The 58,005-nt window shown below is 40.9% G+C and overlaps 5 protein-coding genes across 8 annotated transcripts; 3 read left to right on the top strand and 2 right to left on the bottom strand.

Annotated features, from left to right (window-relative positions):
• Positions 1–8,833: 8,833 nt before the first annotated feature.
• LOC114573237 (protein LEG1 homolog) lies at positions 8,834–10,041 on the top strand. The gene is made up of 4 exons (XM_028605280.1): positions 8,834–8,896; positions 9,381–9,522; positions 9,626–9,722; positions 9,843–10,041. Exons 1-4 carry the CDS (start codon positions 8,859–8,861, stop codon positions 9,992–9,994), a joined length of 429 nt encoding a protein of 142 aa, XP_028461081.1. The 5' UTR covers positions 8,834–8,858; the 3' UTR covers positions 9,995–10,041.
• Positions 10,042–11,206: 1,165 nt separating this feature from the next.
• Positions 11,207–35,590, bottom strand: dpf3 (double PHD fingers 3). Of its 2 annotated transcripts, XM_028605414.1 has the most exons (12): positions 35,479–35,590; positions 25,011–25,171; positions 23,581–23,688; positions 20,870–21,003; positions 20,639–20,734; positions 20,308–20,380; positions 19,712–19,753; positions 18,306–18,443; positions 17,969–18,097; positions 13,996–14,108; positions 13,135–13,216; positions 11,207–12,988 (listed from the first exon to the last, which is right to left on the bottom strand). In XM_028605414.1, exons 1-12 carry the CDS (start codon positions 35,508–35,510, stop codon positions 12,921–12,923), a joined length of 1,176 nt encoding a protein of 391 aa, XP_028461215.1. In that variant the 5' UTR covers positions 35,511–35,590; the 3' UTR covers positions 11,207–12,920. The 2 variants fall into 2 exon arrangements, with proteins under 2 accessions (XP_028461215.1, XP_028461216.1); XM_028605415.1 differs by lacking the exon at positions 19,712–19,753.
• Positions 35,591–36,051: 461 nt separating this feature from the next.
• wdr21 (WD repeat domain 21) lies at positions 36,052–41,284 on the top strand. Its single transcript, XM_028605204.1, has 13 exons — positions 36,052–36,587; positions 36,708–36,847; positions 37,144–37,301; positions 37,444–37,526; positions 37,997–38,099; positions 38,277–38,420; positions 38,591–38,640; positions 38,730–38,809; positions 39,467–39,559; positions 39,896–39,993; positions 40,149–40,328; positions 40,537–40,651; positions 40,953–41,284. The coding sequence occupies exons 1-13, from the start codon at positions 36,475–36,477 to the stop codon at positions 41,183–41,185; spliced, it is 1,590 nt and encodes a 529-aa protein (XP_028461005.1). The 5' UTR covers positions 36,052–36,474; the 3' UTR covers positions 41,186–41,284.
• Positions 41,285–42,966: 1,682 nt separating this feature from the next.
• On the bottom strand, positions 42,967–52,478 carry zfyve1 (zinc finger, FYVE domain containing 1). 3 transcript variants are annotated; one of them, XM_028605601.1, is made up of 13 exons: positions 51,755–52,477; positions 50,727–51,099; positions 50,386–50,629; positions 50,014–50,274; positions 49,692–49,906; positions 49,024–49,130; positions 48,762–48,870; positions 48,572–48,669; positions 48,248–48,365; positions 47,556–47,726; positions 45,873–46,053; positions 45,671–45,784; positions 42,967–44,085 (listed from the first exon to the last, which is right to left on the bottom strand). In XM_028605601.1, exons 2-13 carry the CDS (start codon positions 51,051–51,053, stop codon positions 43,853–43,855), a joined length of 2,178 nt encoding a protein of 725 aa, XP_028461402.1. In that variant the 5' UTR covers positions 51,054–51,099; positions 51,755–52,477; the 3' UTR covers positions 42,967–43,852. The 3 variants fall into 3 exon arrangements, with proteins under 3 accessions (XP_028461402.1, XP_028461403.1, XP_028461401.1); XM_028605602.1 differs by having other exon boundaries at positions 52,169–52,477; XM_028605600.1 differs by having other exon boundaries at positions 50,727–52,478.
• On the top strand, positions 52,218–54,392 carry pigh (phosphatidylinositol glycan anchor biosynthesis, class H). Its single transcript, XM_028605603.1, has 4 exons — positions 52,218–52,959; positions 53,329–53,538; positions 53,655–53,738; positions 53,890–54,392. Exons 1-4 carry the CDS (start codon positions 52,780–52,782, stop codon positions 53,959–53,961), a joined length of 546 nt encoding a protein of 181 aa, XP_028461404.1. The 5' UTR covers positions 52,218–52,779; the 3' UTR covers positions 53,962–54,392.
• Positions 54,393–58,005: the final 3,613 nt, after the last annotated feature.

The raw sequence follows: 58,005 nt of genomic DNA, 5'->3' as shown, positions 1-58,005 counted from the left end.
TAAACCAACATACAGATCAAATGCAGGCAGTCCAAGTGTTCTTAAAACCAAAGCGATGCCTCTAGTGACAGGACCCTCTAAACTTTATGGTCCTCCCAAGTCATATTTGGGTGGGGTTCACCGTTTGATACACATACACTAAGATATTATACTGACTGAAGCTTGAACAAGCATGTTTAGACAATGTCCTTCCATTTCATTGTCCACATAAAGCATGTTCTACTCAACATTGTCCACATAAAGCATGTTCTACTCAGGCGACTGCACACACACACACACACACACACACATTGAAATAGGTTGGTAGATTTAACATTTTGCCACAAATAACTTCACTAAGTTGTACATGAGATTTAATTTACCTCTCCAACCTTGGTGAGTGGGCCGAGCTCTGGACTGGTCTGATTTGGGTGGCTGACAGCTGTATGGATGCACTTGCTCTCAGTGGTCAGCTGTAGAAGATGAAACAAAGAGACAAAAGGACAATAAAGAGAAAGTCCTGGGAACGCATTACTACTAGAGGATATTTGACATCTGAATAAAAAAAAAGAAGACCTACCTCTTCAGGCTCATCAATTGAGGATGGGGGATTTGTGGCACCACAAATCTTTGGAGCCATTTTGGCCAAGGGCCTGTAAAAGGAAAAAACAAAAGATATTTTAGACCGTGGACTATGAAAAAACTATAATCTGATGAACACAGCATTTGAGGACTTCATTGTTTTTGTTCTACCAGTCTGTAATGGTCAGTATCATCTTTGCTATGGTGTGCTGGGTAGGTGGTATCGGGACTGGTGGTGCTATCAAACTGGGCAAGCTGGTGAGAATGCCAGCTCTGTGGGAAGGATGGATTTGGACAGTGTGGAGGCAGTGACAGACAGCGGATGAGAGGGACGCTGAAAACTATAAAGGACTACCCTCTCTTCCTGTGTGTAGAACTGAGGCAGTTCAGGAGCATGTGTAGCCACAGGCTCAGTGAGCCGCATGCCTCAAAGCACTTAGGGGCTCTTTTTGTACCATCAGCCATCAGACTCGTACATGTTATTACTATTTTATTGCATTTTATTGTTATTTATAGCGTATCTTAGTTATACGCAGCTTATTTATAGCATATCCTATATGAAGATATAACTTCTTCATATTTTTAAATTATAGATGGGGAATTTGTGGTTAGCCTCAGTGCCAGGAGCTGACTTGTTGTAGCCCAGTATAACTAATAGGGTGCCTATCCATTACCTGTAACCAAACAACTTACCATTCACGTTAAACCAACATACAGATCAAATGCAGGCAGTCCAAGTGTTCTTAAAAACCAAAGCGATGCCTCTGGTGACAGGACCCTCTAAACTTTATGGTCCTCCCAAGTCATATTTGGGTGGGGTTCACCATTTGATACACATACACTAAGATATTATACTGACTGAAGCTTGAAAAAGCATGTTTAGACAATGTCCTTCCATTTCATTGTCCACATAAAGCATGTTCTACTCAACATTGTCCACATAAAGCATGTTCTACTCAGGCGACTGCACACACATACACACACACACACACACATTGAAATAGGTTGGTAGATTTAACATTTTTCCACAAATAACTTCACTAAGTTGTACATGAGATTTAATTTACCTCTCCAACCTTGGTGAGTGGGCCGAGCTCTGGACTGGTCTGATTTGGGTGGCTGACAGCTGTATGGATGCACTTGCTCTCAGTGGTCAGCTGTAAAGATGAAACAAAGAGACAAAAGGACAATAAAGAGAAAGTCCTGGGAACGTACTACTAGAGAGGATATTTGACATCTGAATAAAAAAAAAGAAGACATACCTCTTCAGGCTCATCAATTGTGGATGGGGGATTTGTGGCACCACAAATCTTTGGAGCCATTTCGTCATCAAGGGCCTGTAAAAGGAAAAAAAAAAAAATATATATATTATCATAAATATCTTGAAGACAATATGTTCCCTGTGTAGTATTCTGTGAAAAGATATCATGGCTGTATTGCTGAGTGTTTTGTGGAAAACATGTAGTCTCTGAAACAGTTCTCTAGCCACTGAACAGGCCACATGACTACAGTCTGTAGACTATGAAAACTATACTCTGCTGAATACAGTATTTGATTTCTTCGTTTTTATAAATTGCCAGCCCACTTGCTAGAATGATCGCACTTCTAGAATAAGGGGCTGTAAGCTTTACATGGAGTGACTTTTTAGTCCTTTTATAGTTCTTAGATTTGCTATGATTCTTTTAAATTACTTTTCTCATGAATTTTCGTCAGTGCTGTTGAGTGGGTGGCCATCCACTAGATGTACCTAAACACCGTATCATTCACGTTAAACCAACATACAGATCAAATGCAGGCAGTCCAAGTGTTCTTAAAAACAAAGCGATGCCTCTAGTGACAGGACCCTCTAAACTTTATGGTCCTCCCAAGTCATATTTGGGTGGGGTTCACCGTTTGATACACATACACTAAGATATTATACTGACTGAAGCTTGAACAAGCATGTTTAGACAATGTCCTTCCATTTCATTGTCCACATAAAGCATGTTCTACTCAACATTGTCCACATAAAGCATGTTCTACTCAGGCGACTGCACACACACACACACACATACACACACACATTGAAATAGGTTGGTAGATTTAACATTTTGCCACAAATAACTTCACTAAGTTGTACATGAGATTTAATTTACCTCTCAACCTTGGTGAGTGGGCCGAGCTCTGGACTGGTCTGATTTGGGTGGCTGACAGCTGTATGGATGCACTTGCTCTCAGTGGTCAGCTGTAGAAGATGAAACAAAGAGACAAAAGGACAATAAAGAGAAAGTCCTGGGAACGCACTACTAGAGAGGATATTTGACATCTGAATAAAAAAAAAGAAGAAGACCTACCTCTTCAGGCTCATCAATTGAGGATGGGGGATTTGTGGCACCACAAATCTTTGGAGCCATTTGTCATCAAGGGCCTGTAAAAAGGAAAAAAACAAAAGATATTTTAGACCGTGGACTATGAAAACTATAATCTGATGAACACAGCATTTGATGACTTCATTGTTTTTGTTCTACCAGTCTGTAATGGTCAGTATCATCTTTGCTATGGTGTGCTGGGTAGGTGGTATCGGGACTGGTGGTGCTATCAAACTGGGCAAGCTGGTGAGAATGCCAGCTCTGTGGGAAGGATGGATTTGGACAGTGTGGAGGCAGTGACAGACAGCGGATGAGAGGGACGCTGAAAACTATAAAGGACTACCCCTCTCTTCCTGTGTGTAGAACTGAGGCAGTTCAGGAGCATGTGTAGCCACAGGCTCAGTGAGCCGCATGCCTCAAAGCACTTAGGGGGCTCTTTTGTACCATCAGCCATCAGACTCATACATGTTATTACTATTTTATTGCATTGTATTTTATTGTTATTTATAGCGTATCTTAGTTATCGCAGCTTATTTATAGCATATCCTATATGAAGATATAACTTCTTCATATTTTTAAATTGTAGATGGGGAATTTGTGGTTAGCCTCAGTGCCAGGAGCTGACTTGTTGTAGCCCAGTATAACTAATAGGGTGCCTATCCATTACCTGTAACCAAACAACTTACCATTCACGTTAAACCAACATACAGATCAAATGCAGGCAGTCCAAGTGTTCTTAAAAACCAAAGTGATGCCTCTGGTGACAGGACCCTCTAAACTTTATGGTCCTCCCAAGTCATATTTGGGTGGGGTTCACCATTTGATACACATACACTAAGATATTATACTGACTGAAGCTTGAAAAAGCATGTTTAGACAATGTCCTTCCATTTCATTGTCCACATAAAGCATGTTCTACTCAACATTGTCCACATAAAGCATGTTCTACTCAGGCGACTGCACACACACACACACACACACACACACACATGAAATAGGTTGGTAGATTTAACATTTTGCTACAAATAACTTCACTAAGTTGTACATGAGATTTAATTTACCTCTCCAACCTTGGTGAGTGGGCGAGCTCTGGACTGGTCTGATTTGGGTGGCTGACAGCTGTATGGATGCACTTGCTCTCAGTGGTCAGCTGTAGAAGATGAAACAAAGAGACAAAAGGACAATAAAGAGAAAGTCCTGGGAACGTACTACTAGAGAGGATATTTGACATCTGAATAAAAAAAAAAAAAAGAAGACATACCTCTTCAGGCTCATCAATTGTGGATGGGGATTTGTGGCACCACAAATCTTTGGAGCCATTTCGTCATCAAGGGCCTGTAAAAGGAAAAAAAAAATATATATATATATATATATTATCATAAATATCTTGAAGACAATATGTTCCCTGTGTAGTATTCTGTGAAAAGATATCATGGCTGTATTGCTGAGTGTTTTGTGGAAAAACATGTAGTCTCTGAAACAGTTCTCTAGCCACTGAACAGGCCACATGACTACAGTCTGTAGACTATGAAAACTATACTCTGCTGAATACAGTATTTGATTTCTTTGTTTTTATCAATTGCCAGCCCACTTGCTAGAATGATCGCACTTCTAGAATAAGGGGCTGTAAGCTTTTACATGGAGTGACTTTTTAGTCCTTTTATAGTTCTTAGATTTGCTATGATTCTTTTAAATTACTTTTTCTCATGAATTTTCGTCAGTGCTGTTGAGTGGGTGGCCATCCACTAGATGTACCTAAACACCGTATCAGTCACATTAAACCAACATACAGATCAAATGCAGGCAGTCCAAGTGTTCTTAAAAACCAAAGCGATGCCTCTGGTGACAGGACCCTCTAAACTTTATGGTCCTCCCAAGTCATATTTGGGTGGGGTTCACCGCTTGATACACATACACTAAGATATTATACTGACTGAAGCTTGAACAAGCGTGTTTAGACAATGTCCTTCCATTTCATTGTCCACATAAAGCATGTTCTACTCAGGCGACTGCACACACACACACACACACACATTGAAATAGGTTGGTAGATTTAACATTTTGCCACAAATAACTTCACTAAGTTGTACATGAGATTTAATTTACCTCTCCAACCTTGGTGAGTGGGCCGAGCTCTGGACTGGTCTGATTTGGGTGGCTGACAGCTGTATGGATGCACTTGCTCTCAGTGGTCAGCTGTAGAAGATGAAACAGAGACAAAAGGACAATAAAGAGAAAGTCCTGGGAACGTACTACTAGAGAGGATATTTGACATCTGAATAAAAAAAGAAGAAGACATACCTCTTCAGGCTCATCAATTGAGGATGGGGGATTTGTGGCACCACAAATCTTTGGAGCCATTTCATCATCAAGGGCCTGTAAAAAGGAAAAAAACAAAACATATTTTAGACCGTGGACTATGAAAACTATAATCTGATGAACACAGCATTTGATGACTTCATTGTTTTTATTCTACCAGTCTGTAATGGTCAGTATCATCTTTGCTATGGTGTGCTGGGTAGGTGGTATGGGGACTGATGGTGCTAACAAACTGCTAACAAAAGCTATAAAAATCATGTTCTACCTGGAGCTAGATGGAAAATGTACAGTATTTTGGTATGTGAAATGTTCTATGGTTAAAGCATTTCTTATATGAGAACTATCAATTTCAAAATGTCAAATTTCGACCACCTTGCATCTCCACGGCCAGTCTGAGTCACCATAATTATAGGTGATCTCCTCTCCTGGACTTATGTCTCGAACTGCAAACAAACAGAGATGGGGCTTCCCTTGCACAGTGAGGTACTTCATCTTGGCATTAGGGTTCATATGGTCGTCATTTACAAGTCTGCCAAGTGACCCATTCTCTGTTGCTGCATCAACACTACAAAAACACAAGTAATATTTTCAAAACAATCCGTTTTTTTACTAATGCAATGTAAATGAACCTAATGTGAGAAAAGAGAAAAAGAGTCATATAATTCTGATAAGATTAATCAGTGACATATATACGCATTACCACCACAGTTTTCCATTAAAATGGAACTCGAACATAAACACTTTGAGGAGGTCATGGTAAATGCTCCGTCTCCTCTCACATTCTTGCTTGCTTATTAGATCACCTCTGTATTCCAATAGAAAGTCTCCCTTTTCAAATGGAACAGAGGTGAAGATGCCACGGCCTAATTCATCAAAGACAAAACAACAAATAAGTGGCAAAAGTGATATGTATTAAAGTTGAATCATGATTAAACAGTCAGAAGATTCAACTTACCTTTTACAGCATTGATGTACTTGATGTCAAGTCCCACTTTGTCACTTTCAGCAGTAACATAAAATCTTGCATCATCCTTTGATTAATGCGCCTCGCCGCTGCATGTTTACTGTTTACAGGTGCCACAGCCTAAATTACCAAAAGTGATTGTCAGGATTACAATGTTCACTGGGACAAGCATGATCAGAAAACAAAACTCTGGATAAATTAGTAATGTACAAGCCACATCTGGACAGAAGCCAAATGATGTGCTCATAACTGCACCACACATATTTTATTGATTATTTTAAGAATACATAAAAAGTGTAACATCTTTCTCACAAAATAACAGGCTGGTGGGAGTCTGTAATAGATAACAGGAGAAGGGTGACAGTTGCTTTAATCTCCAGCTGTGCTTGACCACATTCAGACTAAACTTCATCCTGCCTCCAACTGATTTTGTTTTCTGATGGTGTAGAAAGTCACTGACCACACAAGGTAATTTCTCTAATCAAAAAAACAAATCGAGCGAATCTCTAGTAGGCTTCATAGACCATGTTGCTCAGTGTTACCATCCAAAAATAACAGACAGGTAGCAAGAAAAATGTTTTAACTAACAGCAGCTGTGTTCTTTTCAAAGATAAAATCTTAAATTGATACAGTCTGTCTGATTTCTCTTCTCTTTATATCATACGCTCTACATTTTCTCTTTCTTCATGTGACAGTAATGGGATTCACATTGTGTTTTTGGGTTCAAAGTCCTTTAAATTTGGTTTCTTTGGTCAATATGAATTACAGATTATTATGACATTAAAAAGAACCAGGGCATGAAATGTTATCACTGTGATGCTTCTGGCATTAGATCGGTTTTAGAATTATTCAAATTAACATGCACCTGACTGGTCAAAGAATGGTCAAAAGTATGTAAAACTACAAGAGAAAAAGGCAGTCCCATCCCTCTACAAGTTTACTAGATTCAACATAGTCATATATTTGGAAAGTAGTCTAAACCCAGACATTTGCAGGAGGCTCAGTAAACAGGTGCTGTTTGCTATAGAAACCATGGTGCTTTATACTACTGCCTCTGTCCTCAGCTAACTAAATGAACAGTTCTTTGAAATAACACACTGCACCAGATACCTGTCAGGTCTGTTTTCCCTCATGTTTTGTATATTGATCATTGTGGTTGGTTACTATGGGTACCAATTAATTTATCTTACAGGTTTAGTACACTAACAAAACATCATAAACACATTACATTTATTAAATGGCCTGAAAGTACTCCTATTAATGATAAATCTTCCAGCCTTCCTGTGTCACTGCAACTTCATATTTAAACAAAATAATGTTGGGCTACTAAGAAAATATAAGATTCTCTAAAACAAACACAATGTCTGTGGTAAAAGTTAAGGCTTCCAGGTCCAGACCTCAGCAATTACAAAAGCTACAGGTGGATACAGACAGACAGTTACATAAACTTGTTAATCAACTTAGTACTTACAGAATAGGAAAACCAAAGATGATATCAGTACATCCTCTTAGTTCTTTTTGTTCCAGTTCCAAAAAAAAAAACGAGCTGCCAACTAGCTGCTTTCTAGTCCTCCTCTCCTGTCCTCTCTGCAGACATCCACTTCACGTAAATGCTAAACGAGGCTTAACGAGCAGGGCATGTGGCTACGTCCTGCTTGTTAAGCCATGCCGTAGCCACAGCTCAACTTAACCTAGCTAGCTTTCATTTTAAAAACAAAACTACCAAATTTGACCTGCTGGCAATGTTGCTTCTGTCCTCATCTCTACCTGCTGTCCTCCACAGCTTTAGCCTGAGGCTTAATGAGCAGCACATGTTGATAGCCAATTAAGCTAGCTCAGCTAACATTGCACATGCTTGTAAATATAGCTATACATTTCACAGTAATATCTATAATATCTATTTACAATATAAACATTACCTGTATGTATTTAATCCTCTAGTAAGTCCATGACGTCTAGATGCCGCTTCCCAGGTGTGGTCCATTTAAGTTTTAAACAAAAACGTCTCTGGGCCATGCTCCGGGCATGTCTGGGCGGAGCTTCCAGTCGACCTCCGTTTGGCCCCGCCCACGCGCGTAAACCAGCCAATCACAAGACAGCCCGCCAAAATGCACCGTGTGTATCAGAAATGTGTATGAAACTGCAATATAAAACCCAGCAGTGGCGTCGCTGTTCTGATACACTGGGATACACTCAAAATCAGGTCAAGTGGTAAATGAGGACTTTCAAAGAAAAAGAGAATTTATGTAGTTTAGACACTACAGAATGCAATTCCGCTCTTTGATTTATGAGGACTTTGGCATAGTCCCCGTATTACCCTTAGGTCCGTGGAGCCCAGGTGAAATGTCTGGCGTGTTGTCCGTGTAAACCACATACACCAACACATACACACACACACACACACACACACACACACACACACACACACACACACACACACACACACACAATATAGCAATGCACTCTAGTGGACACTGTTTCATAGATTGATGAAAATCTGTCTCTCTTCTTCATCCCCTGACTTTATGGAGGTGCAATTATAAATAGCTGGAGTACCCCCTAATGTTGTATGTGTGTGTTTAAAGGGCCTCAAGGCTGAAGCTGACTCTCCTCTCCCTGAAAATGAGAAGAAAGACTCTCTCCTTGGTCTCTTCTGGGCGGCCCAAATGGCTTCAACTTATGCCTCTGCTGCATGCAACTCCAGGTAATCTATCTATCTATCTATCTATCTATCTATCTATCTATCTATCTATCTATCTATCTAATCCGTACAAAAAACAAAAAAGAGTAAAAAATATATTGTGTATACATATACACACTCATGGACACTCAAATAAAATGGTGGGCAGTAGTCTATAGGGAATGATGAAATAGCCCAATTGATTATTCCTGTTTCTAAACTTTATGCTAAAATAAGATAACACACTGTTGCTGCATCCGGGGTATAGCACCGCCCAAGACATTTGTGATTGGTTTAAAGAAATACAAACAACCCAGAGCATATTTTTCACCTATCCCAGAAGGATAAACCAGTTTAGTCAGACCATAATCCACCATTGAAACAGCACTGTGGCGATAAGACTACTTCATATAGAGAGAGATAATAGAGTGGTATAATTTTTCTCATCTAACTCTCGGCAACAAAACAAGTAAGCTGTATCCCTCTCTTGTTCTCTCCTCTCCTTCAGGCAGAGCCACTACTCCTCTACAGAGGTTTCCTTTGCAAAAAGCTGGGTGAACTCAGCTGAGTACGTTTCTGCTGCACATTTCCAATCCAATTTGCAAAAATCTTCAATGTTCATATCCCCTCTCCCAAACCGTATTTTGCGGGTACGTAACTAGAACTGCAGACATTCATTCATTTCTAAACCACATTTTTACAAGTTGTGTATTTATCTTATTGTTGTTCTGTCTGCCACATCTGTACGTCTAGGTGGACGACAGTGCGCCTAACATAGCCGATCTGAGTTCAGAGGAGAACCACACACTGTATGTCTTCTCCTGGATGAACAGTATGAACAATGTACTTGGTAGGGCGCGCGCACACACACACACACACACACACACACACACACACACACATACACTGTAATAAAGCTTTTTATTTTATTGGATTAGTGTGAGCTGATCATGATCATTTCATCTACCAGGTGGGACACTGGTGAGTTTGTGGAAAAGTGCCATGTGTTCAGTGAACACAAGAGAGAAAGGCAGTAAGTTGCTGGAGCAGCTCCTACTGAATCCCAGCTTTGCCACACAAACTTTCCTGTCCATCATCACTGGAATGACTTTGAGCTGCTGAGACAAACTTAGAGACACACAAACTTAGAGAGATAGCGACTCTAATTACATAATTGTCATTTTTACAGTACATAATACAGGAGTACTGTGGTATTACTGAGGGGAGGGATCCCTAAGAGAAGACGCTTGCAAAACAAAAATACATAACTGATATTTCTTTGAAAGTAAATGATGCCAATATTCAGAAGGTGTAGCTCAACAGGAATTCCAGGTTACAATTTAAAAGCAGGTAGACCTCTGTATGTCTCTGTTCTCATCACTCTCTTGTGAGTATGTGTGTCCCAATAAAGTATCAACAAACGCTAATTTCACTGTCATCATTGTACTTTTTTTTGAAGATTGTGTTTTGCACTTAATAATCCAAGAGTTATATAATATAGATAACTCTAATTGTCCTTTTATCTCCCTTGCACAGGGAACACAGATGTAAATTAGCTGTATAGCTAACTCTGGTACAGGGACTGAACTGTGCATGGTCCCTGACAAATAAACTAATAAAATACAAAAAAAAAGAAAAAATAATTCAGACATGGTCCAACCGGAGCTCTACGACAGTCTAAAAGCGCTTCCAAGTGGTAATTTGATTGCAGTGCTAACCTATCATGAATCGTCAAAGGGCAAAGCACAAACCATGTAACATTTTCAGTAATGTTGGTAATTTGGTAGATGACACGCAAAGAAACAAGACTAATGGAAAAGTCTTTATTTCAACACAAAACATGACATTTACTTTAACAAAATACAACACACATGTTGAATCACTGTAGGTGGATGGCATCAAATAAGAATGACATCCAAGACATTTTTAAAAGGAAGACACAAAGGGTCATTAAACCCACCATGTAAAAAGCACGATAAAACCTTCTGCATATTATCAACATCATGTACTGTATCTATTATGCTTGCTCATGATTGTCTGTGGAAAAGCAATATCAAATACAAACTCATAATAAAAAAAACAACACAAATGCAGATTGTGATATCCTGTGAAGGCTTGCACAAATGTGTACTTAACAGGAATTTTCTGTTTAGTTTTGAGATTCTTGGTGGTTCTTCCTATTCATGATCAACCATGTTTTAGAGCATTAGATTAGTGCTACAAAAACATAAATGACATTGATGGAGCTTTGAAGATTTGACGTGAAACCAATTTAACTTTTCAACCTTACTCCCGTGGTAATACAACCCGAATGTCCAGAATATATTCTGGTTAACTGCATAAAAGAACTGTAATAAAGTCTTATAACCTGTGCCAGCTTCCAGACAGGACTCACCAGTAAATAGCCTACTGCTTCCTCAGAACATGTATATGATTCACCATCAAGGTTTGATAATACACACATTGCCCTGGTTAATTTACAGCAGTGGTTCCCAAACTGTAGAGTGGAGCCCTCTGGAGGGTTACAAAGGTATTGCAGGAGGTACACATTACACATGGGTAAAATGTAGGGGGAAACCACAAAAGGTGAATAAACCAGCAGCCTATTTTGAAATGTCCAACACAGATATAGGCCTATACTTAATTACTTATAAATTGACTGTTCACTAAACTCCTCCCCTCAAAAGCAATTGTCCAATCACCTCTTAGCAACTGTTACTGTAATGGCTTTTGTCCACATGCTGAAGCCTTGTACCGTTACATGGGGCATGTGTAAGGACAATATTCTGTACCCAAGAGTTTGAAGTAAGTACCTTTCTTAAAAATATGTAAGAATGTAAGAATAAATATTAAGAATCTTGTTCTTGAGTTGACGGTTACTGTAATACAATAGAACCATGTGTCTGTTGTGTGTCAGTTTAGACAATATTTAATTTTTATTTTTACGTTGAACACCAGAAAATAATGAGAAAATTCTACAAAATGCAGTTTGTGTATATATTACAGTAATGATATTTTAATATATTCAGTTCCTTTTGTTACTAGTTTCCCCAGTATTGTTAGAAGTTGATAAAAATGTGTTCAGGTGGGGCGGGAGAGGGGCCAGTATTTTTTTTTCCCGATTCCACAACAGAGAAAGTTTGGGAACCACTGATTTACAGTAACAATGATCTCATTGACAGTAACATTGGACCATTACAACAATAAATAAATAATAACATTCTATGTAAAGAAATGTTATAATTTGTGTAAAGTGTCGAATTGAGCACCATGGTATCCTAGTAACTGCAAGGATACAAAAAACAGATGTGGATTAGAAATGTCACCACACTCCCAACAGGAATGATAGTTTAGGCGGTTTTATCGCCCCGTTGACTCTTAGCGCATATATAAATTTTACCAAGCTTGACAAAAACCTGTGAAAGATGGCATAACTAACATTGAGTCTGTCCAGATATATAAAAAAAACGACTGTCACTGTAAAGTCTAAACACAGAAGAGGAGTAGAGCTGGGAGGAGACATTTAAACAAACATTAGTCAAACCAGTTGTACAGCTTGAGCAGGGAAGCAAGTGAAACAGCTTCAGCAGAAAGTCTGGGACGAACATCTTCCAAATCATACTCGCATGAAAATCAGAGGGGAAACATCTACGGTTTGTTTAAAATGAGTATTTCACATACACATACTACACAGTATTTTCCGTTATCAATCTTGCTTTGGCTTCTGGCCGTCTGCTGAGTGGTGAGGTAGAGAAATTACTGAACGGCAGACCTGCTGTTAGCTGACTTGTGGTCGAGATTGCATGTTGATGCCGTTTGGAGCGTTGCTCGGCTACATGAGAGGTCAAAGATCTTTTCGCCTCACACAGGAAAATGCCCTGAGCCTGCTAATGCACTGGAGTGTGTGTGTGAAAGAGTGCACCTGTGTGTGTTTGATTCTATCGGAGAGAAAGTGTTCGCTAATGTGTGGGCATGTCAGACAGTTAATGTATAGGTACAAATATATATATTGCGTGTGTACGTGTGTTGAGAAGAATGTCCAAGGAAGTTATGCTTCTCCATAGGCTGAGGCCTTGTCTTTTAACAGGTCCAGACACACGTGACAGCTCCAGCTCCCTGCGAAAAGAGAGTGAGACAGAGAAAGAGAGGCTGAAATCTTTGTCCTCCTTGCTCTTTTCCTTATATAGCCTCTCTCAAATATACAGTACATGACATATATAGTATCAACACACTGACAAAAGCTATGAGAGTGGCTGTTGTACCTTCTGGAGGCTTGGTCATTGGAGGCTTCAGGCAGTACATGTGGTATCCTCTGTCACAGTCATCACAGAACAGCAGCTGGTCCTGCATAAGCAGCACACAATCAACATTTTAATTATATAATATCTATGAAATATGTACGTATAAGGGGGTAGAAAAATAAACATGAACCCTGCCTGGAAAAGGAAAAGGACATAAATGCTGGAGTAAGTAAATCAGAGTTCCAAATGCTGCTATAAATGTGACAGCATTTATCAGCTATAAAAGATTCAAAACATAATTTGACAGATAATGGAGCTTTAAAGAGGCTTTTTATGCCCAAACTGCTGCTACATTTGTCAAAAAAAGAGGTAAGTAACCTGCAACCTTATATAACATACCTTTGATGCAATGTTTGCTATCGTGGGTATTTATTATTTATTAAGCTGAAGTCCTTTTCATGAAGTGTTTACATAATTAAAGTTTTTGTTTTGTTTATATAATCTTGTAAATCAATTTGGACTGCATTTGTATGAAAGTGTGCAACACAAGTAAACGTATTTGGCTATTCCATGAATTTATGATGATTTACGTGTTATCCAAAGGAGCAAAACATGTATTGTTCACTCTTATAAAACATATTTCCGAGCGAGTCACTGGAGTGGAAAAAACAAATCACATCAAGGGTGGCTTCTCATGTATAGTATCTGCTTGGCTTGTATGTATTGCCTTTGACAAGGTGAATGCTGACGGTGGAAAGCTCACAACATTAAAAGCAAAGCAAGTCAAAAGTGATGCGCATCGAAAGCAAATTCTAAAGGGAACTCTAGCCGCAGAGGATCATACATACTGTACAAGACTTCCCTCTCCTACAGTATACATACATCGTTCTCTGAGGTGCCACAGAGGCTGCAAGACTTGCACTCTATGCACTGCCACTGGTACGTCCTCACTGCCTGCATCATGTTATCAGTGAACTGCAGACATGTGGGGTGACCTGCGGAGGGACGGTGAGGAGAGGAGAGAAAAGTGAAGAAGGAAGGAAGGAAAGGGTGACAGGGTGCATTGCCAGACAAGTTTACAAAGCAAAGTCAGTGGTGTTTTCTTATGTAATAGCTGAGAGACACGTGGCAGGAGCTCTTAATTGGAGTTGACAGCAGACAAAGCCCGACACACATCTGAACATATTTACATAATCCATAAAAAAAAAATGATTTACATGATCTACAGCTTTATCCGAGGGCCTGCTTCAGGCAAATGAAAGTGAATAAATACACAGTATTTCCTTCCAATGTGCTCAGATTTTGTAAATTTGTTTACCTAATCCTGTAGATTAAGAATGGTTATCTGATCTCTGAAAAGTTTGCTGTAGTAATTGAAAAGTAATTTAGAAAACACTATTTCTCCCTTCAAAAGAAGGTTGCTATGTCTTTATAAGAGCCAGCAGTAAGTGTTAACTTTGTCTGTAATTTCACCCCATAGTGTTGACAGTGCGTACAGCTGGATGAAATGTAGCTTCAAAAGCAATCTAGCCACAAAAGACAAGTGATTATATGTCTGGAAAACAAAACACAAGCCGTGATGTGTGTACAGGAAAACACAGCCAAGCAGTATTCTTTTTTCATCCCCCCATAAATCTACAGCTGGGACAACTCAAAAAAGAATATTTGGTATAAAATTGTCTGCTTGTTCCCTGTCAGCCTCTCATGCACACAGTTATCTGCATCACCCTGGTATCAATGGGGTATCAATGAGCCATGAATGAGCCATAATTGAGAATGAGCTGATTTAAATCTGGACTTGGAAAGCAGCCAGAAACATTGAGCACATTATTCAGCCTGTGATGGGTGAATAAAGATCTGAGTGAAATTTAAAGCTGCCTGTCGCCCAAATTAAACTGAGGAATAACAGTCAGGGAGAAATGAGCTGTGGCAGTTTATGAAGATGGCCTATCAGCTTGGATACCACTTACTGTACCAGCCATCAGTAGAAAAAGCATTTCTACTTAGCGGCAAAGAAATGATCTTGTCCGTAAAGACAATTGAGGAGCAATGGAGTGCCTATTGGCTCTTACCTCTCCTCTTTAGCCAATGGAGTGACTCAACAGTCCACGTTCATCCCTCCCCCTGCCACATTAGCGACCACTCATGTAATTTATTCCTTTTTCTCTGGTCCACTGTGTCTGCTACTAACCTTTTCAGTCCAGAACTAATTAGGAAGTGGCCGTGAAGTTTAGTCTCTATCTTGATTGTCTTTCGCAAGCATAGTTAAAGTGTAAGGAGATTATTGTAGGTTTATGAAAAATGACTTAATGGGCTGAACAGTAAAATCCACCTGAGCATGTAAAAAAAAAAAATGCCATTGTATCCATCAGAGATTTCCAAGAAAAAAATGTCTTCAAATGTCCAGGTGGTCAGGAAGTCCGTCATCAGCTGTCATCCACAGCACCATCATCGTCTGAAAACAAAATGTCTTCCAGCTCGGCATCTTCAAAGCCACGAAACGTGGAGGCCTCGCTGTCTGACGTGTTGCCGAACAATTCCTCTAGAGCACTCGGCTTCCTCCCATTCTTCTTCACTCCTCCTCTTCCAGCTACCATGAAAACATCAGCGTCAGAGCAACACAGACAAGGCCACACACTCTCGCAACAACAAAGTCTACCGTAGCAAGAAAGCATCTCACTTGTTGAAATGAATGCCCTCTTACTGTGTAAGACGGTTGAGCTGATTCGAGAAATGTTTGCTGAGATATCCTGCAGAGGCGGCTTTGGCTTAGTGTGGAGGGGGAAAAAAAGAGACAAAAATGCAGCCAAATGTGCCATAAGGTAATGGTGAAAACAGAGCAACAAAAGAGTGAATGCATGTCGTCTAAAGGCAGAAGTCCTTACTGATGGGCGATGCTGACATGGAGAAGCATGCAGGATGGAAGCAAGCAGCGGAGCTGAGGAATCAATATTATTGAAAAAGTTGCAAAAAGTTCCAGCAGTTGGCTCAAACTTCTGATGGTCTACAAGGCTCATTGACAACCCATTGAAAAGACACTGTGGCAACATGAAAGCTCAATTCACTGCACGACATAAATGTATAATCAGATCGCATCATCAGGTAAAGACAAAGGTTGGTTTGAACAATGATGACTTGGAATAATTGGACTAAAATGAACTGTGTGAACATTAATGTAAACGTATTAATAGTATAGTTTATTGATGTGGCTTCCAAAAGAAATTATGTAATAATAATATATTAATATATAAATATAAAAAATAAATAGATATCTGATGGAGAGTTTTAAACTGCACCACATTCGTGGCCATTAGGGAAGCACCATTTAAATCAATGTACCAAAAATAAACGAGGAACAGACATAAACAAGATTGTGGATAAAAAAGAAAGTAAAGGGAAACAAAAATGAGATGTGTAGTACACACAAAATAAAGTATGAGAGCAAACAACTCATTTCTGAAAATCTCAATTATTTCCTAAAGTAACAGTATGATTTTGGGAAATACACTTATTTGTTCCCTGCTGGGAGTGAGATGAGAAGTTTGATACCACTCTTCACACTTCATGTGTGTACGTTAAGTATGAAGCTAGAGCCAGCAGCTGGTTAGCTTAACTTAGACTGGAAGCAGGTGGAAACAGCTAGCCTGGCTCTGTCCAGAGGAAACACCAGCAGCTCTAAAGCTCATTTATTAACACGTTTTTATCTTGTTTGTTGAATCTGTACAACAACCTACAAAAACGGTAACAACAAAACTCCAGGAAGTTACTTAGTCCAGTATATAACCTCCTGTAAAAACACAACTTTTACACTTTAGGTTTTGTACAGACAAAACAAACCAGATATACTGTATGTGTTATTTAGTGAATTGACTTGGTTACCTCTGGACAGGTTAGCTGTTTCCCCGTTTCCAGTCTTTATGCTAAGCTAACAGTCTTCTGGTTCTAGCTTCCTATGGGGTCATCCCTATGTTCCCCGGGTCCTATGTTCCACCTTCTTTAGAAAAAAGGTCCTATATTCCCTGTTTTTCCCAAAAAGGGTCCTATGTTCCCCTTTAGCAATACATACCCGGGAGCATAGGACCCTTTTTCCCCGCAATCTATCAATCTGGGTCCTAGAGTTAGGGTTAGGGGTTAGGGTTACATAGGCCTACATAGGCCTATTTGCCGTGGAATTTGGCAGTAATGGTGGAAAAAGTAACAGACCGGGGAACATAGGACGGCTGTGGCTCAATGGTAGAGTGGTTCCCTGCCAATCAGAAGGTTGGTGGTTCGATCCTTGGCCCTGCAGTTCCATGTCGAAGTGTCCTTGGGCAAGTCACTGAACCCCAAGTTGCCCCCGATGCTGCGAATTGGAGTGTAAATGTGTGTGACTGATTATCTGATGAGCAGGTGGCACCTTGTACGGTAACCTCGGCCACAGTGTATGAATGTGTGTGAATGGTGAATGGTTCCTGTACAATGTTAAAGCGCTTTGAGTAGTCGTTGAGACTAGAAAAGCGCTATATAAGAACAGTCCATTTACATTTTAGGACCCTTTTTTTGAAAAAAGTCTCATACAAAGAGGGGAACATAGGACCAAGGGAACATAGACACACTCCCCTTCCTATTTACCGTATGGACATGAGAATTGTATAAATTTTCTCATCTAACTCTCGGCAGGAAAGCAAATAAGTGTATTTCCCCAAATGTCGAACTATTCCCCTTGATAAGAGTACTGTTTTTGCTGCGCTTTTGAAAACACTCACAACATTTCTTTAAATTCCACTAATTTGATTGGCAGGAAAACTACTTGGCGTCAACAAAGAACCTAAAGCTTTGATGGAAACCCTCCATGTTGTGGAGATTGGGGACTCACCGGAGCGTCCACAGTCAGAGCAGGACACCAGCTCCTCGGCCTGGCCTGTCTTCCTGTTGGAGTCCTGGTCTCCCAGGCAGAAGTCACAGTAGTCGTTGGGGATGATGCTGCCGTCTGGGCCCTTTTGAGCTATTGGCCGGAACAGACCAATGTAAGGAGAAAGATAAATGAGCTGCCATTAATATTCTGAAAACTTGTGGCCATCTGGGTTATCATACAGTAAATTGTATGTTTATGAGTGCGTGTGACTGTGTGCATTGGGGAGTTCCTGTCATGAGCTAGCACTTACTGAAAGTTTTCGTCGTTCTATGTAATTAAATGCTAGCCAGCAGCTTACGTTTGTGGTTGTCTGCGTTGTATGGAGGAGATGGGGCCATCTCTGTTTCCTTCTCCTCCTCGCCCTCCTCTTCTGCCAGGTGAGTGTGGGTGTAGTGGTAGCTCAGGCCAGGCCGGTTCTTGTAGCGCTTTCCACAGACTACAGATAAAACGTCACAGGTGCATTAGAAACATGTATAAAGAGTTGAAAAAAACAGTACAGTGGAGTAAGAGTCAGCTCAAAATCATCTGCCTATCATTACCCCTGCCTAAATATGAATATAATTGATTTTAATTTGCACGAACTTCAATTCGCTGTCAGTACTCATGTTTGATGGTTTGCTTTACAGTCATTGTATGTGAATATAAATGGGATGTAACCTTTAGTTTAAGACAGAGTTGTTGAGATGATTTGGGATATTGTTGCTGAGAGAGCGAGCGAGGAGCTTTATCTGCTAAATGTTTAATGCCAATCTTTTTTTTTTGTAAATGAAATAAGTTGAGAGATAGCTCATTTTAGGCAAACGTCAGAAAGCTGACGTAAAAGCAGGCATTGAATTGAAATGAAAATACACATACAAATTGATAAGTTCTTCACAAGGAAGTCCAGTGAAACGACTAATAGACATGGACACGAGATGTATCAAAGGTACACCTACAACTCTTTTTAAAAACATATAACAAGCAAACCGACACAAGGTTAGAGCTTTACAGACACCTTTTTCCCCTGCTGTTGCTGTACTGTGAAGCAATGGAAGTCACACATCTAATATATAAAAACAGGATTTGTTTGAAAGCATTTCATGTGCTAATCATATGAAGAAAAAAATAGGATCTATAGTCTAATATTGTAGTAGCTCTTGGGGTCATTGAGAACTTAATGAGCACATTAGAGCTGTAGCCATCATAGAAGTTTCTTATTATACTGTATATTTCTGCTGCTTTTCTGGCTACACCCAATTCGGCAGCCATTTCTTCCGTCTTTGCATTTGCCAATTTGCATTATTTCACCACAAAACTTCACCATCTCCCTGTAAACTCGCTGCCAATCCAATCCCACGTTAAAATAGTCCACCTAGTGTAAACACTTCTACAATGGCTACATCTGCGGATCACATCAAAGCGAGCACAGCTTTAAGGAAACATGCATCCCTCAGGGCGACATTAGTGGATCCGCGGCTTAGGCATAATTCTGTGCATGCCTTGCAATGAGCAAGCATTAAGGCACACGGCGTAGCGTTAGTGTCATGCAGTGTTTGCACTGAATTCAGGAACCTGGACGAGCATGAAGCATTTGAAGCGTTAGAATTCTCCTAAGGTATTAGCATTCAGTCAGCCATTCCCACACCAGATGCCCATGAGCAAAAAAAGAAAAAAAGGCTAATCATAAAGCCCCTAGAAAGACAAGATGGCGACAGGTTCAGATACCTTCTTCAGCCTTTTTTGAGTTATGCTTTTGTTTGTATCTATCTGGAACAGAGAAGACACAAAAGCAAACGATAAAGGAAAGACAGCACAAGACACAAAATGAGGATGAGATTCATTTGTTCGAGGCTCAGTCAGCGTGGCTATCTCTATCCACATCCGCATGGCAATCCATTCCTGGGCGGAGGTGGGGGTGGGGGGGTTTCTGTCCAAGTATGCAAGTGGCATGCTAGTCAGGCCTGGATTAACGACACAAACTCTTTCTTCATGCTGCAGAGGACAGCTCTTAGAACAGAAGGAGAGGGGGCTACCATTGAAAGATGAGAGAAAACTACTCGTCTGCTGGATTTGTCTCTGTTTTCTAAACATTTAAGCTAAGAATTTGAAACAGGCATGTAGAGAACAGTTTCTGGACAATATATCTCAAAGGAATTTGTAACAGTCAAATCTAAGGGGAGGAGAGTTTCTCCACTTCCTTGAGATTTAGGAAACACTGTGTTTCTGAATTTAGGTAGGCTAATGTGTAGAGTGAACACTAATGACCCCTGATCACATGATGGCACATGATGTACAACGAATGAAGCATCCTTTTCTCTTACTGTCACAGACGTAAGGTTTGTCCTGGTCGTCGATGTTAACGGGCTCTGTCCTCCTGCGACTGGATCCTCTGGTCTGAAAGGAAACAAAACACGCTCTGATATTTAAACCTCCAATGTATGAATGTTTTTATAATTTCTTTTAACTTGACACAAATTAACATATTTCAAAAACAAGGTTTATTGGGATCATTTGGTATGAAACAAAGACATAATCACTTTTTCATTTAATAGATTTACTCTCCTCTTTTACCACACACACACACAGACACACACACACACACAAATGTATGTGCCTGTGTACACGCTGTGTCTCTGTCTGTGTGACACTCACTTTGCCTCTGTTTCTGTTCTTTCTCTTTGGAGTGTCCACGTCAAAGTCTTCATCCTCATGGAGACCTTCCCCATTTTCCTCCGCCTCCAGAACTCTCTAAAGAGCACATACACACACATACAGACAGTGGGAGGGTTAGGTAAAAGTAAAAATATGCCTGTCGGGTTACTATTTTGACAATAGACATACCACTCTACATAATGCGCACGTTATAATAGTGTAATAAAATACCTGTATTTCCAGCAACGTTTCCTCCTCCTTACATATGTTGTTTTTTTTCTCCAGCAGACTGTCCCCCCTTAGGAGGGCCTCCAAAGCTGTGGCCTCCCCTGGGGGCCCCTCGCGCTTAGGGGCCAGTTCGGCTTCTGACAAGGTAGTGGCAGAAGAGAATAAGAAAAAGCATTTGATATGGCAGGTGTGTGTGTCTGCCTGAGCCAATGTCCTTACCAATGCAAATGTATTTCAAAACTTTTTGCAGTTAATCATCTTGACTAAAATGTTGCTGACCGTATTAAACACAAAAGTTAAATGACTTAAATGTTCTCTACTGGCTATCTGCAGGCCACTTGAGTAACCGGATTTGTGCCAGATGACATGATCGGAATATTCCTATTTAGAAAGCACTTTCAAAAGCTTGTTTTGAATTAACAACATGCCAGTTGACCAAAGCAGTGAAAATATATCCGTATCAATGTGTTCCCTCTGCACAGGATGTAAAGGGAGTTTTAGTAACAGTGGCACCAGGTGCACAGTAAGAGGACAAAGTAATAATAATAATAATGAACCAAAACACTCTTTTTTTGGTTAATTTTCATTTCCATGGGGATGAACTTGCTACAGCATTGACTCTCTGTCCTCGTCTTTGCTCTCTAACACCGAGATGAGAACAGAATGAAAGTAAGGATGTGATAAGAAAGGCAAGGAGTGTGCAAGGCTAGTAAGGCTCTGAGATGTTCTTAGTGAATACAGAGCTGCTTCACCTCTGGGTCCCCCCCCTCCTCTTCCTCCTTTCATTTCTTTGTGTCTATTTGTGTGGGTTGACTTGCTGGCACTGACAAGACCCCTCCCCACTGTGTATCCCTCCCTTCACCTCTGTTCTCTGCTGACACCCTCTTTCCTCCTTTAATACTAAATCCCTTCGGACTTTGCTTTCCTCTCCCCTATTTTCTCTGCCCTCACCCATCCTCCTTCCCCTTTATAACCTCTTCCTCACCCCTCCATTGACTCTCCGGGGCAATTGCGGTGGAGAGAATGTGGAGCTAAATGTTCGGCTCTGCCAGCAAGAGGCAAAGAAACGTCCTACACCCCCAACCCGTACGAACAAACACCCATACGCACTCACACATATATTGATTTGGATTCACTGCTGAATTTAATGTGGCATTCCACCAATTTTACAAACGCAGGTCGGTTTATTTGTCAGAAGGAGTACTAGCGTGTGAAAGCACTAAGAAGTGAGCATTTGGGAGACAGGGGGGTCTAATGAAAGATGCCTTTGAGTTGCATCATGGGAAATGTAGGATCCAGAATTTTAAGAGCTTGACCCATTCTACAAACTAAAAATCAGGATATAACTTTATGGGAGTGCAACACTAAATCACTGCAGTGACTCTGTAATGTAATCTGGCCAATACTGTTGCACCCCTGACATTAAAATTAGGGTTATGAACTAAGAAAAACATGAAAAAAACAAAACAATAAAAGAGGTCAACTTAAACTACATGCTCATTGCTTTTTTGTACATCTTAAAATGAATGTTAGGTATCTCAAAAATATATTATTCTTATGCATTAGCTTACCCCTTTTTTGTAACCCTGATCAGAGTTTACACTGAGGGAAGCAAAATGGCTGCTGAGGCAAGGCCACTGACATGTGGAGCTGCGACATGAGAAGCAGAGGGTCTACTGTACAAAACAAGTAGTTAAATTCTGGTTTTGTACTATTTCAAAGTAACCTTGTGACAGAGCCTCTGTGTATCTTCACACACACAGACAAACCTCTCTGCTCAGGAAGCATTAAATAAACATAAAGTGTTTCCAAAAGCCTGAAAGGGGAGCACTCACATTCCTCTGTCGTGTTATGATAGATATCTGGGCCAAACTGCAGAAATGGATCTCTGAAAAACAAAACTGGAGACTCTTTCACCCTACAAAAGGCTTTTCTGCTCTTGTAAACTACAGCGTAGCGCTAGTCTTTGCCTTTCTGTGTTTTACTTGGTTGGCTGCTTGCTGCTGGGGAGTTTATTCTCATTTTTTTTTCCCTGAAAATGACTCTTCTGCTTAAAGCTGAATCGTTCTTGGTGGAACGCTCTGGAGTATTATATTGCGTCTGGAAGACAGCGAGGGGAAAACAATAGTGTGGCAAAGCCGAAACAAAGACTTGCCTTTATTTCTCCACCCTTATCAGGTTCCTGGTGCATTCCTTTGCTAAAATCCCCTATACCACACACACATGAAAAAAAAATGTGCACACTTTCGCCTCAAAAGACTCACTTACATTCTAATGCCTCATGGACAAATGATTATAGAGGCCCAGTTAGGGTGCTTCTGAGCGAGAGTCATGTGTGGGGGTGTTTGTGCGCTTATTTATGTGTGTATGTGTGTCTACTGCCAGAGAACAGTGAGAGGAGGCATTGATTCAGGAGAGAGAATGAACCTGGAGACCTGGCGAGAGAGACGGGCTAACCAGAGCCAGATGGTCAGATAGTAACGCCACTGAGCACGCCTAAAGCTCTTTGCAGCTACACAAGAGCACAGAGGGCACAAACACAATGTGCATTTAGGTGAAGCGTGAATACAAAAAGGTGTGGCTGCACCGGTTAAAGTGGCTTTCATTTCATTACTGTGGTCAATACTGCTGCATCTATGACATTCACTGTGCATGCATGTCAGTGTGTGTGTGTGTGTGTGTGTGTGTGTGTGTGTGTGTGTTGTTTGTCTTACCTAGTCGAAGCTCACAGAGGCGGAGCTGGGGATCCAGGGGAGGGTGGAGTCGCCTCTTCTTTCTCCAGCAACGAGCAGGGTAGGTATACATCTGTCCTGCTGCCTGGCCTGGACACACACACACACACACACACACACACACACACACACACACACACACACACAAAACACACAAACACAACCATATTCATATATATAGACATACATGCATGCAGAGACACAGGCACACAAGAAGAATTTTAACAACCATTGGCAGGCCTACAATTTTAACAAAACTTGCATTGAGACCCCTACACACACACACACACACACACACACACACACACACACACACACACACACACACACACACACACACACACACACACACACACACACACACAGTCTTGTTTTCCTGACACTTAATATGTCCCGCTTTCAGTGCTCAGGCTTATGGTCCACACATATGTCTTATATTCAGATTCCAGAAAGTCTCATAAAACCTGGAATTTTAGGTACTTTATCAGACATGTAAGGTGTAGAAATGTTACTTATTGTTGATGATGGTTACATTCAGTTTTACTCCAATGAACAATTTAAGCACTTATGCTGTGTCACTATTTCAGCAAAGCAGACTTCTTGTGCTTGAATTGAAAATGTGGGTATTTTTGTGTCTAATCATATTCCACCATTAGCTTAGTAGGAGACAGAGATGAAGGGGAATAAGCATATTTTGATATCTGTCAGCAGGAGCAAAGAAAAAAAGAGAAGGAGGGGGTAGGGATAAACCCAGAATAAATGCATATAATGTGAGTTAGGTCTGCCACAAAGTATAGGGTGTGGCCTGAAGGGCTTTGCATATGAGATGGAGAACAGGCTATTTGTGTCCAGTTCTCGGTAAAGAGCAGATTGTTCCCTCTGGTTGTGCAGGCGACCCAAATGTGCATTCTCACTGCATGTCTCAGGGTAAATCTGCAAGTGGTAACTCATGTAATGTACAAAAGAGGGGTTGACTTGCTTTTTTATTGAGGGAGGAAAACTTTACAATAAACCCTTGCTATCCATCCATATTTATGCATTTCTGCTTTTTGCTAAGAATTAGATTAGAAGATTGATACCAGTCTGTGCATTCAATATACAATCAGTAGCTAGTTAGCCTAGCTTAGCATAAGGACCAAAAACAGGGGTAACAGCTAGCCAGGCTCTTTTCAAAGGTGACAAAATCTGCCTACCAGCACTTCGCAATTTTCCTAATTTACACATTAGATTTTGCAATGAACAGATGCTTTCTATAAATCACTAGAAATAGTCTAGCACATAACTCCCCATAAAACCACAACTTTTTTCAACAGTAAACCAAATCTACAGTGTTTAGAACGTAAACATTCCCATATTTTGAAAGCCATATCAGTAGCATGAATTTGTTCAGTGGATCAGGTGGTGTTTCCCACCTGGCTGGCGGTGGCACTTTTCCATCCAGATGTAGCAGTTGTTCTGTGCTACACCAGTTTGCGAGTCCAGGAAGGGCATGCGCACGCTGCGTTCGGCACAGAGACGGGCATTGTAGCTGCGGCAGTGTTCGATAGCCTCCTTGTAGAACTGGTCCCCAAGCCTGAACACAGACAGATAGACAGATAGAGAATGTGGCAGGTAAACAGTCAGATAGACAGACAAGAAGAAGCAGGCTCATTTACTTGTACATTAACTGCCCCATGCATCTAACATCTGACTTAAGTTAACCACAAGTAACATTATAGTCCTATTTCTGCCATTGATCTAAGCTAATCCCTAATCCCTGCTCTTGGGAGTCCTATCAGGCTGCTAAATGCTAACATTTTTGGATAGTTAATGGCAATAACATGTGCTGGGCGGCTGATGTTTTGGTACGGTCTGCAAATCAAGTATGAGCGGGGCCTGTCCAGTCCTAGTGAACATTAGCTTAATATAACAAGCCCAGACTTCTTTCCGCATTTCAGCTCAATTTGTTGTGTAAAGTCTGGATTTGCTGCATGAATCGGACGAAGCATGAAGACAACTGAGCTGAAAAGAAACATCTTTACACAATGAGGGCTGTAAAGGCACACATGCAGAAAAAACAATGAGAAACCATAAGAAGAGAAGAATGTTTCTCTCTGTCAAATTGATAGATAAGGGAGAGTGCTGGATCAAAGTCCATACACACACACACTCACTATCAACTGAAACGAGGGTATAAATCAGTATGTGAGCCATCAATAATCTCTACATTCTCAGTCTAGAGGTAAGATTTTTAAAGCTAAGATCATTAGAGGAAAAAAAAGATTAACTCACTTTTGTCGGTTATTTTTTATTTAATGACAGCTGAAATCCCGAGAGGAAGATAAAGGAAAGATAGTTCTAATGGGGTCTGATCTTTAGCCAGCAGAGGCACACATGGTTCAGCTCCAGAGGCAGTGCACTGAACTAGTCAACCATCTTTGGGCACACTTTACTGTTTAGTTTACTAAATGAGACATCCAGTAGAAGTAGAATTTGCTGTTAGCATCTCCTATGTATGATATCCAGACGTCGTCCTCATTTATGCTAATATCTAATCAGTGAATTAAAGGTTGAAAAAAAAGAGAAAAGAATGCCACGAGAATCTCTTGCTGCTGGGAAGATACCCAAATCAGCAGGATCTTGTCTGTCTCTCTGTTTATGTGCATACATGTCTCTCTGCCTGCCCGTCAGCCCGTCTCTCTGACTGGCCGAGCACAGATATGTAAAGAATTCTAAGCTGGACAAAGACCAGCACTCTGGTCACACTAAATCTCACAAAGACGTGCAGTGTTTGGAGGTGGAGGGAGCAGAGGGTGGATGGAGGAGAAAGAGGAGAGGGGGAGGGAGGGAGAAGGGTGAGAGGCTGGAGTGAGCAGCAGCAGGGAGTGAACCAGGTATTGCATGTACAGATGGAGGGGAAAGGGGGAGGAGACAGGTATGGAGAAGGTCCTTGATTTGTGGTTGGAAAGAGAAAAAGGAAATATGAATTAATAAAAAGGAAAATGGACATTGGACAAATGACATAATAGGACAGTACGGCTACCTTATGTTATGGGATACTATCTAATCTAGGCAACTGCAGGAGATTCCATGAAGTCACTGCTACCAGCTAACAAATAGTTTAGCAAGCAACCCCCATCAAAATTGTTGTTTTTACAGTAGCACAGCAAACATGCAAAAAATGAAAACCTCTATAGTGGCTCTGTGTGCACCTTCAGTGCCACAGTGTTTGTACTATAACATCTGGGCTTAAACACATGTGGCATTTGCTGGCTGAGGTTTGTGTCAGGAGACCTACAGAAATGAGGAAGGCAGCTGGTGTTTTTGGCCATGTGTTTTTTTTACAGTATGACGAACCAGCAGTCGCAGCAATCCAATCAAATCCAAATGTCCAGAAGAGACTTCCTGTCACATAACTCACATTCCCAGAGGTGAAGTGTTATCTCTGCTTTCACTATTTGTTGCCTGAAGTGTGTGTGTGTATGTGTGTGTGTGTGTGTGTGTGTGTGTGTGTGTGTGTGTGTGTGTGTGTGTGTGTGTGTGTGTGTGTGTGTGTGTGTGTGGGGGTGGGTGTGTGTGTGTGTGTGTGTGTGTGTGTGTGTGTGTGCATGTGTGCCTACAGGCATCTGTCTTCCCCACTTTCCTTTCCTACCTGTGTCATCCCATGATGTTTCTGTCCCATTTTCAGCAACAAAGCGTTTGTGTAGCATCCCTGGGCGGCTTCATAAACTCTTACATAAGTGAGCGTACGTGCCTGCTTGACTGCTATGCATTTGTCTGAGAGGTGAGCTCATGTGTTTGGCTTAGTAAGAGTAAAGAGACTTGTGTGTGTGTGTGTGTGTGTGTGTGTGTGTGTGTGTGTGTGTGTGTGTGTGTGTGTGTGTGTGTGTGTGTGTGTGTGTGTGTGTGTGTGTGTTTGTGCATGTCCGATATCCTCCCCCAACCCCCGAACCAGATTTAAACATCAGAGATTGCAATGTGCTCCTGTTTGTACCCATTAGTGGACTGTATGGCTGATCCTAGTGATGGAGCTTATGTAAGTGGAGTTTTGCATGTCAGGGAACACATTCCTCTTGGTCAACAGCTTCCTGGATACTGATGGAATCTGCAGTTGCTGTGTGTGTGTGTGTGTGTGTGTGTGTGTGTGTGTGTGTGTGTGTGTGTGTGTGTATATGCATGTATTTGTGCCTGTATATACCACTGTGATTGTCTCAATTGCTCCCATACTAGCACAGAGGAGCTTTGTGTGCAATGGGGAGTCTTTTCAATGTTTCAAGGTAAAACTGATAGAGGTAGAGCTTATGGACTAAGGGTGTAACAATACATCAATCTAAATGGATATATCAATTCAATCCGCAACGATCCAATATTGTTGATACAAATTGAAAATATCGATACATATCGGCATCTTTAAGGTGTGCTTTTATTTTAAAAGTCCCACCTTATATGTATTCTGTTTTAATTTAAATGTCTGGAAGAGTTTAGCAATGAAATTGTCAAATCATATTCTAGTTGCTTTTTGTAAATATATATAAAAGTAACTGATTGTGTTAAATGGGCTTATGTATCTTCTCATATCGATCACAGGGCCCTGATTTGAATCGCATCGAAATCGTATCGTGGCAGACTTTAGGATATCAGTAAATATTGTATCCTTGTCCTAAGAATCAATATAATATATATATATATATATATATTATTGAGACTTTCTGTCAGCCCAGTCTCATGGCAGTTCGTGAAATGGTCACATTATTGAATCTATTGATTTGTGTACTGAACAATTTGTTAATCGACATAAATTAAACTGCAACAATTTTGTTATCTAATTAAGCATTTCAGGCATTTCTTTTTTCATTCACTGGATCCAGCTTCTCAACCTTGAGAACAAAAACAAAAAAAGAAATAGTATACTATAACGTTTTTGTCAATCATGGGTAATGTTGAAATGTTTGAACTGCGCTTCATTCGCGTATTTTATCTCTCAGTTCTTTAAATTCTTATACTGCACTGTAAAATGTATTCTTGTCTTTTAAATTGTTTTTAATTGTGTTCTAACTGCTCTTTCATGTTTTATGTAAAGCACTTTGAATTGCCCTTTTGCTGAAATGTGCTATATAAATAAAGCTGCCTTGCCTTGCCTTGCCTTGAGGGTTTAATGTTTTCTCTATCATATATGATAGTAAAGTAAATATTTAGACTGTTGGTCAGGTTATACGTCACGTTGATCATAATGGAAACTTTTCTTTTCATTTTATAAACCAAATCATTTTTCAATTACTTGAGAAAATACTAATATGCAGATTAATGGATGATTAAAACAATTGTTGCGTTTCTTTATTGTGTTAAAGCAACAACAAAAAAAACATTTTGCCTTGAGGCAGGAAGCGTTTTGTCAGTGTTGTCCTCAGTTTACTGTAACCATACCTTTGTCAGTCATTTTAATGAGCTCTCTGCTTTGAAGCAGCATCTACGCTGATGGCTGAGTTTATAGCATCCATGAGACCGCCAGAAATAAACAGACCGATCCAGGATTGTGAAATTAAAAACAGTTCAATTCAACATTCAATTTATGTTGTGTTATTATAATGAGAATAAGAAATGAAATGCGTAAGACTTAAGACTGTTCACCTCAGAAAATCAAAGGAACATAAAAGTGAAACACTAACATCATCCTCTGGTGATCTGCAAACGACCACCAACTAACTTAGTTTCATTTCTTCACCACAAAATAAAACGCCTTAACAGTTCAGACTCTGCTTTTAGTCAGATGTGTGTGTGTGTGTGTGTGTGTGTGTCTGTGTCTGTCTGTCATTCTTGCAAGTGTGTGCAGTAGATGTAAGGTAGTGTTGAAATGTTGCTCTGTCTCTGTAATTATTAGCTGTTATTATGACATTTGAAGGAGATGCCATGATTTACACCTTTGGTTGAAACTATGATATGGACGCATGAGAAAAGAACTTTACACTTGTTAGATGTTGTTAGTGTCCTATGGACATATAACAGTAGTATGTCTGTGTGTACAGACATCCCAGGTTCAAACACATCACCGCAATGTCATTGCATCTTATATGATTCAGTTTATATATTACTATGTCTTCTGATTAACTACTTCACAAATTGTGGTTTTAGGTAAATGCTATATAATTAAAACATCCGTCGGAAGGCCTCAAGATGTGGCTGACAGCTCTGGCAAAAGCTAGTAAGTGGTGCTTTATTATAAAAACAATTTGTCGAATTTTGAGATAAATAAAATATTTTGAGATAAACATTTAAATTACAGTCGTAGTGATATTGTAGTAGTAGTTGCTGGAGTATACTATATTGTATTTGTGCTAACTACACAATCACTGAAGTAGTTTTTGTACTACTATTATTTTCTGTCAATCACGTCTAGTGTTTTTGCACTGTATACTCGCCAGGGCTGGGCAATATATCGATATTATATCGATATCGTGATATGAGACTAGATATCGTCTTAGATTTTGGATATCGTAATATCGCGATATGACATAAATGTTGTCTTTTCCTGGTTTTAAAGGCTGCATTACAGTAGAGTGATGTACTTTTCTGAACTTACCAGACTGTTGTAGCTGTTCTATTATTTGCCTTTTCCCCACTTAGACATTATGTCCACATTACTGATGATTATTTATCTAAAATCTAAGTGTAAAGATATTTTGTTTAGGCACCAATTGGTATCTGATTTTCTCCATGTCGCCCAGCCCTAATACTCGCAGTAAATCACATTTTCAAGATTCAACAGCGCAGGGTTGCACAACGAAATGGAAGTCATAGTCCCTTTTTGCTACACAAGAAAAAAAAAAGAAAAGTATGGTGGAGTACAGAGGAGGAGTTGAGGAGTCTTAGAGTCTGAGGAAAGAAGCTGCTCTGTGGACTGGTGGTACGACAGCGGACTTCTGTATCACTTGTCGGAAGGCTGCAGGGTGATCAGGCTGTTTCTGGGGTAGGTACCTTCTTTAAATTAGGGCTGTCAGCATTAACGCGTTAATCGCGTTGCGATTAAGGGCCGAGAATAACACGTTAATTTTTTTTAATCGCATTAATCACATGCCGCCATTTATTAATTTATTTTCACTTCACACTGCTTCACTTCGTGGCTAACAGGCTACTTATTTGATCCTTTGTCTTTACTTATCATCAAGCTGCCATACTCCCTCCTAACACATCCTCCTGCTGGCTGCAGGCATGTTGGAGAAAGGCAGCAGCAACACAATTCTGAATGGCGCTTTTTATTTTCCAAAACTCCCAGACAGCTCGTAGACAAGCCGAAAGCCATAGGCACATTGTGTAAAGCCGAATTAAAATATCACCGTAGCACGTCAAGCTTGAGCTACCAGCTACGAGCTAAGCATAGTACAGTTAACGTGACTCAGGTTGATGCCAGTGGGCTCAGTGAAAGCACTTTTGCACTTTTTTCGTTTTGGAGAGTGCTACTCGCCGACCTGTTATTGAAACCAAAGTGCAAACGCTGTCTCATCAACCGGTGATCAATGGAAGTCAGTGAGTAATCAAAATTATTTAGAAGTTACTGCACACTATATTGACTCTGGTAAGTAGGGTTGCATACCGAAACGTGCCCACCTAAACGGTAGTAACGAGACCGATGAAGAACGAAAATTTTGGTGCCTCATTTCGGTGCCTGACTTTACACTACACCTGACAGCATGTAACGTTAGCCTACCTTTAGCTAGCAGCTGGATTAAACACGGTTAAAATGCTGAGAGCTAATGTTAAACAGTGTAAAGTCTGACTGTATTTCACTGTAGAGGATTCCAACAGCGGGACCTAACAGTCTGCTCTGCAGCGCAGAATTAAACAACACAGACGGTGCATTCGCTTAAAACAGGTAGCCTCGTGGTGCATTCACAGTAATTGTAAAATACCATTTCCCATCTGGTGGTTGTTTTTGTTGTTCAACAGCAATTTACTGGTGAAAGAAGTTATTGTTATAGTTATTACATTATTATTAAATCTTTAATTTTGACCATGGCCTAACAATAAACAAGTTCCTGACTGTTGTTTAGTACCCTTCTTTTTTTTCTTTTTTCTTCTTTTGTTTACAGTAAATAAATAATAAACTGATACAAATCTTAAAGTCAAGTTCATAAAGTAGCTTTCTTTGCATTCATTTGATTCCCAATCAAGATACACTGCTAATAATTGCTTTCCATTGTTAATATGTACTTAAAAACAGTTCTGAAATGCAAAATTACAGAATTTTAATCATGTGATAAAACATGCGATTAATCACGATTAACTCTATAAATTCAGCGATTAATCGCGATTAAAAAAAATGTATTGTTTGACAGCCCTACTTTAAATACATCCCTGATGCTCGTTAGATGGGAACCAACGCGGTTTTAATCACCTGCTGCCAAGCATTCCTGTCCTGAGCCGTGCACAAACCATGCCCTTTTGTATTGTTTCCAGTCAGAATGCTTTCTATTGCTCCTTTGCTAAAGTTAACAACTTGGCGGCGGGAGGGGGTTCTCAAAATGTTACTGTATATGATATTGTACAAAATATACTGTCTCTTATACATACATTCATTTAGAAAAATGCAGAACTGAAAAATCCCACTGATGTCTTGATAATATAGACTGTATGGCTAAACAGGCACAACATATCTCAGCATGAACTGTTTAAATGTTGTTCGCATGACCTCATTCAGCTCACTGAGTCAGAAGTACAGTAAAGGGGAACTGTACTCTGTATAAGCCACTAACTCTTTCACAATACAAGCCTCTTCAACAGTCAGACACATCTTTCTCATAAAGCTTGCATAACTGCTCAGAACGTACATACAGTGTCTCAAAGATAGAGAGGGGAAAGGAAGCCCACTTTTGGCTAGGAATAGGTAAGAGGCCCCAAAGGAAACGCAGGGCAGTGCAACAGCATGTGGGCACTGATAGGCGTCTTTTGTGGCACTTTGTAGGCAGAGCACTGGGGTGAAGCAGAAAAGGAGGGGGACAGAGAGGAGGAGGATGAGGAGGAGCCAAGGAGGCAGGATGGGAGGGAAGAGGAGGGGTTCGATATGTCCCGGGGCACACGTGTTCTCTTTCAAACCCTGTCATACTCATTTTCTCTGAAACACGTGGATGTATGTACGCACGAGCGCACTCACACAAACACGTTTGTCCGTGCACAAACAGACACACAAAGGGATGGAAAGGGAAAGGTGCAGAGTGCGGTCGGAGTGGGGAGAGAGGGGAGGAAAGGGTGTTGCAAAGGGGAAACCCTGATTCAGAGGCTGTTTCAGATGCTATTTTCTATGTGGAGATTAATAACATACACACATGCAAACAAAACACATAAAGAGAGAAATATGTCCCAGTTACATGTGCAGAAAAGAAAACAAAAGGGAAAAAATATTGATAACTGCATGGTGCTTTTAATAGAAAATGTTCCTGGACGTTTAATTCCCCATGCCTGGAAACCATTCCCGGACATTCCCATTCCCCAGGCTCGGGTAGACAAAGGCCAGAGTTCGCCCCTGTGCTGAGGTAGTACAAATGTATGCAGTAAATGCAGCCTGCAGCCAGACAGACAACTCCCCCCCTCTCCCCAAACCTCCATCACTCACGCTCCCTCTCACGCAAATTGGGGGAGGGGCGGGTGGCTACACAACCGCCCACACATGCAACAAACACACATAATAAAAACACAACCCCATACACGTTGACCCACCTACACCACCTCCTTTACACTTCCTTAAATCTTAGCCCACATCCTAACCCAATGATAAAAAAAGGAGGTAAACGGACACAGGACGTGCACATAAACACATATCTACATATGAATGACATCGCTCATTTGAATACTTCTCGTCAGCTTTTCATTAGTCCCATCCCACACAGCCACCCAGTTTCAATCACAAAGAGGTCTTTGTAAAAAAAAAATTTAAAAAAAAGAGAGTTTAAATAAATCAAGTAAATATGCACAGCTAAACACGACTGAATGATTCTAGAGAGGCAGACGCATTTACTGCGAGCTGTTGACGGTTGTAATTCATCTTCCAGAGCAGGGAAGATTATTATCATGTCCTTTACTGGCTGCTTATGATTTACCAGTCACATCCTGAGGACAGATGACAAGACAGTGGACTAAAACCACCGTGCTGCCTGAAAACTACGCCGCAATAATTATTTCCCATAGTAATACCTCACATGTTACTTGTATATGTGCTCTTACACTTCTACACGACAGTATTGGCTTATGCATATTTGTCTGTTTAGGTAGGTTGAGTCCTGCTTCCAACCTACACGTACACACATTGTTTTCCCTTTTTGCAGATATTGGATGGTGTAGGGGGGTCTGTCTGAGAGAGTCGTGCCACATATGAAGGGCAGATGGGGTTCCCTTCCTCCATCAGTCTGTCTGTCTTTACGTGTACCTCTCCCTCTCTCAACAGATGGACCCAGGAGAATACTGGGACGCCTAATCTGCTGCTCTACATGCACAACTGCAGACACAAAACACCCATACCTACATCCTCGACAGCCTAATCTGTTTAAGCAGAATACAGCAGCTTAAAAAGCCTTTTTCCCCAAGTGCTGGGTGTACAGTAGGATCTTTTTTGGATGTCAACAAAGAGCTCTACAAAACAAGACCATCGTGAGTTCTCAGTACTTAAGAAACATGTCATGCTCCTTTTCCTTTCCTGTGAATATGAATACAGAAAATGATATTTAGCACATTAATGGTTCTGAGTAAAATTATTAAAAAAAAAAAAAAAAAAAAAAAAAGCCTAAGAGGGTGTAGAGCTGCAGACTTACTACATTTGACAGTTGGAAAGATGTCTTTATACTTCCACATTATTGCAAAATTACCTCAAGTGAAAAGATATGGTTTATGCCACACTTAGACACACAATTAGAAACATGGATATGGCCTCTTGCACACCAGATGATGTGATAACTGCTTAACTCTCTGCACATTCCACATGACAAGTGGTAAACATCTGCTGTTAGCCAGCAGGTTAGACATGCATTCAGTAATATAGGCTGAGCTGAAAGTTATAGGTGCACTTAATGCAGGGCAGACATGAGGGGGATCTATCTAAACGAATTAACAAATTCTTTTTGCATTGATAATTTAGCCTACTGTGGAAAAAAGAAATAATAATTAGTGTTTTTCGTATTTGGCCATTTTTGCCTATTTTCTCAAAGGTAGCATGTTTGCTGCTCGATGGTTGATCTTTCTACAAATCATAAACTGCCATGCACCGATTAGGCACCGTTAAGTGATCAATCATGGTTTTAAAATCTAACTTCAGGGAAACTGCACGCCCCCTTAATCGGTATTACATTGCAGCTTTCTTCTACATGCATACAAGGAGGTCAATACAATATAATAACACATTATAATCCGATATCCATTGTTTACATGCATTTGACATTCGCAGCAAAAGCCCGAGCCGCGCAATTAGAGTCGCCCTCTCAATGTGCGCTTTGTGACAATAATTGCATGAAATGATCTATGCAAATTCTCCCGTCTACCACTGACAAAGAAGCCCTGCATGCAAACTTCTGCCAATCGTGTTTATAAAGCACAATGAGGACGATGGCAACTTTCTGTCTAAGTGAAACCAACTGCACGAGAGAGTGCGGACATTTACCCGCGGGTTGGAGATGTTTTCTCTGCAGATTGTGCACGAGTGCATGCTTTTATATTATATTATATATATTAAATTGCACAAAACGGCAAGTAGGCAACGGTAGGCTACCTGCAGATAACACGGACTGTCTAAGTAGGCTACATAGGCGAAAGTGTTAATTTGTGGTTCTTAATTATTTAAACGCACGTTTAACCCTATATACATCAATTACATGCAATCAAACTATACAATAACTGTTTAAAAAACAAAAGAAATTTACTTACGATTTTAGAGGATTATGAATGACAGTCGCCATTTTCCTGCAGGACTGTAACGTAAAATTCCAAATCTCGGTGTAGTTTGGGACCCTTGTGTGAAAAAACACAACAGCCAATGCGGTCCTGTATGGGCACTGTGCGCCCTACCAATACAACACTAGCATCAAGACACTAGGCGTGGCCTCAGAGAAATCTGTCAACATCTATGTCCCAGTCCTCAGAGTAATAATAATTTCATGGAATAAAATGCATTTGTCTTTATTTTAGTGAAAACATTACAATGGGAAATAAGAATATCAAACATCATGAGCTCTGTCATGACTATAGTTGTTTAGTTAGGGGTATGTGGACAATAATTCACCAGCCTGTAATACAACCTTTTTTTTGTCAATTGATTAAAATAGTTTTGGGGTAAAAGGTAATGCGAGTTTGGAGAGAACACATTTTGTGTTACTTTAGAGTCTTTAGAGTATTTTGAATGCCCATCGTCTGTCAATCAAATCAAATAAAACAAAGTCATACAATGTGTGTGATGCGTGGCTCAAACGTTCGCAAAGAAAACAACCTATGAATGCCTGCAACGTCAGGCACTATTGTTAGCAATCAGCCAATGAATGACATTTGGAGGCGGGAGAACATGGCAGGAACTCAATGTACAGCAGTTAGCTAGTTAGCTAGCTTGTGAGGGTTGAAACTGTAACAAAACATCAGTTTATTAAGAAAATAAAGAATGTTTACATTCAACCGAAAGCCTGTTTATTAACGTAATAAAACCGTATTCACGTTAACTCGTGTTTAATTTCCACCATTAGTAGAAAGGTGTCGAGAAAGATGTGTAGTCAACGTTAGCTCAAAAATGCTAATGACTGCAGCTTGCTAACTTAGCTAACAAGTAAACATGCTGCATCAAGTAGCCTTACACACTCGTACACTTCGCTAGAAGTTACTAATAGACAGCGTGGCGAGAGGATCATTAGCTACTTGTGGACTCAAACAGCAGGGATGAAGAAGTGGAACTGGCAAGAAGGACAGCGACCGTACAGGCGACGAGGTGCTGGTCAACGCCATGGTTGGTACAGAGGCAACCGGCAAAGGTCAACACAGGATGATCAGTGGTATGTTAAAGGACATGTTGACCCATGGCTAAGTTTAAAACTTGTGATATGTGTCTGAATCAATACGGCCCAGCACAGGCAGTGTTGGCAACGACTGTAAGAGTGGTGTTCTGTTCACAGGTCTGGACATAATGATGCAGGGCCATCATTTAGAGCATCTCAGAGGAGAAATGAAAACCAGTCTGCGTCTGTCTCGTCGTCCTCCTCATCTTCCTCTTCTTCCTCTTCTTCCTCTAATAAGACCAGCAGCGCTGCACCAGGTCAGTACCACACATCAATGTTCTCCATTATTGAACAAACATTAGTTCTCCGGTGTTCAGTCATGAGCCATACCACATAACAAGCGCTGTTTTGTTAGTGATGGTAAGCTGTCAGAGGAAGTAAATTCAACAGTTGGTGCCCACATGAAGACTTCATCAGAAAACACTGCAACACACAATCCTTGCAAAACAGTAAATGGTTATTCCTAATGTAAACAAAATAACCTGGGGTGTAAATTGAATAGCAAGAAGACGAGATGTCCATGCTTAATTTTTACCACCTATTATGTTGCCAGAGCTGCCTGGTTTCTACTTTGACCCGGAGAAAAATCGTTACTTTCGCCTGTTGCCCGGACACAACAACTGTAACCCGCTGACCAGAGAGCAGTTGCAGGAGAAGGAAAGAGAGAAACAGAGAAACAAGATGCTCGCGGAGGATGAAAAGCCCAGAAAAGTGAGTCTGTTGTCAGACCTTGTCAATCCTTCTTTAGCTTTTAGCATTATGATGTTGTTTCTTGTGCTTGAAGCTTCAGTTATACTTTTTCCTCACCACATGCTTGGGTTTCATACTTTTTTATATATTATCTTCTTAATAGAAAGCACCAAGAACAGGACTGAACTCTTCGCTGCTGCTGCAGAAAAGACACCTTGGCATGTTACCAGAGAACTCCTATTGCAGGTACAGTACCACTCTGCTGTGTGCATGTACATACACAGAGGACATAGAGCTGTTTCTCCTTGTACCCTATCCACATTGCAATACCCACAGCTGCAATACATTACAGCAAACAACCCCAGCAAAACACAGTCTAACTATAACGATAATCAGTTCTGTATGTGTAGAGTGAGTTTTCTTTGAAACTTTGCCGGCCCACTAATAATGATGCTAATCAATTTTGACATGGATTTGAAAATAGTCCGAAAAAGAAACATGCTAAAACATAGTTAAATATTGTTCTGCCTGACAGTTTCAATTGTATAAATTAAATTCACACACAGTAACCCAAATGATTTTTGTTCGTCCTTTTGCCAAACCTGTTTTTTAATACATAAATACACAGACACACATGGTCAGATATTGGTTTTGGTTTGGGGAATTGTTTGCAGATGTTTCTCATCAGTGTTGACCTGGTTACTGTGTGTCTCCAGGCTGGTCCATGAGGTGAAGGTCAGTGGAATGAGACGCCACAAACTAGAGATCCAGAGCACGGACAACAGCAACCCCAACACTGACAACTTCCGGCTCATAGTGGTGAGAACGCACACAAAACACGCTAGGGCTAATACAATATTGCAGTCGTAACTATGATGCACTGTAAAAACACATTTCAGAGTTGGAAAATCACGAGAATAATTTCTTGTAGTGTACTTGCTGGTCTGCATATCCTCTTTGAACTCCATCCTCCCTCCTCTTCCTCGTCTTTCTCAGGGGGACTCTGCATGTGAGCGAGTGTTCACAGTCAATGATGTATCACACGGAGGCTGCAAGTACGGCATCATGAACTTCAGCAGCAGCAGCCGGGGATCTCTGTCTGTGGAAATGTGCGACAACCTCTACTTCACAAATCGCAAGGTGGGAGTGTTTGGCTGGACCAGTGACTCTGAATGTGTAGACATTTTATGTTTTTCACTTCCACCCTACATTTTGTGGAAACCTTTTATATTGTATTATTATATTATACTATATGTATTATTATATATTTTAAATCCCGTAAGCTAAAGGGTCGGCTTAATGCGTTTCAGGTGAATTCCATCTGCTGGGCCTCGGTCAACTACCCAGACTCCCACGTCTTGTATCCTTCTTCAGCTTTAGTAGTGCTCTTAGTCAGCCTACATGTCCTAAGACACTGCCTGTATTTCCCTTGACTGAGCTGATTGTCAGGCTGTGTCTGGTAGGAGCGGCAGACACCCCCGGCTGCGTCAGTTTACTTCCTGCTTCCCTCTTCAGCAACTCCAACCCAGGTTGTACTGAATAGAATCCTCTCAGGTTTCTTACGCTATTTAACACGTTCACATTAAGCCGCCTACACACGATCCGCGGTAGAACCGCGAGGTAGGGCGCAGAGCAGAGAGGCAAAGCGCAGCGCAAATATATATTTATATGTATATGTATGTATGTATGTGTATATATATATATATATATATATATATATATATATATACATACATACATACATACATACATACATACATACATACATACACGTTCTGGAACTGGTTGCATCTTGAAATGTCAGCGGCAACAAGGTCAAAGTTGAAATAATTTGAACTGGCACCGCTTTCCCCATAGGAAAACAAGGGAGCGGCGAGCGCAGAGCAGTTTTGCCGCAGATCATGTGTAGTCAGCTTTTAGGCTATTATATTTCATTATGGTTAGAAGGTGGATTTTGACAGCATGGTATTGGTATTGATGAAGCCTTCCGAAGTAATCAGAATAATTCATTATGACCCATTTTAGTTCATTAACCCTCATTTGGCTTTTAAGTTCCTGAATTTGTAATTAACTTACAGTATATGTCTGCAGATTGATAGTAATATATAACATATTTCATGTTGGTATTGTTTGTTTACCTCCCCATTTTAACATTTCTTCTCTCTCGTCCATCCTCCTTTCCTCAGACCAGCCCGGGATGCTGTGTAGCTTTAAGATATCGTCAGCCTGGTCTTGTGCTTGGTGCTTCAACCCCCAGTTTGACAAGACGTTTAGCACTGGTCTGTCCAGCTGTCATCATTTGTTTTGCAACCCATGATCAAATATGATATTCATAAACCAATAATCGTAGTCATTAGCTTCTGTAGAGCTGTGAGTTTGTTGGCTTAGCTATAGTTTTGGGGTGTTAAATCATACTCAATTTGTTGAGCTACACCAACACATGCTTGCTTTGCAATACAGAGTAACCTGGTCACTTATTATTGTTTTAGTTTGTTAAAATAACAAATGACACAAATGGATCTAGAAAAGAGGGCTTGTTAATTGAGGGGACAAACATTTCCTCTTCACAAACGTATGAATCTAAAATAATTCTGTGTTTTCGCATGTGTTGGCAGGCCTGTCTCGTAGAGTGATAGTGAAAGATGCAGAGACGGGCCGAACGCAGACGTACAGCACCGGTAGCGATGTCTTGGCCCAGCAGTTTGCCCTTAGGGTGAGTCATCGGTTACATTGAAGTGATTCAAGCATGTTTGAGTTCACTTGTACCATGCTGTAGTATGGACTTATCTTCGTGTGGCTAAGCGCAATGTAAGAAAGAAAAGCCAGGCCAAGAAAGTAAAATACCTCCTTTTTTTTTTTTTGTCTTAGGTCCCCGTTCTGTTTAACGGTTGCCGATCAGGAGAGATCTTCAGCATTGACCTGCGGCAGCGCGGCGGGCGCAGGGATCAAAGCTGGAAAGCCAGCCGCTTCCATCAAGAATCAGCCATCACCTCCGTACGCGTCCTGCAGGATGAGAACTACCTGCTTGCTGCCGACATGCTGGGCCAGGTCAGGTTATTGGCTTGAAAAATGTGATTTTTTTTTTGTGGGTCATGCAAAAATTGAGCTCTAAATGACTAGTATTTTAACTATGTTATGGTCCAGAGATGAGGCTAATGACCCCAAGATAAGAGATAGAAAATAACTAAAAGAAAGATTAACCCACATGGATTTTATTACTGCTTTAGCTTTGTGTGTTTTCTTCATTTATGCGCAGATTAAGCTGTGGGATGTGCGAGTGACTAAGGCAGTGCAGGAGTACAAAGGGCACTATAATGAGCACGCCTACCTTCCCATCCACGTCAATGAGCCTGAGGGGCTTGTGTTGGCAGGTAGGAGAGGACACCACACGCTCAACATACTGTTGTTGAAAACTTTCACTGTCTTAATCAAAGAAATACCAGGCTTCACAGTTACTATGCCCTGACGTACTTAATGTAAGTCAACATGGAGCCAGTTGCAGATAAAAAAATAAGCTATGGCCAGATAAGGTATTTCAGAGAGAGTTTGAGAGATCTGAAACCTGCCAAAGATGTCTCATGTCTTACCCAAGGTGCTTTCCAACCCTGATTGGAAAATTTAAAACACTAATTTTGCATCCCCCCCCCCCAATCCTTTGTTTTCCTTCCCCAGTCGGTCAGGATTGCTACACAAGGTTATGGAGCCTAAAAGATGGCCACCTACTGAGGACTATCCCATCCCCCCACCCGACCGCAAACGACCTGATCCCGAGCGTGGTCTTCTCCTCCAAGTTGGGCGGCTGCAGGGGGCTCCCCGGCCTGCTAATGGCCGTCAAACACGACCTTTACTACTTCCCATACAGCACCGACTACCAGGAAGGAGGAGAGCAGCCGGCCAGCTATTAGGAAAATGAAGAATGCTTCTTCTCGCAAATCATTCTTAACCCTTGTGTTGTCTTCCCGTCAAAACACTTATTTTTTTCCAGTTTGTTTTTGCTTTTTCCAACGTTTTAAATTGTTAAATTTTTCTTCTACACATTTTCAGCGCTTATTTCTACGTCCCATATTTTCTGATATAAAACAAAAATTGAAAATGGGTCAATTTGACCCAAAGTCAACACAAGGGTTAAGACAAGGACACCATCTTTTTTTTTTTTTTTTTTTTTTTTTTGGCCAAATGTACGGATGGAGTTATATTCATATATAAAATCTATAGGTATTTTATAATTGAAAGGGTTCGGCCACGTGTGCAGGTCATTTCCACCAGGTTGCAGTGAACTTTTGATTGGGAAGATGACCTTGGAAGAATTACATTGAAGTCTCAGGGGAAAGTTATTTTTTGACCCACGTGTTTGTGCCAAAAGGAATTAGAAGTGCTATATACACACAAGTGCACACAATTACTACAATTAAAATTTGTGTAACCTTTACACAAAAGTGCTCTTACTTGTGACATAATTGACCATATGATTTCTAATGTAATTTAAGATGTCTCTGATCTGAATTTGAAAAGAATGATACTGCGTTTATACTATAAATCAGTTTATAATTGCTATTATTCTAAAAAAAAAAAAGAGAAAGAAATGGTTAACACAGTGATCTGTTGCATTGTATTTGCTCCTAAGTGACACACACCGACTGAGTTTCTGCAGTTTAATACATAACGGTATGAGCATACATGAATGTAAAGGTATTGATTTGTTCTTTGTGATATTCACTGAACATCTCTCACTGAGATATGGACAGTGATTAGATAGTTCACTGATTCAGGTCCAAGTGTTATTTCAGCTTATTTGTGAAAATGGTAACCAAACCAACTCTCCTAGTCAGAACCTGATAGGAAAAAAAACCAGATCAATACAGTCAAAAAGCCTATCTGCATCATTATATGTTGTATTTGTCAGATAATTGTGTGGGACAGTCTCAAAACGTTGTCCACTTGGTGCTCCTAGCTAACTAGCTACACAGCCTGAGTTGACAGAGTAAACGATTACTCTTCTAATTATTTCCTGGTTTGAGGGGCCAGCCTCAAAGATGGTTTCAAGTCTTCTCTGTTCCATATTGCTTCTGTGAGCCAGCCACTATAAAAGCAGTTGCATTTCATTCCACTGCAGTCAGATTTGTCTTGTTGGATAACAGTTTTAACATTTAAAAAAAAAACGAGGCCATTTCTTTCTTCCTATTTAAGTAAACTGTTTTCCCATATATGTATATTCTATGCAAAATAACAAGGTCGACAGCATTATTAAGGCTGTTCTATTATCTACCCATTCAAATGGACAAACAACCACAAAGCGTTGAGAGATGATGTAAGAAGTTAATACTGTGTGATTCTGTAAGTCGGAATGCATCGCGGACCGTGCTACAATACATGGCTTCCGATTGTTCTGATCCTCCTGAAGCCAAAGAGTGGCAGGAAAGATAAAGCTTGCAGGGCTTAAAGCGCAACTCTCGCCAAAATGCAACCTAGGGTCTTTTTGTGAATGGACCCGAGTCAAACTTTTATTTAAAAGCATAATTAGGACATAAACGCCACTTTTAAGATTTACAGTATTTTCGTTTTCGGTCAAATGGACTTTTGAATGGGAGTGCTAGGGGCACTTCTATGATCGCATCAAAATCGCTATTTTGAAAACACTAAGAAGGCTCGACACAACGTGAAACTTTGCTCCAAGTATCACCAGGGGCTCTACACGTGAACTCAGCATTGAGAACATTGTTTACACAGAGTTTAAAAGGTTAAAAAGGTTTTGAACAACGCACTTTAGCAGTTGGTTTATCAGCTTGCCACAATCTTGCCAGTCAAAAAGTGTCTTAATCTTAAAAGTGGTGCTTCCGTCCTAATTATGCTTTTAAATGAAAGTTTGACTCGGGTACATTCGCAAGAAGACCCCAGGTTGCATTTTGGCGAGAGTTACTTTTAAGCAGAGGAAAACTACTGTGAATTTATTGTGGTGGATATTATTTTCAGATTTTCCTTTGTTCCCTATAAAGCCAGCCCTAAATGCTATATCCAGGGCTTCTGCAGAAACAATCTTAGAATAAAAGTTTTTACGCGGAATCAGTTTAAGGTGCTCAGTCAGTAATTCTATTGTAACTGTTCACCCATGTAGCCCCAGACTACAAAAGGTGCTAATAGTACGGGTGTGTCACACCGGGAGGGATTGTCAAGGGAGGGGGAGGGGGAGTCACGTGCATCATTACTTAAGTTTTAAAGGATCAAAAGGGTACATGGGTATTTACCTGAACTTAATTGCAAGCAAGCACGTACAATACTCACTTTTATAAAACGCTGTCAAGTTCTCACTGACTGGTATTCTTCACAGTGTCAAATATAGGCATATTAAAGTGAAATAGCATCAGGGGACTGACGTGAAGTGAGGATGGCATTAAAAAAAAAAAATCCAATAAACAGAGTCCAACCTGCCACAGGACAGTCTAGTGGCAGCCAAGAAATGCCACTAAAGAGACGAAAGGAAACTGAAGCCTTAAAACCAAAATGTTGTCAATTCCAGTTTTCGCAGAGGCCAGCTTCCTTAACCGTCCCCTCTCTGCCTCCCGCTCCTCGTCCTGCTAGAGCTCCCCGGGTTTCTGGTTGCAGCCGTTGCAGACCCTCACGGGGTGGTCCCAGCCGCGGGAGGGCACGGCGCGCCGCTCCTGAGAGCAGTCGTCACACACTCCCTGGCCACAGGCGCGGCAGTGGTGGATGGAGAGACGTGGGGAGAACTCCCTCTGGCACTCGCTGCAGGAGTGGATGTCCTGATCCGGGACCCAATAGGCCGGCCGAGCTGCGTCCTTCACCAGGCCTGGAAGCAGCGGTTAATATTAGGGCTCAACAATTTTGGAATATAATCTTAATTGCGATTTCTTTTTACCAATATTTTGGTTGCTATTTAATATTAGGGTCACCAGAGGCCAGGCCTCACGATACGATATTATTGTGATTTTGAGCAATATACTGAAATGTATTACCTTTTTTTCCAAACTTCCAAATTTTTCCCCAATTTTAAATGATGTCCCCAAAAGGAAACTTTGTCAACATTTGTTTTATCTAAAAAGATACATTTCTCTGTTTGTTTATCTCACTCCAGTTTTATTGCTGCAAAATGGGATTGTCAAGCAGACAAACTGACCAGCACATATATAATACAGAGTGTCTATTTGCACCCCCGGTACGAATAGCCTCGGCCACACAGCTGAGCTATTCACACCCGAAATTAAGGCGGACGTTTATCTTCCATGACCGCAGAAACCAGAAACTGGCATATTAGGAAAGTTTTGTCTCTAAAGTTTATAACAATTTAATTTCTAGCGGAAAATGGATACTACAGTTGCGCTTTCTGTCTTCGGTGAAAGCATACATCCGTTAGTTTGTTAGTACCTATTTTTTGTATACAGTATGGTTACCTAGCAACCGAAGTTTGAAGACACCACGTGGTAAACAGTTGTACATCTGGCTGTAACAACTGTTAGGTGAGTGGTTAGAACACTGAGCATTGGTCGGGGAGTCTGGAGTTTGATTCCCTGGTGAGGCGATCTTATTTTTTTAAATTTTGGATTGGATAATTTGCGTGCACTTGCGCAAGTCAGGGCCCGCGAACGCAAAATTGTTTTGGCAGGGTGGTAGGGGAAGACTCATGAATATGCCTGCTCTGGTTGGGTTGGTTAGGTTTAGGCAAGAGGAGTGGGATTGGTTATGGTTAGGGTAAGAATGTCAGGGCGATAATATTCCAAAAAAGTAATACGTGAGTAGTATGGATAACTGTGTAAATATATGCCAAGGTACTGTAAATGCACAAGGGTGCAAATAGCATACATTGATATTTGTGCCAGACGGGGTATTAATAGAACACATTGCTCTGTGCACCGGCAGGGCACGAATAGCATTAATTTATAATTGCACCAGGGTACGAATAGCATACACTGCTCACTGTACCAGGGATGCAAATAGCCTCACCCTATATAATAATAGATGGATACTTGGCGTCTGTATCGATACAGTACTGCCACGGAAAACATACCATGCTGTATCGATTTATTACCCCCCCCCCCCCTATATGATATGCGGTTATTTTTTTAAGCGTGAGGCAGTTTTGGCACAAAACCTGACGCATCTTCTTTTTTGAAGCCAAAACTGCCACATACAACTGAGTTACTGTTCCTTTTTGACACTAAAGTTTCCGCAGCGTCAGGCTCTGTCAAGGTAAGGTTGACGCTTGATTCGAGCCTTTGCGATTTAAAAGAAATCTTCTTTGAATATATTATTGCTAACGCAGTTATTCTTTCAGCCCTAGTTAATATGACTGTTGATCAACAGCTGGGGTAGTTTCAGTTAGAAGTGATCTTTGTTTGTGTTGTTTTGATCATCATGTCGGCGGATGTAATGCTCACCGAGAGGTATGTCGATGGCACCGACTACAGCTCCTAAAGTGTTCTGAACCGCCTCCCCAACCTTCCTGGCTATCAGGGTGCCTCCCTCCTCCTCCAAGGCGGCATCCAGTAACTCTGCAAAAGGGGAAACATGCACACGTGAAATCAGGCACTCACAAACGTTTAAACTGATATCACGTTGAATATTGCGAGAGGGATTTACCGGTTGGGATTCCCCTGTTGTGGAAACACGCGTCGCAGACTCGGACAGGTGCGAGGCCCCAGCCCCTCTCCGGGACCAGACGAGTCTTTGAGGAGCAGGGGTCACAGAAGCCCTCTCCGCAGGCCCGACAGTGGTGCTTGGTGTCGTTGGGCTGGAACTCTTCCCCACATTTATGACATTTCTGCAACACACACACACACGCACACGCGCACACGCGCACACGCGCACGCGCACACGCGCACACGCGCACACGCGCACACGCGCACACACACACACACACACACACACACACACACACACACACACACACACACACACACACACACACACACACACACACACACACACACACACACACACACACACACACACACACACACACACACACACACACACACACACACACATTTCAGCAACAAGGTATACACAGTACTTCCAGTTGTCACACTGTAAATAGAATTCCATAGAGTATAAGATTTTTGGGGGGTTTTCACCATCAAATCCTGTCCATATTAGGAACACCATGTCTGGTTTCACAGGTGTGTAATAAATAAACAGCCTGGGCATCCATTGTCCGTTGGCCTGTCGTGGGTAAAGCCCTGCTTCTCAATGGAAGTAGGATCTCTATTTCGCTCACCACTGCATCTAAGGAACAAACGTCCCTCTTTGAAAGAAAATCTCCGTTTTAAATTGTTGAATTATTGAAAAGCTGACAGCTGATTCTGCAGAAACTACCATTTAACTGTTACACAGTTGAATTTAGTTTATTATAGGATCTCTATGAGCTGGGCCCTAAAGCACAGCTAGTCTTCCTGGGGGTCCACTTAGAAAAGCCAAATACGTGAAGTAAAAAGGCAAAACCCCCGAGCTTGAGCTGTGTACCAAGTTGAATTTGATGGAAATATATGACGCATGGACTCTAGTGGACTTTATTTTCTCTTGGCAGTCTGAGGTTGGAATGTGTGAGAAGAAAAGTGAAACTCTAGTACAAAGTTGCATGTACTCATGGTTCGGTTTCTTTTTTTAAAGATTTTTTGTTGTGTGGCATTTGTAGGCCTTTATTAGATAGGACAGCTTTAGACGTGAAAGGGGAGAGAGAGGGGTGGACGACATGCAGCAAAGGAACGCAGGTCGGAATCGAACCCGCGACCGCTGCATCGAGGACTAAGCCTCTGTATATGGGCGCACGCTCTACCAGGTGAGCTACCCAGTCGCCCTCGGTTCAGTTTCTTGAATCGACAATTACACTCTCAGTGTAGAGCTGCAAAGATAAATCGATCAGCTGTGAACTATTAAATGAATCGGGAACTATTTTGATTATCGATTAATCGGTTTGCGTAATTTCTTAAGAAAGAAAAGTTAAATTCTCTGAATTTAGCCCTATATTACGGGTGTGAATCTCCACCGGTCTCACGATTCAATTTGATTCCGATTATCCTGTCAATGATTCGATATCGCGATGCGCCACCTCCTCACATGTATTATATATTGCGACACATGGTTCTGAACGCAGCAGACAACGGACAAAAGGCAAAACCTAAAAAAGCAGCGAATGGAAAATCAAAATCATCGAGCAACATCATAATCGGTTATTGTCTGTCACTGCATCGATGCAGAATCATCCACGTCCGCATCGCGACGCATCAATGCAATGGTTCATTTTGTGCAGTTTTAGACACGTACCAGGATAAGGGAGTTGGGTTTCCAGTAGGTGGGAGCGATCTGGTCGGTAAGCCAGGAGGTGACTGCTTTGGCAGGCTTGACGCTGAGTTCAGACACTGACTGAGAAATGTATTTGACTCCATCCAGCAGCCTCTGGGCAGCATTGTTGTTGTCTTTCAAAAAACCGTCACACTGAAAAGAAAGGCAAGAAGAGAAGAACATACAAAAAGATACAAATTAATACACTTTCCGTTGTACCCGCATCATACTGTAACTATATATTGTAATATAATCTTAATTTTATAATATAATCCTAATTTTAGAGTTGTGTACAGTACACAGTTACAGTAGAGTATTTTAGTGTGCGATTAACCATCGTCACTGAAAACTGACCACCACAGAGAATGCCAGAAATCCAATCATTTAGGCAGTAGCATTATTTGTGCTTGGCATTTATGCCTCTATACTCAGCACTTTTGACTAAGTATGCATACGTCATCAGGATTTCATGAAAAAGGTCATAAACCACATTTTGCATTAGTTTTCTGGGCATCAACATACAGTACAACTGACTTGCAAGAATATACTGCACATGCAGCTCGCAATAGATGTGACAACATTGATTCAAGTTAAAACCTTTGAAATCTTGGCTTGCAACTTTGTTTAATTGGTTTAGGCAGAATCTCATTTAGGCTGTTCCACTGTGGCCTTACCCCAGGCCAGATGTGCTGGATCTCTGTTCTAACCACTGTTTCCACTGGGTCCTGGTTTCCATACCAGTACTGTCTGCTTCTGTAGATCACTGCACAGTTGGGGCACTCAATTACATACCTGGACAAAGACAAAATAAATCTCAGTTCCAGTATGAAGGGGACAGATTCTATTGCCTCTTGGTCTTGCAATACATTTCTCTATGCACGCTCTGTTGTTATAATTGTGAACTAATAGCAACTAACAAGTAGGTTGATCACACTGTGCTCGCAAAGGAAAGCCATTTCCAGTCATCTTCCAAATGGTTGCGTTGAAGCTGGACTCACCCAGACCAGGCGTAGATGGCCAAGCCAAACCACGGTGAGTCAGACGAGGCCGTCGTTTTGGGAACCACTACTACCTCCTTCCCGCCCTCATAGCAGGCCTGAGAAGTTCAGAACAGACATTCAGAACCTAGTCAAGCAGGAATACTTTAACATATACTGTACATATCTGGCATTTTGGACTTGTACTTGCCTTGCAAGTGTAGATGCGGTTGTCATACTGTGCAGAGTAGCGGCAGCGGTGTTTGGCTTCGTGGTCGAGTCCCTCCTTTAGGTGATTCATGCTTCTCTTACAGCCTGAACTGAAAGTCAGAGACAAAGGCCAGAATATTTAAGGGATGTATTAATGTTGATTCTTCACAAAAAAAACACACTGTTCCTTATTCTTATACTTATTCATTTCATAATTATCTTGTTAACAATGTTGTCATTTATAGATCCAGAGAGACACGTACCCACAGCTGAGGCAGAGGCTAGAGCAGGTAAAGTACTCATCTGGAAAGAATGAGTTACTGGCCACGTACTCTTCGGAAATCTCCCCGCTAAAGCGCTCGCTCAGAGCCTGAGGGAAGGAGCCGGGAGGAGATGGAGGGACAGGAAGAGTCAGTAACGTTCACTGTAAATATTAGGGGTCGACCAACACTGGTTTTTCAGGGCCGATATCGATACCTATTATTATTAGTTAATAAAACCGATAACTGATATTTGGAACCGATATGCATTTACAGTAAATATGTTGATCATTTAGTCAAAATTGACATTTTGGAATGTTACAAACTTCCAACACAAAAGTTTGTTTAAATGCTTTAAGCAATTATTTAATAAAACTGAAACTTTAAAAACATAATACACAGTCAAAAAAGATGAATAAATAAAAACTAAAATAGCTTCCTGAAGTTTTAGCATGCTAACAGTTTGTTTGCAGACTGCTCAGAGAGCTGTAGTGGAGCCTTTTTAATTAATTAACTTTATGGGTTATCGGTAAAATAAAACACTGATACAGATAATCTGCAAAATTGCCCAATAACAGCCCCGATAATCGGCCAGGCCAATTATTGGTCAATCAATAGTAAATAATAACACATTCTAATACGCACTTCTTCGTACAATCAAGCATCACTACCTGCAGAGCCTTGTAGATGACACTGGCAGAGCGTGGCGAGCGGGTGGTGTTGTTGTCCAGCTGTTGCTCCAGGCTGCGCAGCAGGCCGCTGAAGTCTGTGGGAGGGTTGTAGGTTCGAGTTCCACGGTACTGGATGGAGCTGAACGCTTCTGGAAACAGACCCAGCTTCCTGAAACGCTCCTGGAGAAGACGCTCGGCCGACTCGGATGGTTTGTCTAGAGACGGAGAACAAACAGTCACAGAGAGGAGAAAGAACATTCAAAAATAAAAAAATCTTATCCCAGTCATGTTTATTAAATTCCAACAAAGGAAAAAAGGGTACCTGATCCTAGTAGCTTGGTGTGGACGGTCTCATGGAAGATGATTACAGCAGGGCCCAGAGTGGACAACGGGACGTCCAGACCACAGCGGGTGGTAGTCGCTTTCAGCTCCCTGGTGAAATGTTTAAGGTAGGCATCTGATGCATCACCAAGGAACTTGAAGAGATCGTCATGGAGACGGTCGGCATGGGTTCGGTAGATGACCACATCACAGATAGCCAGGACTTTGAGGAGCAGGCGTGTTCGCTGACCCTGATTAGCTCCTGAAGAGTGAAAACAACGCAGTGGTAAATGTGTGTTCATTGAGAAAAACAGCTTCCCACTAGACCCTGTTTATTTCGTGATAATACGCTAATCCATTGTTAGTCCCATACCAGCCCCAAGCAGTCCTTCTGTGTCGATGACTACCACCCGGTGTACAGGGTCCATAGCCGCCCACACACCCACAGTGCAGGACTCTTGGGTGGGTGAGGTCTTGAACACTTCTCGTCCAAGGAAAAACGTATGGTTCAGGGTGTGCGACTTGCCCTCCCCAGTGTTTCCAAAGATGGAGACCACTTTGAGGAGCTCGTCTGACCTGCAGCCCAGTCTGCTCACAAAGTCGTCCTCATCCTTCACCTGAGAATCCACACATGATCAGCCCCATCATCGTCATAACCTCCTCACGATGAGGTGCTACCAAATGATTAAAACGTGACTTTAAAAAGATATTTACCTGCATCTCCTCCCTCTCGTCCACCAATAGGAAGCTGCACACCTTCTCCAGCTCGCCTTTCAGGATCTCCATCTGTGACTCCCCAGCACCCGGGCTGTTATCCTGGGGAGCTTTGGCAGGGGGGTATGGTGTCAGAGGGTGCTTCCTCTTGTTGACTCCGCTGTGGGTGCGTTTCTGGCAGTCCAAACACAGGTTGATCTTACAACCCTGGCAGCGCACCAGCGCTCGGAGCCGTCCACCATTGTAAGAGCAGCTGCTGTCCCCTTTGCACGAGTCACAGAAAGGAACGTGGCCTGGTGCAATCCGAACCCGGTCGTGATTCCTCATCCGCTCCTGGCGATGGAGCTCCAGTTCACAGCGGGCACACTGCAAGCTGCCGCATTCATCACATTCAAAGGCAGCCTCATCGGAGCCCCCACAGGCGTAGCTCTCCTGACAGCCTAAGACTGTGTTCATTCCTTTATCTACAGCTGGACCTTGACCGCTCATCTCAAAGCCGACAGGCCAGGGGCTTAGTGAGAGTAACTAGGGTTGCAAAGGCAATGCAGCGGAAGACACAATGACTCGTTTAAGCAAATGCCTACGACCAGATGTGATGTAACCTTGTTTGTTCAAATGATCCCAAAAGCCATTTCACTCACACTGTCATAAAGTAGCCTATTATGATGTTAAGCCGAGGATCCAATTACTGCTTACTATTAAGGGTATTCACTCGGTAGTAAAGCAAGACCAGGCAGCAATTTCAAACACTTGTTCAGAATAGTAATTACTTTATGTTTGGCACAACGGTTTGCTAGTGTAGCTAACAGAAGCTGCCTTGCATCTCTTGTCTTGTTTTGGTAATGTTGCTGCTTAGTTGTCGATGCTGCGTTGCTATTTAAAAGTAGCCCGGTATGCTCGTCGTGTCTAAAAAATAAAAAAATACGTTCTCAAATTCAGTAATAAATAGCTATGTTTATGTTATCAATCAATAACGACACAAAGAGACACACTGAAGAAACAAACAACCTTCGTTTCTATCGACTGACCTAGCTGTGGCTTCCAGTCCGACGGACGACGACTTACTAAAATGCTGCCTCAACAGTCTAAAACTGGACACGTATACTGTCTAGCACCACACCGCCGACTGCCACATAATAGCAAACGTTGTTGAAAAGGTTAGCTAGCTGAGCTATTCTGTGTCAGACCCTTGTAGATGTTGTTGCTTTTACATCAGCTGATCGGCTTGTTTTTATCCAGAGTTCAAAAGTCATAAAACAGAATGCATTTTGGGAAATGCAGGATTTGGGAGTTGCAAAGAAAGACGAGGATTACATCGCAATTATAACTATTTGATAGTACACACACGAACTCATACTCTTGAAATGGTTTCTAAAGGTAGTTTGACAATAGCTACCTGCCTAGTTAAACAAATAAATGTGGATGAAGACGATGCTACTAACCGTTGCCCATAATGCTTTGCACCTTCCAGCTGCTGTGTTCACTTGTATTTGTATCCGGCGTACACCAAAGCTTACAAAGTTAGACGGAGATAGCAACTGATATTAGTACACACCGTGTTACAACTAATTTCGGCGTCATACGTGTTTTATTACTAAGTAAATTGAATATTTAATTCACTTTGGTTGTTGTTAACCAATACATTGATGTTGTAAACACGCAGAACGACGGTTATTTTAGTTACTCTAACAACATCCAACCGAACAACCCGGTGTATGTAACGAGTGCATCTAATGTGAGAATTGATTGTTGTGACATCAATTCAGTTGTCCTGCGAGTATTCAGTATTTTTGCCTCACTTTTTTTCTTATATAATATTTAACTTAGCATCGTATGTATGTAACGTTATGTATGTATGTAATTATGCATGTATAATTTCCCGTCTAAGAAAGGACTACTTCATGATTTTAAATGCGACTGACCTTGCCTGTTCACAGATAGCCAAAGCTAATTCAATGTTAACCGGTCTTCAGTATTAACTAGCTGGCTAAGCTAACTGTTTCTGCGAGTTCGCTCTTCCTCTCACGTTACTCTCCCGGTATTTGTTGGGTTCATGATGGAAGACGAATCCTTCACTGACATTAATGGCAAAAGCATATCTCTGGACTGTCAGAGTCACTCTAGCCTCTGCAGCGAGTTCATTGTCAGCGTCCCCAAAGTGTCCATCGGCAAGGTGATGGTGTACACCTGCTGCGTTTGGCTTTTGGCGTACGCTGTGTTCTTCTTCACAGAGGTAAGACGAATGAGTCCCTCCCAACTGAATCACTGTGTCAAGATCGCTAAATACTAGACTAAAATCATGTCCACAAGTGTTACATCATTGTACTGTGACATGTTTTTACTCCAGCATACAAAATGCGCTGTTTCTGTTATAGTTTGCTATACACGTAGCATTAAGTAAAAGCTAATTATACAATGTTCTAAATCTTTATTACTGTCATACTTTTTAGTGGAGAGAATATTAGTGGTGCTCCCCTTTGATCTGTAAATGTGTATGATCAGAGTATTCTTTTTGTTTTTGAGTGGTATATAACGATTCATATGAACATGTTAACAATAGCAAGATCTTCGTGTGTGTATATATGTCTTTCCTCTCTTGTAGAACACAGCTGTTCTGTCCAGTGCTATATTCATCACCCTGGTTGGCATGATGCTTCACATCCACTTTGTGAAGGTAGACCACGAGTCCCTGCTTGTCATCGGCTCCTTAGGCATACAGGTGTCCTCCAGCTACGCCTCAGGCCGCGAGACCACCACATTCATTGAGATGAGCAAGATCAAGGACATTGTCATCAATGAAGCCATTTACATGGTGAATAAGGACATTTGCATTATAAACATTGTTATTCTATATTATTCATACTACAGTTACGCCAGTTTCTGCTTTTTGTAGGAAGAGCGCATTGACGTTTAATGCTTTTATTTCAGCATCAAATCATCTACTACCTTTGTGTGCTGTTGAAGGAGCCTTCAGATCCAGATGCAGTGTCAAGTGTTGTGCCATTGTTTCAGGTGAGGTTGAATGCACGGTGTACGCATATCCCATAGAGCAACTTGCTTTTGTGTTTTGTTTCTTGTTTACTTCCTGTGTATAGAATTCTAATGCACACAGTGTCATTCACAGTAATCTGTTTCTAAATTACCTTCTTTTCTCATTTTTCAGAGTTCGAAGCCAAGGCTGAACTGCTTAGTGAAAGTTTACAAAAGCTGTCAGGAGATTATTTCAAAGTGCTAATGACATACAAGTCTTACATTAGCGGTGTTTCTGGTCATGCAGTATGCTTTTAATATTTCTTTAAGTCATTTTTATTTTCAATTGATTAAAGCAGGTAGTTTTTTCTTTTGGTACATCTTGATTTAATGTACAGTGTATTTTTCATTATTTTTCTCGCCTGTATGAATGTGAATGTGACCTGTTGTCTGCTGTCACAATGACTTAATATGTTATACTTTGTTGTGTAGTTACTTGCATAATGTGAAAATAGCACTGGTGTTAGACTACTTCTTTAAATCTAAAGAGCCAAACTGTTTAACTGGCATTGTATTTAAAGATAGACATTACCTTTTTAACAGTTTCAATTGACTAATAATGCCGATATCTGTATTTTACAAGCATTCCTACACTGTATTTTTTTATACAAAAATACATTTGATAAACAAAATGAATATTGTTCCTACTGAAATATTTTCCATCACTGGTAGTTGATGTTAACCTGACTCCGCCAGATGGATTGCTTCGCATTTGGAAAACTGAAGCTCGCGAGATCAGGACGGTCTCACGAGGCTAAGTTGATGTATGCTTGGGGTTAATGTTTTTGAGGAGCTTTACTTTCCTTCCCCAGTAGGGGGCAGTACCACACTTATCAAACTTTTGGAAATCAGAATCATGAATCAGTTCAGACAAAAGCACTTAAGATGTACCAAAAACAATACACACTTTTTTAATTAACCCTGTGTAGCATAACGCTAACATGAAAATAGTTGTGTTAAATGTGTAGTGTCAAATGTACAATACATTAGTAAACATAAACATCCACACCTTCCTTAAGTATGTCTTCACTTCCTTATAACTACAGACCCTTTCCAAAAAATTTGAATATCATGGAAAAGTTTATTTATTTCCATAATTCCATTCAAAACGTTAAACTTCCATAGATTTTAGATTCAGGGCCCACAACTTAAACGATTTCAAGTATTTAGTTGTTTATTTGTACATAATTTGGGCTTCCAGCTCATAAAACCCACAAAAACGGGATTTCAAAAAATTAGAATACTGTGAAGAAATCACCATTTACTTAGGATCACATCAAATCAATCAAAATATGGTACTTTCAAAACGATACGTCAATCTTCAATACTTGGTAGGGAATCCCTTTGCCTTAATCACTGCCTCGATGCGCCGTGGCATTGAGGCAATCAGCCTGTGGCATTGCCTGGGAGTTATGGAAGCCCAGACTTGATGCTTGCTGTCAGCTCTTCTTTGTTTTTGGGTCTGGTGCCCCTCATTTTCCTCTTGATAATACCCCATAGATTATCAATGGGGTTTAGGTCCGGCGAGTTGGCAAGCCAGTCAAGCACTGTGATAGCATGGGCATCAAACCAGGTTTTGGTGCTTCTGGCGGTATGGGCAGGGGCCAGGTCCTGCTGGAAGATGAAACCTGCATCTCCATACAGATCCTCAGCAGAAGGAATCATGAAGTCCTCTAAAACTTTCTGGTAGACTGATGCGGTGACCTTGGATTTAAGAAAGCAGAGTTTACCAACACCTGCACTGGACATTGCACCCCAAATCATGACTGACTGTGGATATTTCAAACTGGACCTCAAGCAGCTTGGGTTCTGTTCCTCACCCGTCTTCCTCCAAACCCTTGGACTTTGATTCCCAAATGAAAGGCACACTTTACTTTAATCGGAAAAGAGGACCTTGGACCACTGGCCAACAGTCCAGTCCTTCTTATGGTGATTTTTTTCACAGTATTCTAATTTTTTGAAATTCTGTTTTTGTGGGTTTTATGAGCTGGAAGCCCAAATTATGTACAAATAAACAACTAAATACTTGAAATCGTTTAAGTTGTGGGCCTTGAATCTATAATCTATAGAAGTTTAACGTTTTGAATGGAATTATGGAAATAAATAAACTTTTCCATGATATTCTAATTTTTTGGAAAGGGTCTGTACATATACCTTCATCTCTAGTTGCTCAGGTTGACCTTAGTTGTCATCTTACTTGAGACTGTCAATATACCAGACCTGTTATTTTTTAGAAATTTTACTCAAGGTTACCTCACAGACCAAATGACAGTTTATGTAGGATCAAGATCAGAATGTAATATTTACTACCAGTGGAATGACCCTACAGTTTGATAAGCCCTTAATTCCTCAAATATGGAAGTGCTGATCTGACGTTTTACCTTGTCACTGTAAGAAGTATGATGCAACAAATCCCATCTTGTCTTAGATTATTGCTCAACTTTATTTTTTATCCATTATGTATTTTTTTCACTATTCATTTTAAAAACCAAGCGCTTTTGACATAGAAGCAATGGTTTTTGAGTAAGGAGCTATGTGCCCAGTGCTAACTGTAGAGTTACACTGCTTAAATAAATTGCTATATTAATATATTGAGGTGAGGACAATATAAGCATAGAGGGTGTGTTTATTAGTTTCTGCCTGGAGCAAAATGTTTTTCCTCAAAATGCTTCCTGGTTGTAACTAATTAATAATAAAGAAAGTTTAATAAGTCTCTATTGCCCACAGTTTAAGGTTCAGAGCCCTTGTTTTCAACCCCACTCGGCCTGTGTTTCACCTCCAGGCCTTGTTTTTCCCCCATCCATTCTAATTGTCGATGACCATCTTCAGACCAGTGTGTGAACTCCACGCTCCACCGGCCAACAAGGCAGGAGGGTGTGACTTTCTTGGGGCGAAGCGTTCCGCTGATGTGAAGAGAAGCCCTTTGACAGGATAATAGTCCCTGCTGGAGGTGTGAAATAGCCAGAAACCAGGCCCAGGAGAAAACCTGGGAGTGACACCCCAGGGCTTCTGAATAGGCCTCATAAACCAGAACCCGAAAGTGTTGAGGTTTTTTCAGCACAGTGAGGCTTTCTTCAGAGGTGTGGACTGTTAATTACCTCCGTTTATTGTGGCTGTGATTGCACATTTATTTTTGTGCTTCACCTCCAGTATTTCTGTGAATGATTTGAACTTTAAAAATACCCAGCAATAAATACTGAACTCCTGTTGGTTTTCATTAAATGTGTGTTCAACGTAGGCCTAATTTTTTTTTGTTGTTCTGTGTAATTCAAGCGGTAGATGTGTAAAATCAGTTTAGGGAGTTTTGGGTGTAGGAACCTCATGGTTTAGTGGGAGAGGAGGGATTGGAGAAGCCCTACTGAGATGGGGAGTTTCCCTTTTACCGCCTGCAGTGCACACACACACACCCACTCACGTGTACACATTCAAAGGTTGTGAGGTAAGTTAAAGGAATAGTGCAGCACATAACCACTTGTAAAATGGTAGGCACATTTTGATTACCTCCCACAGAGCCTGGCTAGCTGTTTCTGTCTTCTTCCAGTATGTATGCTAAGCTAAGCTAACCGACTGCTGAGTAACACAAATAAACCATTTTAACCATTTAACCTTTATTATACGTCTGAGAAGGACTTAATTAACCCATTGTACCTTTAGACAGAACTAGGCTGACTGTTTCCCTCCATTTCTTTACGTTTCCAGTTTTTTTAAGCTAAACTAACCAACTGCTGACAGTAGCTTCATATTTACAGTACAAACAAGTTTCAAGTCTTTATTTTCCAGATGCAAAACAGGTGGAGCAGTTGTTGGCAATGTGATTCTCGTTCTCATGCTCCCCCCAACAATGCTCCTACAAAATGTATTAAAGAAAAACACAAGTAAAAATAAGAATCCAAGACATAAAATAGTGCAGAAGTTAAAATCTAGGAATATAATAGAATATAAAATATAAATATATGCTACTGTAGTAGACTGGTAAACTGTAAGAAATACTGTATGTAGACTGCAACAGCAGTGCAGGTAAAAACAGGAAGTAGAAGTAGTATCAAGATAAAGTGTATCAGTACAGTGTGAGCAAAGTTTGCTAAAAAAGGAGAGTCAACACTCTCAGCAAGAAAGCGAATGTTTCCCAAAATGTAAGTCACAAATCTTTCTGTATTTAGCCTTTACTCCAAGGTACATGAAAGGTCTGACTAAATGAATATAACAGAAATGTATATGCATACACCAATAAAGGTTAAATAAATGAATA

The sequence above is a fragment of the Perca flavescens genome, chromosome 18 (genome assembly GCF_004354835.1).
Source record: "Perca flavescens isolate YP-PL-M2 chromosome 18, PFLA_1.0, whole genome shotgun sequence".
In the NCBI taxonomy this organism is placed as follows: Eukaryota; Metazoa; Chordata; class Actinopteri; order Perciformes; family Percidae; genus Perca; species Perca flavescens.
The sequence above is the reverse complement of the archived record's forward strand: the minus strand, read 5'-3'. Positions and strand labels throughout refer to the sequence as shown.

What these genes read in the sequence shown, in the direction of transcription:
- LOC114573237 (XM_028605280.1), top strand. Translation starts at nt 8,859, where the DNA reads ATGGCTTCAACTTATGCCTCTGCTGCATGCAACTCCAG. An exon ending in TCCCAAACCGTATTTTGCGG is followed by an intron (nt 9,523 to 9,625) that starts GTACGTAACTAG and finishes CTGTACGTCTAG; the next exon opens with GTGGACGACAGTGCGCCTAA. An exon ending in CAGTATGAACAATGTACTTG is followed by an intron (nt 9,723 to 9,842) that starts GTAGGGCGCGCG and finishes TTCATCTACCAG; the next exon opens with GTGGGACACTGGTGAGTTTG.
- dpf3 (XM_028605414.1), bottom strand. Translation starts at nt 35,510, where the DNA reads ATGGCGACTGTCATTCATAATCCTCTAAAATC. An exon ending in AGAACAGAAACAGAGGCAAA is followed by an intron (nt 20,381 to 20,638) that starts GTGAGTGTCACA and finishes GTTTCCTTTCAG; the next exon opens with ACCAGAGGATCCAGTCGCAG. An exon ending in AATGACCAAGCCTCCAGAAG is followed by an intron (nt 12,989 to 13,134) that starts GTACAACAGCCA and finishes CTCTTTTCGCAG; the next exon opens with GGAGCTGGAGCTGTCACGTG.
- wdr21 (XM_028605204.1), top strand. Translation starts at nt 36,475, where the DNA reads ATGAAGAAGTGGAACTGGCAAGAAGGACAGCGACCGTACAGGCGACGA. An exon ending in GACCAGCAGCGCTGCACCAG is followed by an intron (nt 36,848 to 37,143) that starts GTCAGTACCACA and finishes TTATGTTGCCAG; the next exon opens with AGCTGCCTGGTTTCTACTTT. An exon ending in CCCAGCAGTTTGCCCTTAGG is followed by an intron (nt 39,994 to 40,148) that starts GTGAGTCATCGG and finishes TTTTTGTCTTAG; the next exon opens with GTCCCCGTTCTGTTTAACGG.
- zfyve1 (XM_028605600.1), bottom strand. Translation starts at nt 51,215, where the DNA reads ATGAGCGGTCAAGGTCCAGCTGTAGATAAAGGAATGAACACAGTCTTA. An exon ending in CACCAAGCTACTAGGATCAG is followed by an intron (nt 49,907 to 50,013) that starts GTACCCTTTTTT and finishes CTCCGTCTCTAG; the next exon opens with ACAAACCATCCGAGTCGGCC. An exon ending in ACCGCATCTACACTTGCAAG is followed by an intron (nt 48,670 to 48,761) that starts GCAAGTACAAGT and finishes TGAACTTCTCAG; the next exon opens with GCCTGCTATGAGGGCGGGAA.
- pigh (XM_028605603.1), top strand. Translation starts at nt 52,780, where the DNA reads ATGATGGAAGACGAATCCTTCACTGACATTAATGGCAAAAGCATATCT. An exon ending in CTGTGTTCTTCTTCACAGAG is followed by an intron (nt 52,960 to 53,328) that starts GTAAGACGAATG and finishes CCTCTCTTGTAG; the next exon opens with AACACAGCTGTTCTGTCCAG. An exon ending in TCAATGAAGCCATTTACATG is followed by an intron (nt 53,539 to 53,654) that starts GTGAATAAGGAC and finishes CTTTTATTTCAG; the next exon opens with CATCAAATCATCTACTACCT.